The sequence below is a fragment of the Panthera uncia genome, assembly GCF_023721935.1.
Source record: "Panthera uncia isolate 11264 chromosome E2 unlocalized genomic scaffold, Puncia_PCG_1.0 HiC_scaffold_19, whole genome shotgun sequence".
Lineage (NCBI taxonomy): Eukaryota > Metazoa > Chordata > Mammalia > Carnivora > Felidae > Panthera > Panthera uncia.
Window position 1 is genome coordinate 27,991,702 of NW_026057588.1, and position 72,089 is coordinate 28,063,790.

Sequence of the window (72,089 nt, forward strand, 5' to 3'; positions counted from 1 at the left end):
TTCACGGACTTTAAAATTCAGGGATAGTGTTTATCCCTAAATTTACTTCAGATGGTCAGCAAAACTAACTATATTTGAGGGGGGTGAGGAGAAAATTCTATCTAGGAATGTTTTCTAAGAGGATTCTAATCTGGTTGTGAATCTGTGCGGTTTTCCTACCAAGGCACATTTCTTCTAAATGTGCACCACTTGATGGGTAACTGACAAATAGGAGGGCTCTGTAAACATACTAGAATCGTGGCCCTTCTTTACCTTGCGTTATTAGCTGACACAAATCCTGAGAGGTCTTCTCCTTCCAAAACCTCAACCTTAGACTTGTGAGTCTATAATTTTAGACAGACTTGTTTTTTTTTTTTAAACTTGTGTCTACTTAGCCCATTAATTTCTGCTCTGTGTGTGTGTGTGTGTGTGTCTGCGTGAGCAATGAAATCCTTACAGTGAACCAGAATTCTGGAGTGATAGATTACGCGCCCATGCTGTGTCATATCCAATTAACTCAAATTGACAGTGCACTGCATTATTCTGTTAGTGCATGGAAGATCAATAAATATGGGGAAAATCCACCCCGGCGCCCCACTTTCCCATCCGATTCTAGTAGATCGGCGGCGGATCCTGCCACTGTGATGTGTGTGCCACAGCCCAGGCAGGCAGGTGGTGAACCGACACCATTCAAACTTGGCCTATTCAATCTCAACGCCTCTAACTCGCCATTCATGCATAGCAAAACACCATCTGGTCCTATTTTGCCTCCAGCAATCACAGCTGACCAAAAACGATAATAACAGCTGTTGCAAAACAAAAGCCAAACAAAGGGGGTGGGGGGGGGGGGGGTGGAAGGAAAGGTTAGATTGAAGTCCAGTGCTGAAAAATGCTCCATGAAGTGAGTTACGGGAAAGAAACCATTCAGATGTCTGAAACCCGCTGAATGGACACAGCAGAGGAGTTCTACTTAAGCTCGAGATATTAATCCATCTGTCTAGAACGCCTTCAAACCTCCGTCAGGTGGTAATAAATTGCAAAAATTATGCTGCACGAAGGCATTTAAGCTTTTGTTCTTTGAGTTGGGAACTAATGACCCCGTGTCAGCTAAAAATGAAAACTCCTTATGTTCCTCCATCATACAGCAGTACAGGTTAATGCAAAAAAAGGGAATGTATTCAGCTAGAGTAACAAAACAACGCACACCGGGCAGGGGGAGTGAAAAGGTGTGCGCGGTAGAGGCGGGGGCGGGGGTGCGGAGGGGCCTCCTTCACGTCCCGAGACCGCTTAGGAGGGAAGGCAGTTAGACCATTTAGAAATCCCACTAATCAGATACCACATTTCTCGTGTCTATTTTTCATTACCCTGATTTATTTCTGACCTGTAACAACAACAACAACAAAAAGTACAGCCAGTACTTACTGACTTCTCAGGAATAGGAACCAGTCACATGTATACATTGAAATACAAGTTGATTCATAATATGCCTTAGTGAATTCTGAGAAAAATAATCTGGTGACAAGGTTGGAGAATTCTTTTCATGATTCAAGTCTTTTGACATTTTAAACATACAGTTTTGCCTGATGATTAATTTTCTTAAACTGTCGTAATTAAGCTATTTTTTTTTTTTGCCTTGAAATTGACCGTCAGTGGCTTAGCAGCATTTAATCAAATGTGATAAAACCCAAGATTTACAAAATCATTTAATAGATGTTACAACACCTGCTTCTAACTGCAAACAGTTGAAAACAGACTTCGCTTGCAATTAAGTCTTATCACTAGTGACATTTTTTTCCCAAGCAATACTTCATGGGTTTTCAAAATGACAATGACAGAACTAATACACAATTACTGTCACATGTAGTTTAGCAATTAATTTTGAAGACGTTTGTCTAAAGGTTTCACAACAGAATATAAAATGGTTCTTATTGTTATGTAATGTTAGTTTCAATTCACAGAAAATCTCTTACCATCAGCTCTCCTTCTGATGGGTCCGAGGCAAGCAGATCATTTCTTTGTGGAACACAATTGCCTCCTTGTAGATGTGATTAGGCATCATTCTAAGACTGTTTGAACACTGATACCTGTCAACTAATACATCTTATGAAAAGCTTCAATTTAGACATAAATTTTTCTACAGCAAGAAATCTATAAATTTATAATTAGAATCTCTTGCTGTTCAATATTTGTACATAATACAGAGTACGAGAGGACTATGAAATATTGAAAGCTGAATTCATTATTCATAGCCCACAACATACAGTAAATATTCTTTGAAAATACAACAACAACTTTGAGGAATCCATATTCCATTATGTCTGAATGTCTTGTGCACGGGAGCTACGGACACCCTACTCACACCCTCATGTTTCCTAGATTAGGATTCTGGTCAGGGCTGACACTTGCTGTTTTTAATTTTCATTTTATCATAAACAGTTTAAGACTGTTGCCAGTGGTAATTTGCAATTTTTATCAAGACCTCTTCATTATAGCTTCTGACAGGACAGATGCTGTAATTAATCATGCAAGACAACTGGGGATAGTGGTCACACTGTTCTCAAAGAGGAGCCACTACAGAGCAAGAAAAGGGGGGAAGAAATGAGCACTGAAATAATTATTTTGGCTTAAGAATCAGCATTCGCCACTCCTTTTGCCAGCAGTACCAACACACTGCCGGCAAGTTCTGGCCCCAAAGAGAAGACAATTGCCTTTTCCCCTATACTTACCTGTCACTTGCATCTTAACAAAAGGATCGTTAAAAAAAAATATTTTCCATTTTTTAAGAGGTCCTGGGTGTGGGCCACGCAACCCGAATTCTTTGCAATGAGTATCCGATTTCCGATTGAAAACAGAGTATGATGCGTTGGCTCAAGAAAAGTTGGTAGGTGGCCTGTTTTCCCATCGTATACGTATTCAAGGAACCGAAAGTGAAATTTGACATATCATTTTATTTGAAAAGTGAACATTTTCCTGGTTGTTGCATCAAAATACAGTCCACAGTTTTTACTGAAATGTGTTTATTCTATAGCAAGATAAAAGCATTTTTTGTTTTAGTTAAGCAAAATACAAACAACTTAATCGCTGCTATCATAACTCATAAAAAAGTATAAAACAGCATAAAAACACAATAAGCAACGTAGCAATGAATGGTTTATGTCACCAGTGTTTACGTTAAAGCCTCATGTATGAAAACTTTACAACACATGATATGAAAACTTACAACTTTGAAAGAAAATATTTACATTGATTATTCAGATGTGGTGCGCCTTTTAAATATTCTACCGGTATTACATCATAATAAAAACTCTTGCATTTTTTTTTAAATCTTAACTTTTGTAATAACTGTTTTCATTTAAGTGCATTTCCCTTTTAAAAATACAGTGTTTTTATTTTCGAAACTTGTCACTCAAAACACAGAATATAATATTCACATTCTTTTCTTCTAATTGGGATGAACATAATGGGCTAACAGTGGCCATAGATATCGTTACAACATATACTGTGGTTTGATTTGGAGAAGTCATGGGTTAAAAAAGTGGAAATAAGTCAATAATTGAATCTAATCACTTGTATTTTTTTTTTTCTGGAGAGATTTAGGAAAAAAAAATAAGAGCTTTGGCAAAAGTCTGTGATTTACATTATCTTTTTTTTCATGACAAAAAAATGCCATCAACTATTCACGTCATACAAATGTTTGTATGAAACTGGATCTTCCTATGTCAGGTAATTACCACTGTGCTTTTTATTTTTAGGGCTCCGGAAGTTCAAATAGCCTGGAAGTGCGGTTTATTCACTTCTGGAGAAATAAGGCCGTTTTCTATGACTCAGAGAGGCCAGTTTAGAGTCCTCAGTACGTCCCAGGATTCATTAAACGGTTTGATTCACATATTGTAGGTATAGCCTGAATAAATAAAAAAGGCATCACATAAAAGAGCACAGCTTTTCTTGTTTAAAAACAAAGTGATTTACAGTCAGCTAGAAGGTGATACTCGGCTACACTGTGTTCTTATTGCCTATCTAATAGACACTTGAGAGGACCATGTGATCTGTGACACGTTTCTGCATAACCGACCGCCACTTACAAGCTTCGGCCGCGTTCGGGTTACCCTCCTCCGCCACTCGCCTCCGCGCGCGCGCGCGCGCGCCAATCCGGGCGCGCCTGCCGCGGGCGCCTTCAGAAAATACTGACCTGGGACAACACCGGAGTCTGTGGCTGAGACTGTATCTGTGACTGGTGCTGCTGAGAGGCTGGCTGCGGGCTCCCGATGGCGGGGATGGGGGACGTCATCTGGGAGGTGACCGGGGAGGGCTGCCGAGGAGAGGGCTGAGGCGGGTGCTGCATGTGCTGCTGCAGCTGCTGCAGCTGGAGCTGCTGCTGCAGCTGCTGCTGCAGCTGCTGCTGGCTGAGCTGCTGCTGCAGGTGCTGCTGCTGCTGCTGCAGGTGCTGCTGCAGGTGGTGCTGGAAATGCTGCTGCTGCATCTGCTGCTGGAGCTGCTGCTGCATTTGGTGCTGCTGGAGCTGCTGCTGCTGCCTCTGCAGGTGCTGCTGCTGGGTTTGCACGGAAGGGCTCCCCTGGGCGGAGGACGCCGAGCCCACCAGGGTCGTCCCCATGGAGCTTATCAGCGGGGCCCCAATGTTCGAGGGCATGTTGGCGGCGATGGTGACCGACGTGACGATCTGGTTCATGGGGAGTCTCATGGTTAGGGGTTTGGGGGCGATGGACCTGGGGAGCGACTGCTGGAGAGTCTGAGGTGAGGCGGATACGGTCCCGTGCTGCGACAGCGGAGGGTTGAGAAGGAGCGAGGATGTCAGATTGGTGGACGCCAGGGTCTGCTGAACGGAGCGAATGGTCTGGGCTTCTGCGGATTCGGCAGCAGCCTGCATTTGGGGGGAGAAAATCCCCAGATATTAAAATACCCAAGAATTTAAAACAGTCAACTGTTTTTAAGTACTGCAAATTGGTTTAAAAAAAAAAAAAGTGACCACCATTTTTCTTCCCTGGACTCCATTTTCCTGTCCTTTGACTTTTCAGCCCCCCCCCCCCCCCGCCCCCAAAAGGTAGAGTCAAATTCCTTACCCCTTGAATCGGGCTGGCCTTGTACCCTCTCTAGGCATCTGCCATCACCATGTGCGTGACAAGGGGCACAGGGCCCAGTCACCACTCAAAAGCCAGCCAGCCAGCCAACTGCCTTGTCCGTGAACGAGCCCCAGCCAGGTCCAACCCCCCTGCCGACTGCAGACCAATGAGCAGGACTGGTGGATCCTGCCCAGTCAGGCCTGGATTGAAGAACCAGCCAGTTCACTGACGCCCTCTGAGACACATGCTTGTCTTTTCAAGTCACTGGGCTTTGTGGCTGGGTGTTACACAGCACAAGGTAGCAAAAGATAACTGATACACATGTTCAAGAAACGACATACCTCCAGCAGTGAAGCCTGAGCTAACCCTCATCACTATGACTCATACTGAAAAGACAATAGACTGCCGGGGAGTTCAAATTGTGCCCCACTACTTGGCAGCTTCATGACTCTGGGCAAGTTAATTCACCCGCCTGTTCCTCAGTTTCCTTACCTATAAAACGGGGTGTTATGGTATTTACCTTATGTAGAGGTTGTGAGAATTAAATTAATTCCTATGTTGTCAAGCATTTAGAATAGCGTGTGGCACAGGGGATGCCTTTAGTAAATGTTAGCTATTTTTTATTAATTAACAATTATTACCAGAAAACTACTACTAGAAAATGTCAAAGCCCTACACTTCCAGGCAGTGTATGACAATGCTCACTTGAATATAGGAGGAATGTCACTGAATTCCTTAGAGATACTAAATGCAAGTATTTTATGGCTTAAGAGATGTTTTAGTTTACCCAATATCTTCAAAGATTTCCAGAATTTATCACAGGAGTCCTAGGTCAGGGGAGAACGTTCAACACTCGGGTGTCTGAATAACCTGTCATAAGATAAACAACTGATCTGATCTGAGGCTCAACACGGAGAGAGGCTATTACATTTTGCACTAAAAATACGTAATCACCTCCACAAAGATAAATTCTTTTACTAATGTAACCGTGATTGAAGTGATTGCTCTTGCTGGCTATTTTCTTCTCTTGTTCTTCACAAACTTAGGTGTTTTTGGAAGGGGAGAGTGGGAGCACCTTGGAGGCATCAAGCTGGCATCCACTCTTCAATGATACTGCATGTTTACTTCCAGCTTTTTATTACTCCCATTTATAAACTCTACTAGTAGAAGGATCTTATGAGTGGTGATCTTATGTTGACAGTCACTCAATGGAGGAGAGGCCATTGTTGATGGATTATGTTTGAACACATCATCATGGCGACACACCAGCTATCGGCGGACAGCTCTCCGATTTTTTACGGAAGCTTGGTGGGTTACATGCCTACTGGAGGTTCACGTTCTAAAGTCCTCAGGTAAGAAGAAGCCTGCAAAGACTCATTAATCATCTTTAAAAAACTATTAAATCACCCATAAGGTAGAATACACACAGTGTTCTACATATAAACTGGAAAACAATTCTTATATATTCTAATATTTAAAAATCACCCAGCTAGTCTTAAGGATGAAACTGCAAGGGAAGTCTGTATTTAGACACCTGGCCAATCACACCAGTGTGCCTTTAAGACACCACCGCACTGGTGAAGAGAAATGGGTGGGCGAGTGGAAAGAGTTCTTGCTTGCCTGTCAGGTTTACTCCCTGTGTTTTAATATTAAGCTTCTATTAACTTTTGTTGGTTGGTTACCATGCCCCTTTAAATTGTGGATTCCAAAATGGAACCGATACTTCAGATGTGGTCTAATCACCATGCTGTACAATTAGATACTATTTCCTGTGAGATGATCATCACATTAGAAGCTATTTTACACTTTTGGTTCGGACTGAAATTATTCTGAACTTCTACTTCACGGACTATTTTAGGTACCTGCCAGGACTCTGAATATAAATGAAGGATGCTCTCAAACTGCACTAACTTAGTGAAAAAAACAAAAACAAAAACAAAAACCCAAATACCCCAAACAAACACTGCTTTATATTTATTCTTTTTAAATTCCATCCTGTTGGTTTGGGGGACTCACTAAGCTTTATTCTGACATACTTCTGAATTGTGACTGTAGTCCCCGATGTATAACTTTTATGGTATCCCTTCCACATCAGTCACAGACTCGATGAGCCCAATCATGGTTGCTATTTTCTGGATGTCTTTTGAGATACTGCCTCTTGGCTGAAATCCATGTGTGGTCAATTATTCATGCTCTAATACACAAAGATCACCTATGCCTGCTTCTGGGTAAATGAATGAATAAATGATCCACTTAGGAAGTACATGTGCACTGCTCCTCTAGCCGGGTCACTCTATCTAATTAGCCAACTATACCTCCATTCTTAACATCAGTAGCCTACACATTCGGCTGTGTTCTGCCAGTAGGCAAATCTGAGTCCAGAACTGGTACATCTTTTAATGTGTGTCTTTCCAGTGTCTCAGAAAAAGGTCTCACTATTGACCTCATGAATGTTTGTATTCTCTTTCTAATGACGTGGAAGTTGTCCCAACAGCGGACAGCTAAACAAGGGGGACCCCTCTTGATCTGATTTGAGCTGCTGCTGCTAGTGGATCTTAATATAAAGAAGAAACAACTCAGGGGAAGAAGAGAAAAAAGGAATGAAGCCCTTTTTAAATTTTTTTTAAAGTTTGTTTATTTTGAGAGAGAGAGAAAAAGCGAGCCAGCAGGGGAGGGGCAGAGAGAGACGAGAGAGAATCCCAGGCAGGCTCTGCAGCCTGACACGGGGCTCGAACTCACGAACCTCAAGATCATCACCTGGGCGAAACCCAAGAGTTGGACACTTAACCGACTGAGCCACCCAGGTGCCCCGGAAGTAGCCCCTTTTGAAATGGCTTTGCCAGCAACACCCACCATGCCCTGCAGCCTCGTGTGGTACTTCTGGCAACAAGCATGACAGTGGAAATGAAGCCCTGATTGCCAGACGAAATATATCAAGAGCAAAAACATTAGTTCAAATTATTCTCCCCAAAGCCTCTCAAAATTCTTGAGAGGCTAAAGACAAGGTTAATTAAATGTTAAAATATAACGTAATCGCTCACACTCCTTTTGGATCAAGGTAATAATAATCCAGAGTGACATTTGCTTTGGGATACTGGTGCATTTTATAATACATCAGGGCCCATTTGCTCCTCTATGTAAAATACATATACACGTCCTTTTTTTTTTTAAGTATTTGGAGCCCAATTTTATTTTAAAAAGTCGTGAGGTTTATTTATGTATATGATGTGGGACAGTTTGGTCAAATTGCAACATCCCCTAGGACAATAATAGAAGCACTCGAGAATTTATGATGGGATGTCGCAAACCGCCTGACCAAAATACCGCCCAGTTTAAATGGAGGACACGGACACCGATCCCAGTCCCTGACAAAAAGCAAAAATGAGAGGCTATTCGAGATCGGTCTTTAATTTTTGTGCTTTGTTAAACAGTCTCAACACAGATAAAGTGAAGCTTCTGGAAACAATGGAGATGCAGCGGTTTAACTGAACTCCTATTTTTCATGCCATCACTGAGGTAATCTCCAATGGGAACAAATAAGCTAATGAATTGTTCAAGACGCCTTTTTTTTTTTTTCTTTTTTTTACCAACTGTAAAGGGGAGCTGCCTGTATGTGTTCAGTGCACTGGGCTGTTTTCAACACTGTAACTCAGAGACTGGCCGTTCCTGCACGGGTTTACCTTAGAAACGAGGCTGGCCCTGTACGCAGCCAAGGCCTTCAGGTATTCTTTTTTGGCAGCTTCCGTTTTCCTTTTATAAACCTATTAAAAGACACAATTAGCATCACCGTTAGCCTACAAATTCTCAGCCATAAAAGAACGGCCGCACAAATTGGGTCACAACGTAACTCACAGAGAAAGCTGGTTTCAGTGGCTTTGGTTTTTAAACGTGAAAACACACACGAAAACAAAACCCTGCCATCCTCACAGGAGCACAATTTGGATGTTTACGATGATAAATGAGAAAAAAAGATTTCAGGTTGTGGCCTAGATGCCTTGAGAGAGCCAGCTGAGGGCCTCGCATTAAGGCAGCAGATGGGGTATAGCAAAAAGAGCAAAATTTGCTACCAATCGTTCAAATCACAGGAAATCACAAGTTTCCCCATCAGTGTCTTCTTTCGCCCTGACACACGTCTAACCTGCACCAAGTAAGAAGATTAAAATACCACCAACAACAGGTACGGTGTGCGAAGACCTAAGAGAAAAAGATGGAACTAGCGGTATTCTTCTGAAGGAAAAAAACAAAAAACAACGCAGAAATAGTTAAAAGGTGGTAAATTTCCATTAGTGAGGCCAACGAGTTACATAAACAGATCCCATGATTTGCTCTTCCTTTTCTTAACGGTATCTGATGGTAGTGTGTTAGACCCAAGTGCAACTGCCTTTTTCTCCAGAGGTAAAAGACACAGCAGCTTTGGCAGTCCCTGAGGATTACATTTCTGGGACAGAAAATCAGTGCGCCACCTACAACAATAAGCTCACCGCAAATGGGCAAATTCTATAGCTGCACCATCCCAGAGTCACCAGCGAGTAGAAATGAGGTCATGATTCGTAAAAGAAAACTCGAGGCCTTGGCACTCCTCATTCCCGAAATGGCTATTCCATTTTATTCCTAAGGGAGGTCTGGTCATCTGAGCACACATAACGTGAAATCCCATTAATGATCACTGGAGTTTCATGCGAGGTGTGGGGAAGCCATTCTTACTTCCCTTTGTGTGGAGGAGCCTCAAGGGAAGCATAGGAGGTGAGGCCCCAAAGGAAGTATCTCCCACCGGCTTGGTAATCTCTCAATACATCTCATACAGCCAAGCTTTCAAATGAACTTGGAATAAAATTTTGAATGCCCGGGGACAGTACTGAGACTCGCAGAGGCGGCTTCAAAGTTTGGAAACCCACCGGGACGGCACAAAGGTTGGGGAAGATACCAGAGAAAAGGCATGCGGGATGGTCCTGATGGGTTTGTAGTGCCCTTTCTGAACCAAGGGGGCAAATACCACATTATCTAACGTGAAACGATGATCATCAAAAGTTTATGCTTGCAGGATATTGCATGAATTTCCCCCATTTCTCCACTGAATGGGTTCCCAACACGAACCCTTAAGGGGGACCGAGAAATCCATATACCTGGGGAGCGGCTTAGATTTACACAACTGCGTCTCTAAATTCCACAGCTTAGAAAGGCCTTCATAGGAAACAGTCGTATTAAGCGAACATTCACTCAGAGAAGATGTAAGAAATACTCTGGTAACTTCTTGATTTTATGGTCACGATGGATCTCTGCCTCACCTGCTTTTGTTCTTCTCCAAGGCTGTCCCACATAGATGCAACGATTTTCGAGACCTCTCCAAAGGTTGCATTGGGGTTTTGACCTTTAATTGCGGCCTGTGTGTCTCTGAAAAACAGGGCATATGCTGACACTGGCTTCTGGGGCTCATTGGGATCTTTCTTTTTCTTTTTCTTTGGAGTCTTGGGCTTCTTGCCAGAATCTGGAGCAGCTCTTTTCTCTCCAATGGCCTGCAAAGCAGGAAGAAAATTCACTGCCTAGAATGTACTCGCAGAGAAGGCAGCAAGACCTAACCAGAGCCACAATTGTTCTTTTAAGGTTTTGTTAAGCAGATTCATCAACGGATGAATCACCGGCAAAAGCAGGGGAGGGGTAAGTTTTCTTAGAGTTAACTGGACAGCAGAGATTAGCATTTAGAACATTGATTAATGAGACCCAGAAGTATCTTCAATACATTCACAACATATGCTCTAAATAGCAATTATGAGTAATGAAAAACAGAACATTATACCAGGCAATGAAGTGTGTGCATATGTGTGTGTGCATTACATGTGTACGCATAAAATATTTTACATTTTCAGAGGTATTAGAAGTAAATCTAAATAATAATTCAGGATGTGGATCATATTCAGATATTTGAAATGAGGTCCCTTGCCATAGTCACCTGCCATATATATGATCAGTCTGAATCGATTTTTTGAAGCTTCAAGTTTTATCTTACCAGAATGTTACTTGGCTAATGGGTCTCCAGAAACGCCAGTGGAAAGTAGCTACAATCCCTAAGCTTGCACAATAAAAGAAAGGTCGTCTTTATTTCTTTAAGCAATTAAAACTTTCTGAAGAATAGGATAACAAGAAACATTAAAAAATGTCAAAACTCCTTTAACTGGAGATAGAAAGGAAATTGGTATTCTTCACTGAACTAAAAACCAGTCTGAGAGCAATAAATGATACTTAAAATCACCCAGGCTACAAAGAAGACTGATAAGAAAAGAGTTATGATATATGGTGACTAACTCTGCCCAGAAGAATCCTGCCATAGAGACAGTAAATACTTTACACATACTTATCATACAAACTCTCTGAGATCAAAACCACAGACATGACATGGGTATAGCTCCCTACATTGATATACCAATGAGCTCCAGAGTCACCTGCTGCTACCATTATCTAACGTCAATGATCGTAAAGTATCCTTATCAGAGAAGCAGGAGAAAAGATACATCAGCCTTGTTTTATCCCCCTAGTTTATAATAGGACTATACTGAAGATCATTTTGCCGTTAACTTCATCAAGAATGCTGAAATGTTTGACAAGACCAGTTTTAAAAGCCAGTCGTGGGGAAGATCAACAGAGATAGACTCAAGTTGCTGACAGATTGGTTCTTAATGGCCTTGAGTCTTGAATCCTAAATTCAAATTTTCCGAGAGTATCATTACTTTCTGCATGACAGTCATTTGGAACGCCATCCAATTACTGAAATTCTCAGGGAGGAAACTGATTAGTGCCTTGTTTCTGAGCGCTCTGGACCCTCAATGTGTTGGGGTATCCCAAGTCCGCTTCTCGGCGGGGCTATTACACACGCTACTTGAGTGGGAACAACATCCGTACTTCATACAAGTAGTTTACCCACTTCAGAGGCTGGTGAGCCACATCTCACCTCTTCTCCAAAATGCCATCTTTCATAACTCAGATAATGAATGCAATGATTCTCAATAATCTTTTTTCCTTTTTAAATTCTCAGAATCAATGCGACTTGTTTAATTCTAGTTAATGAATCTGAACTTATTGTAAGGCTGTCAGATGCCTTTCGGTTAGAGCTTCAGTGGGAGCCAAGTTTTCCTTCAGTGAAAAAATACTGCTTTGGCCCCAAGGAAAAAAATATATACATATACCACAGATTTTTCTAATTGAGTCCAACAACTATATTCGTTTCTTGGAAGAAAACTTGGCACTGTTTGCAGCAATAATGCCCTGACCAGTGGCAAGGTGAAAGCGATTTCCAGGGCAACCTTTCCCAAAGAGCTCAATCTCCCTTCCTGTAAAGTAGCATTCAAATGTTGACAACTTTTGATATCTTCCTTGGATAACCAAGACGTGCCCTAAACATCATTACCTTTTAAGAATAAACCTGAAATGCAGAATCTTGCAGTTTAAATAAAATCTTAGAATTAATTCTCCTACAGGAACCTGCATGTGATTGACTGAAGAGGGTTGGGAAAGGTGGGGAAATAATTTTCCCCAAAAGAGACACAATCAATGATAATTTTAATCTTTCTTTCTCGGCTCAGTTGCTTAAAGGAGAACAAATTGGATTCCTTGCCTTTACACAAAACCTAGACTCTTGCTTAAAATGGAGTAAGCTAGGAGTCACAGATAAGGTTCTCCTTAGCCATGACAATTTCAGTGTGGTACAAAAGTGAGTATTAGATCAGTGGAAATGTGAGTGAAATGAAAGGAATCCATCTGAATTGTGTCATGGCCAGTTGTAACCTAGCTGTGCCTTATTCACATCCCTGTTTCTCACTTTACCTTACGAAAGTTCTTTTGAGTGTGAGCAGAGACTGGTCATCCATTCACCCAATCTGTGTCCAGTAGGGTGCTAACATATCCAGTGGGGTGCTAAGATGTCAGGACAGATCAAACCCTCCTTTAAATCCCTGCAATAGATTCTAACCTTGCTTCCCTCTTACTTCATCACTCTCTACCTTCTCTAGCTCTTCTTTTTCCATTTGCTACTTAAAAATAAAAATAAATGATGCTCAGGGCTCCTTATGCACTCTGAGAAATCCTGATTACTTCCACGTCTTCCTATCTACGTGTGATGGTCCCCAAATCGGTTGTTCTCCCTCCAATGAACTGAGTTCTAGCTCAAATGTGGGTGCATCAAATTCGACCCATACCATGCCAAACTCTCATCTTTTCCATGGGAGAAAAAGTAACATTCTTCTTTCTCTGGGCTGATTCTCTCATTTGCTGATACCCATGCTAACTCTCGTATTAAAACCCCATTTATCTTTTATTCCTTCAAACCCCGGCGGATCACCAAAACTTTATGATTCTCCCTCTTATATGTCTCACGGATCTGGTACCCCCTGTCCATTCCTTCCTTTGCTAAAAGGAAACACTTCATGCCAAAAAGATCTTCTGATTAGTTTCCTTTCCTCCCGTCCCTCCCTTTGTAACGCATTCTGTATACAGCCAAAGCCATCTTTCTAAAGCATAAAGTTGCTTCTGCTATTCCTCTATGCAAATCATTAATCAGCTCTCAGTGACCTGCAGGAGAAAGGCTTCCACATTTCAGCTACTGCTTTCTTCAATTCCTATGTCTTTCCTCCCCATATCAAACTGTTCATGACACTCATAAATTGACATGTACTTCCATTGCTCCTTCGACCAGAATGCTGGCCTCTCTCTTCTGCCTCACAAACTTTTATGTATCCTCTTAGACCTAATTCAAATATCACCTTCTCAATAAAGTCTTCCTCAAATCACTCTCCCAAGCAGAATCGATTACAATCTTAGCACACCAGATACATCAATTATACCACTAATCACATCTGGAGCTAGTTTTAAGCATTGCTTTTCGTCCCCAGTGGGGAGCCCCAGAGGTAGTAATTCTCTTATAAATCTTTATGTCACCAGAACCAAGTACAAGGCAAAGCACAGAGTAGGTATACAACACATAATGAATAAAGAATGAGTAATCGTGTATCTTGGACAAGTGACTTTAATGAAACAGAATACCTTTCTAGGCATTCATAAAAGTCCCACCTGCAACTAAGTTTTTATTTCAACCCATGCATATTTGAGCATCACTCTCCATGACAAAAGCAGAGATGTGCAACAATTAGAACTTACTAAGTGATAAACATCATCCAAGGTGCAAGGTTCCCCAATTTGACAGCGGCTCAGCCAACTAACTGGATGAAACTTATCCACATGGACATTAACTTAGAACCAGAGCACTTTAGTATAGAATTCCTGGGGAATCTAGTATAAGCCTTCCCTTCTGCAGACCGGGAAAATCATGCCTACATGAGTTAAGTGACATGTTCGATGCCTTACAATCAGTCGGAGAAGCCAGATCTCCCAATTTCCAGCAGAATACACTTTTCACAAAAAAAAAAAAAAAAAAAAAAAATGAATAAGTAAAAGAGGGGGAAAAAAATCAAACCATCATAAAGTTACATGCTAGCCAAATCCACGAAGAGAAGGCAGGAACTACCATGAATGAAATTCAAAGACACAGCATGAGGTGATTTGAAATTCTTGGGTACGTGACACACTAAGGCAGTCAACTTACTCTGTTGGATTCATCAGCATCCTCTTCATTGATGGAGCTGGAAGGGGAGGGTGTCGCTGATTTGCTCGCTGGAGGTGAAGGAGACGTGTGAGGCATATTGGCGCCTCCCAAATTTAACCCCAACTGGGCGCTGAGCTGAGACTGGTTGATGGTGGTGAGCTGAGTGGGAGGCATGATCCCAGAGCGAGCAGCATCAGTCATGTGGACAATGGACCTCATGATCAAGGAGTGATCCTGACGGTACTGGGGCACTTGCGTGTGGCTCTGGTCCTAAAAAGGCAACAGACAACGAGGAGGTGAGCTCTCCGTTTTCCCAAATGTCAACAAGCTGAAAATGTTAGCAGTTCCTTAGACAGGCCTGACCTATTCCGGGATGATGGTCCCTATTCATTCATTAACTAGAAGGACTCTTGCCTCAAAGTTGAAGGGTCAAAAGCACTAAGACCAAATCATCCAGCCTAGTCTATTTCACTCTAGAACTGTCACTAAATGGCTTTAAAAAATAATAATAAAAGCCTATTGGCAAAGAAGGATAAACGTCCAACTCAGGCTTCTTATTGAGGAAACAGGCAAGAAGGAAAGGGTTGAAGCAGGGGTTTTACTCCTTCCCAGCTTACCAGGTGGGTCTTCCAACATTCTCCCACATACTTCTGGTACCATTCCCGTAGACCCAGCTCTACAAGGGCGGGAGGATCTGGTCTTCACTTGACCCTTCCAGGAATGCATTTGACAAGCAGAGAGGAGGGGCTTAGGGAAGCACAGAGCCAACATCTGTTTGCTTCAGGGCACCCTTTCTATAAAACCCTCTGTGGTTAACCAGAGGGCCATTCCCAGTCTGAATTCCATTGTCAATGGCATCTGGAAGTCATTCAACATCTCTAGGACTGGATATCACTTTCTTCTTCTGAAACCTTTCGTTCAACCCGCCATGATTTAAGATACTAATGGATTTTTAAAAATACATATGAGGAGGAAGCAGAGATCATCAGAAGTAGCTTCTCTGAAAGTTACTGCAGTGACTTCAAGAGCAGCCCTTCTGTTGTGGGCAGTCATTTAAAAGGCTTTAGGGTTGTTGCTGCTGTTTCTTTTTTTAATTTTGAAGAATCAAAAAATGAAGACCTGCTTTTAAACAACTTACTTGAAGACTTGTCATTTAGTGTGAGTCTGTGATTTTTACCAAAACCAAATTTCTCTCGACTCACAGTGACCCGGAATCTAATTTTATACAGAAGCCTATGAATTCTTAACTGTTCCTCTTTTGAGTCTCTCTGAGAAGACTTACTTTTGCTCTTTGAAGAAACAGATGAGTTGTAAATACCCAAATAGGAGCGTTTCGTTTCTAAATATCAAATATATAATCATCACTAAATAAGAAGCCGCAAATATCAATAGGAAACTAGTTGAATGAATGATGATCCAGCATCCTATAAGTATTACGAAGCTTTGTAAAATAATGAATTAGATTTATGTGTATTGACTTAGAATGGGGTTTCCAATCTTGGCTCTATTGACATTTTGGAGCAGATAATTCTTTGTTGTGAGGCTGTCCTTTGCACGGTAGGATGTTTATAGCACCCCTGGCCTCTTCTAGATACCAGAAGCAACTTCTCCTTCTCCTGACCAGTCATGACCATCAAAAATACCTCCAGACATTATCTCTCGAGGGGCAAAATTCTCCCATCTGAGAACCACTGACCTAGAGGGATATCCAAGATATAGAAATTGAAAAAGATGGGGTGCCTGGGTGGCTCAGTCAGTTAAGCATCCGACTTCCGACTTTGGCTCAGGTCATGATCTCGCAGCCAGTGAGTTCGGGTCCCGCATTGGGCTCTGTGCTGACAGCTCAGAGCCTGGAGCCTGCTTCAGATTCTGTGTCTCCCTCTCTCTCTGCTCCTCCTCCACCCACTCTCTCTCTCTCTCTTTCTCTCTGTCTCTCAAAGATGAATAAATGTTAACAAAAAAAAATTAAAAAAAAAAGAAGTTGAAAAAGCGAGTTGTAAAATAATTATAGTGTATAGTCCCCTCTTTTTTTTTTTTTTTTTAAGAAGTATCTAAACTTTTAACAATGGTCACATTATAAGAGAAGGAACTGGAAGGGTGAAGAGAAGAGCATTTTAAACGTTTCCATTTATAAATACACAAAACAAAATGAATGAAAAAAACACACTAGTGAGGACAAGCTAAAAAGATCTATGAGTAGTTTAAACAGTAGAGCTAAGTGCTAGGGTTTCATCTTAAATGTATAAGCTTCCCATTTCTTAATACTTTCTGAGTTCCTAAACTGCTGGGGAATCCTGGAGAAACGTGTCACATGTACCAGAACAATCCCACTCCTCCTGGTCTCACTGACAATACCGACACCCTCTTCCGGTGTCCCTGAAATACTACATTCCACTTACTGGCAGGTGTCCCTCTGCAGACGTGTATCACAAAAGTGGATTTTACAGTGTCGGTGTGTCCTAATTTGTTTGTTTGGTTTTTTTTGATTGGCATCCTACCACTCATTTAGCCATTCCTCCTAAAAAATTTGAGCTGTCTACCTGCTCTCCCATGCTCTTCTCAATTTCCACCATTGCTTGCTTCTACCCTCCAACTAGTGACAACTGAGTGATCTTACTCTTTTCATTTAAAAAATTTTTATTTATTGATTTATAACTTTTTTTAAAGTTTATTATTTATTTTGAAAGACAGAACACACATGAGTAGGGGAGGGGCAGAGAGGGGGGCCAGAGAGAGACAGAGAGAGAGAGAGAGAGAGAGAGAGAGAGAGAGAGAATCTCAAGCAGGCTTCGCACTGTCAGCGTGGAGCCCCACGTGGGGCTCGAACCCACAAACCACGAGGTCATGACCTGAGCCAAAACCAAGAGTCAGACACTTAACCGACCGAGCCACCCAGATGCCCCATCTTATTCTTTTTTTTCAAGTTTATTATTTTATTTTGAGAGACAGCGTGAGCAGGGTAGGGGCAGAGAGAGGGAGAGACAGAATCCCAAGCAGGCTCTGTACAGTCAGTCCAGAGCCCAACATAGAACTCATTCCCACAAACTGTGAGATCATGACCTGAGCTGAAATCAAGAATTGGACACTTAACCAACTGAGCTACCCTGGCACCCAAGCGATCTTATTTTTAATTCTTCTCTCCAGATAGGTCTTTCAGAATGCACTTTAATAGTCCTTTCAGACTTATTTAAATCTAGATGTTTTAAGTATTTACAAGGAACTTCCAGATTACATTTAAATTGCGTATCTCAATTCTGACTGTAAAATAATAAATCAGCTAACTGGCGTGACCATGAAATACGATGATCTGATTTACACAACTTTCTCATTAACAGAGAACTTGCTTTGCTCCAATGCCTATGAAATTCAGCACATACAGGTATTTGACTGACTTATCCCACACCTACTGCCTTTCAAATGGAGCTCCTGGTCAAACAGAAGGCCAAGAAGTAAGTTTTCTTGGCTTCATCAGCTCTTTCTAAATTCTACCTGCAGTGTCACCGAGCTAGCTTGATGGGAAAACAGCGCTCTCGGGAGCCATGGCCCAACAGTGGCGACATGTGTTGACAGAAAGAAATGAATGGGGCCCCAGGCTCTCTACTGCCATCACCCCCCTTTTAATGAAAGCAGTCTATATTCATTTATTTTATAAATTGAGAGTGCTCGTAACATTTCACTTAAGAAAGAGAGAGGGAGAGAGAGAAATAACAAGAAATTTCTACCTTGGGGACAGAGAGAAAACTACTCCTGAAACATACTGGTGGTGGGGCCCAGGCCTTGCCAAAACTTCGAGCCATCCACATAGCCTTCAGACCCCCAAACATGCTGGCGCCATTTTTCTTATCTCCCATAGGACAATGCACCAAGGTCCTCTAACATATTTTCAAGTAACCCCCGAACCACATAACTGATGCATCAAAATGTGCTAGCATTTGCCATGGTCCACAATTATGCCATAATAACTTTCTATGCGTGACTATTACAGAACAAGAAGATTAGTAGTGAAAGTGTCTCTTTAGAAATTCAAGTTCCTTTAGGGCCACCAATTATTAACAACTAACTGCCTTGGGGAACTTGTTGATTCTTAACAGCTCCAATCATTTTCCATAAAAAAAAAAGGTACCCTTTGAAAGATACTTCCTTTGATCTTAGGACTCCCACTTAAAAAAAGAAAGATGTCAGTTCAGTTTAAAGGTATTTTTTAAGCACCTGCTATGTGCCAGGCCAGAGAAACCAATATACCAATGCTCAAATCCTTGAAAACTAGAAAGCTAGCATGTGATTCTTTTAAGCATTACCCAAATTAAACATGATTTAGAATGGACTAATAAATATACTCTGACAAAGTGTAGGCAAGAATAATTCATATATACTCCTCAAAAATAGCTCGCAATTTCTCCCAGTAGTCACGACACAATAAAGAAATGTATAACCACAGATACAGCCCTAAGAAATTAATGCATTTTTGAAAATCATTACCTCTCACTTACTAAAATTAAGTCTTTACAAGATTTTTTTTTTTTAATTTATTTTGAGAGCAAGAGGAAGCAAGTAGGGGAGAGGCAGAGGGAGGGAGAGAGAATCCCAGCCAGGCTCCACACTGTCTGCGCAGAGCCCCAGGTGGGGCTTGAACTCATGGACCGTGAGATCATGACCTGAGCTGAAATCAAGAGTCAGACGCTTAACCGACTGAGCTACCCAGGTGCCCCTAAAATTAAGTCCTAAAGCCTTACCAACGATCACTGAAAGGCAAAGCAACTAGCGGGTTATAAGAGATTGCCACGATTATATCCCACGTAAGAACTGAAGGCTGGTAGCTTTCACAATTGCAGGGTTCACGTGTATCATTTCTTAAAACAGTTCATCCTTTGGGAAAAACTCATTCTCTCTTCTTCGTCTCACTCTGATCTCTGAGGTTATTAGATAAGAGTTTCCCAACCTCAGCAGGACGGACACTGTGGTCTGGATGATTCTTTGTTGGGGGAGGGGTCTCCCGTGCATTGTAGACGACTTAGAAGCATCTCTGGCTTCTGCACACTAGGAGTCAGGAGCCTCCACTCCCCAATCTGATCGTGACAGCCAAAATGTCTCTAGACATTGGCGAATGTCCCCTGGTGGGCAAAATCCCGCTCATTTGAGAACTGCTTCATTAGACAAACATAATGGAAAACATCATCTTGGGTGTGGAGGGAGTGTCCGCAGCCTATGTTTTGCTGGTAAGAATAGAAAACATTTGCATAAACAAGACACAAACTGCGATAAATACTGTGAGGAAAATAAGTAGGTTAAAGAAAAAAAGTTGGCACAAGAATAGGGTTTACGTTTGAGGGGTCAGTACGAAAGGCTTCTTGGTGAGGACATGTGAGCAGATACCTGGAGCATGAGGAGCTAGCCAGGAAAGAAGGGTACAGGAATCATGTTCCAGGCAGAGGGAACAGCATGTGCAAAGTCTGAGGTGGGAGAGAGCTTCGCTTGCTTGAGAAATGGAAAGGATGCCAGTACAGATGGGAGCAGGCTGGGCAGGGTGAAGAGTGACATTCAGTGGACTGGGGAGGTGGCAATGAGCCAGATGCTGCAAAGGGTGGGGGTAATCAGGGAAGGCTTCCTGAGGAGGTGACCCACTAGGGCTGAGGTATAAAGGGAGAATAGAAGCTACTAAGCTAGAAAAGAGGGAAGAGCATCCAAGGCAGAGCAGAATATGTGCAAAGGCCTGGTGCATGAGGAAGGAAAGGAGGGGCCAGTGTTACTGGGCCAGGAAAAGCAAGACTGGCATTGAAGCTGTAGAGGCAAGGAATGGCCATAAGGTGACAAGTCTTGTAGCCGATCCTAGGAAGTCTGGATTTTATTCATAGTGTAGAAGGATGTCGTGATAAATTTAAAGGCTTTGTATCTATCTAGGGGGATTATTTATTCCAATAGATAGTAACTGATTGCACTTCATGGGCAACCCATTGAAATCAGTGGGGGACAATTTGGTTACAATATAAATTAACATAAATATAAATATATATCCTAACACTTTAACCTACATTTCCTACATTTTGGAGAGTACCCAATTCTTTCTGAATGGACAGGCCATGGGCTTCACAAAATAATAGGACGTGCAGGGTCTTCTATTTGCCTAGAAGTACAGTTCAACGAAGCCTTCATGGCCTGTGTAGGTCTTGGTGTGGGGAGTGCTCAGCTGAGACTGGCTCCTCTCTCCACCTGATAAAAGAGCCTCTTTGTCTTGTCTTTTTTTTTTTTTTCTTTTTTTTTTTTAACAGGAAACCAAGGAATGGAGATTTCTGGTGGTGGTCCCTCATTTTCTTAAATTGCCTGAAATCTAGTCTATTACTGAACATTAACCATTTGAGTGAACTGTTAAAATCTGAAGAGTTTTAGGTTAAATAAAAAGGAAACTTTGGATCGCTAGCATAAATTAAAAACCGGGGACACCCGCATCAATGGACTGCCAAATAAATACCAAGGAAAGGAAACAACACCTTTACGGTCAAGGTATGGGGCCTGCCTAAGGCTGTGAGCCTTGCTTTCTCTTATTTAGAAAGATAAAAGAGGAGTGAAAGACTTATTAGTCCCAAACCGAGACTTTCTCCTAGACTTAATCAAGATTGAAGGAGGCTGGCAAGGTGAAAAATGTCCTCCCTGTATGAATCACAACGGGATATTACCGCCCGCCCCAACCCCCCGCCATACTTCATATAAAGATAGGTGGGGATTCTGGGTGGGGGTGTGGGGGCGGGAAACGAGCAGTTTGTTCAGACTTTCTCAGCCAACAAAACTCTCCCTCCTCTACATATTAAAATCTGTCTTCACTCATTCTATCAGGTCTGGAGCAAGGGTCTGGGCCTCTATGACATCTTGGTGCCTGAACAGGGACTCTTTTCCCTCTCACCCCTGGTATTTATTATACTATCTCTGTGCTGCCCGCTCAGTACTATGTAATTACACATCCTCTAGCGTTGGGTTTTGGTTTCTTGTGCAAATGGAAGATAGAGGCTTTCAGACTGATTCCTTATTTTTAAAACCACACATTATTACTCTGTTTTATTTCCTTTTACTCACGACAGTGGTGCTGACTTCTGTCTGGGTTGATTTTTATCATAAAGGACTTTGAAACATCTGATACGCACCTTCCATGCAAATAAATATTCTCTGTAACGATCCAATGTTAGGTTTTCATAAGAGAGGATAGCATCTAATTAAGAAGCAAATAACCCAAATATATTAGCGAGTGTGACTAAGTAACATTTTTCACTGTGGTGTTTTTTTTTCAATCAATATTTCTTGAGAAACGGAGCAATTAAACAATTATCAGTAATAAAAATTGCTTCATATTAATAAAGATCAGAGAAGTACAAATATGAAATTCAGGCCCGGTAATTTTATGCTCCATTAACTTAAGTTCTGTCTATTGCAATGTTAAAACTTTGTTTCCAAGTGAACAGCAAGGAGCTGCCTTGCAAAGCTAGTATATTCCGAACCCCAGTGAACCCTGAAACAAACACAGGTGTGACAAATGCATACCAATGATAATTACAGACCTTTGATACCACAAACTTGAACTTCACCAAAATAGATAATTTTTACTTAATAGCTACTCTCAGGGTTGTAATCAAACATACCTACACATGAGTGTTTTGTGAAACACAGTCTTCCCAAGAGCTAATTAATAGTTTCTTAGCAAAACAAAATTTCCAAGAGTTTACCATAAAACACTTAATGGTATTTCAGCGATATACCCTGTAACTCCTTTGTTTTACCAAGGAGTCAGCTCTCTGCTTATTTTATTCAGGTCTAAATGGAAAGTTTAAAGGGGGATTTCGTGTTCACAGCTGTTTGTAACTTTAAGCCCTCCTCCTCCACTTCTTTATTTAGTGGTCAAGGTATTCTCTTCACAGCAAATACGCATTCCTTCGTCGTTCTCTCATTCGTGCATATATCCGACGAATAAAATATTTATTGAGAGCCTGGAATTGTATTCCAGCCCAGACCCTGTTCTGCCCACTTCACACAGGCAAGAGGAGGGGACAGGATGTGAACAAGCAACGGAAACCGTGTCAAAGGGCGACAGGTGCCATGCATAAAAGGATGGGGCAGTGGCATGAAAGTAACACCCACCCCTCTGAAAAAACACTGGAGTCCTCAAGCCAGTTTTATTCGGGAATCTGAGGGATGGGAAATGGTGTCTCTACTGTCCCTGACCCACTGGGAGTTACTGGCAATACCACAGTATAGTTGGTAGCTATAGATTAGACATGCTAAAACCAAGATAGGGAGAAATAAATCACAGTGTAACTTTCTAACGATGCTTTTTCTTGCATGTTATAAATCAAACACGTGACCATGTGTCATACTGCACGCAAGCTAAGCAGGTTTAGCGGAAAAGTTTGGAACACGCTCCTCTTTTAATAGATGAGCCTAACGTTAACTTGACCTTAAAGACAGCACACGTATGTTCAGGGTCAGTGAGTATTTACAGGCCAAGAAGAACAAAGAATATTTATTTTAAGCGGTGTATGGTACAAGGCTATTTGCTCGACAAAGAAAGGCAGCCCATAAAAAATGTCTGCGGCCTGTGCATTTTTGGCAGACAATTGCCAAGGTGTAGTAACAGCTAAATTAAAAGTGACTGTGGGGGCACCTGCCTGGGTGGCCTATTCGGTTAAGCACTGACTTCGGCTCAGCTCATGATCTCACGGTTTGTGGGTTCAAGCCCTGCGTCGGGCTCTGTGCTGACAGCTCAGAGCCTGAAGCCTGCCTCAGAGTCTGTGTCTCCCTCTCTCTCTGCTCCTCCCCTGCTTGTGTTCGGTCTCTCTCTCTCTCTCTCTCTCTCTCTCAAAAATAAATAAAAACATTTAAAAAAATTTTTTAGAAAGTGACTTTGGACAATAAACATCTGTAAAATAGTCATCAGACCCTGTGGTTTTTGTATTACATGGAACAGACACTGGTAGCCAAGAAAACAACTTTATAAATAGTGTAGTCTCTAACGATTAAGAAAAACATATGGCACTTAGTAGGTCTCAGCAAATATCTGTTAAAGGTTCACACCGTTTCAATTCTACAATCTGGACTTGAACTAGTTCCACTCAAAGGGAGTGTTTTGCTTAGGTAAGCTGTGCCTTTTCCGGTGTTAACTTAGAATAAGAATGCTTTTTGACCATCACTTGACCAAAAATAAATCTAAACGAAGTCATCATTCAATTTGTATGAGAGACTGTTGGTCCCTCCAGTGGCTACAAGGCAATCCTGTGGAATGCAGCTCTGCAGACCCTATTGACAATGGCAATGAACATGTTCATAACAATAATAAGGGCCTGTTTTAATAGAACGTTCCACGCATTAAACACATTAATGACCCATGAAATAACTGTTTTATCTGTAACACATTAGGCAACATTGCTAAAACAATGTATTAATTGAAAGTCTATTTCTCTAAATGTAAGATTTTTTTAAAGTACAAAAACGGCATGGAAGTCATTTCGTAAAAACAAAAATAATTCAACTTCGAAACTGGAGCCACAACAAATGATGGCGTGAAAAAGTAAAACTTGGAAAACAAGCCTGGTAATTTTAGATGTGTTATTTTGCTATATTCCCATTTCTCTGGTCAAAAATGGCATCTGTCTATAGAGTGTGACCTCAGAGTCTTATGAATATTTCAAAAGCTTTTAATTTTCTTCTGGGCATGCGTTTCTTCCATAGGACGTTTATCTCTCTTTTTCTTTTTCCTTACTAGGTACAGAGACTCCCGTACTCAAATACACCTCCCTTACTTCCATCCTCTTCTGTTCCCTCACACTACGTTTGATATTACCAGAGCGACCAGAGTAGCGTTTTCTATAAACATGTGGTATCACAATGAAATCCAAAGCAATATCAAACTGAAAATGTCAGTCCTCTAAACACGAAATATAATGTATGAAGAAAAAGTATGTGAATTATCAGTGTGTTTTATAAATTCTCTTTTGGGGGGCATACAAAATATCAGACCAGAGACAATTATTTTCCTGTCTGTTTCTTGGATATCAAAGAGAATTCTGAAATTCATCAAAGCTAACCTTCTGTTATGTACAACAGGCTAAGCTGAAAAGAATGTTAACAAGTTCAATTTTCATTCAATCAGCACTACTGCTCTCTGAAATGTTTCATTGCAGGAAAGAAATAAAAATAATCTATATGGTAATTATGAGGATGAATCCCCCAGTAACTTTCAGCTACATGAAAGGTCAGTTCTATTCAAGATATTTTATCAGTCCCCTGCACATACTCCTGTCCTGTCATTTTAAATCTGAACAGCATTTTATTTTCCCATTTACAGCTACCTGCAGAATTAAGTACTTAAGCCAAATAAGAAAAAAAAAAAAAAAAAAGAAAGAAATGTTGAACGCTGGCAAAGGCTATAATAGCACAGAGATAAATCGTTCAGCTGCTCTCTCTCAAGCCTCTAGGGCTGCAGATTTTTCTTCTCCTGGTGCACTGTGGGTATTCAAAACTTGTTCAACATGATTTCATTTCATTTCAGGCACTGCCTGAGAAAACTAAATTACAGAATCAATCATACAGAAGGTCAGAGTGAGACTTCATTACAAGTATTGCATGCTTGCATGAATATCTTTCATTTATGACTGACCCAATATGTCACAATAGCTGTCTAGTAAAAATAATCCACTTTCTGAAATTGATGTACTACTGATGTCAATGCTACTCAGCAGGCTGGGCAGATTATAGAGAGGTGTTAAAAAAAAAAAAAAAAAAAACCAGCCAACCCTTTGGAGCGCACGTTGTAGATTTTTAGAATTGCAATCTTTTGTAGATTAAAATAATTTCCAGATGATCATCTGAACTGACAATAATGCTTAGAGGTAAAGATTTTTCTAACCAAAATATACTGCTGGCTTTGACTTGCCGACCACATCCTGTTTGAAAATATACACATCCGCCACAAGCAAATCAAGGTTGTTCTTTGAACTCACAAACGCATAGACATTCAATTTTTCAACAATTTGCTTCTGACTACGAGGGCATTATTTGCATATTTTGAAATGTGAATGCTTATCATTGGGCTCTTTTTAATCCCTCCTTTTTGTTCCTGCTTTCTGTTTTTAAATATGATGGCATAAATTTAAGGAAGATAAACACGTCGTGCTTGTTGCCAACAAAAATGCAGCTAATCAGTAATGTGACAAAACTGTCAGTCTTTCTAAAGGAAAACCAATGAAGCTCTGAAGAAAAGCTGGTTCGATACAACACAAACAAGCGGGCTTTTCTTCTTCTATGAGAGTCTTAATTCACCACAGCAAACCTTAACAGACAGCCATATTCATTTGGATAATAAAACTTCTTACTTGCATAAGGTATGAAATATCCACTGCACACTGGGAAGCCGAATGCATGATGTATAAAGTATTATTTATTATTTTTCTGGTGACCTTCCGAAGGGAAATCTCTGAGGAGCTGCTGTGGAGTATTATGATGTAGCCAGCCAACTCGGTACCCGGAGGGAGATATAGAAGAACCTTGACATAGCCTATTTTTAACCATGCCTCTGGCGATTCTGAATTCAAGTTTATAGGTGAACATGTCAGGTAGTACATAGAACAAAGCCAACGACACATTGTATTCATCATAATTCTGTCCAAGTACATTTTATTTTTTCCAACATTTGTGATTTAAAATCCCATGACATTTCTTCAAGGTGAAATTCTACTAGAATTTTCAACAAGATTAGTTTGTTTCAAGCCAAAATAAATATCACTCAGGTTCAGCGAAACTTCAGAAAGGCACCAATAAATGTGATGAGGCCCATGTAAATACCATGACAACAGCATGCACTTAGCTAAAGTACTTATACCCTTAAAAATCAATGAAATAATTCAACTGCTTTAGTGATTAGCAATACATTACAAAAGAAGCATTAAAAATTGAGTCCTCTCTCCCAAGGCCAGTCCGTGAAAGCATTGTTCTTTAAGTGTATGTGAATATCATAATTATTTTATGATTCCATCTTTAGTTCTTTCCAATATAGTAAATTCAATTGACCATGAAATGAAATTTCATAGTCAAAATGCCTCCTTTACACTTTTTTATAGCAGCAATAACAGTTTTATAGCTTTAAGGCGAGGTAATTCATCAGATGTTTAATTCAAAGGCAGATTCTTATATTATTAATAAATATTTACCAATTTAATAAAATACACATTTTAGCACGCATGATATGGTCTTTTAACCATTTCTGCAACTTCAATCGGCCTTGCTGAGCATCTATGAATAATGGTGAGCCCTGGTAAACTCCCTTGGTGACTAAACACCCTTTTTTATTTTTATGACTTTCCAGGCACCACACTGCAAGCCTGACTGTAGAGGAACAGAGGACAAGAACCCTCCATTCCAGTGTCAAAGGGACAAGAATGTAAGGAAGTCCACAGGAAACAATTATTTGTGAGGGTGAGGAACATTTATGAATACTTAATGACCACTTTCCTGACTGCTTGCTGCTTCTTTTCTGACAAAAAAGGAAAACTAAAAACCCGATGTTCAGCTCAAACACAAGAGATCACAAGCAAAAGAAAATTATGTTGCGTCAATCCTATTTGGGAAAGCAATCTTACATTTCAGAGAGCACGCTGAATCTTTACACCGCTAATCTACTACATACTTTGCAATCATCTGTTGTTATCTGGGGAATTAACAATGAAACCAATAAACATCATTGGCGTGGTCCTAATGTGCAGAGAAATATGTAAACAAGCAATAGGATTTGTTTTTTGTTATACCAACACATCTGTTTCATTTTATCAGGGTTAAAAAAAAAAAAAGCCCTATAAACTATTAATCTTGTTTTAAAATGTCTGCTTAGTACCTCACCTAGATCGACACAAATGTATTATACGCTATGAGGGGGAAAAAAAAAAAAAAAAAATCCCAGCAGAAGAGTTTAAAATACTTAAGCAGATTTACTCTGGTGATTGCTGACTATAATTGCACACTAAGAAAAATGGAACCAAAATTATTGCATTAGTGATCTTGGCTCTCTGGAGTGCCTTATTCCGTGTTTATGACAATAAATAACACAATTAGGTATATTTCACACAATAACTCACTCTATATTTTCCTCTGCTGGTTATAAGAAATTATTCTTCTTCCCTTTCTCCGTATCACAGTTTGAGATTTCATTCGAGGTAGGAACAGAACATGTACCATAATAAACATCATGTCACAATCCAACAAATGCAAAAGACCTTGGCACCAGATAAGGGCCTCCATTTCTCAAATCTCTCCTGGGCAAACTTCTAACTCGAGGACATCTCTGTGGTAAACCAAAGCCAAGGGAAGATTGGCTAATTCCAAGCCAACGAATCAGACTTGTTGAAAATCATTTCAAATCGGAAGGATCTTGCTGGGTCATCCTCCTTTAAGTGATCATGAACCAACCCATAACCCTCTTGTCCCTGCACTGAAATGGCACTAGGAAGAACAATCCTCACGTCCATCAGTAGGTAGGCGGAGCACGTTTCAGAACATAGACTCCTGGTCTTTACCATGAGAAGTGCAATGATTAAAAAAAAAACACTTTCAAGCAATAAATGTAGTGCCTACCATATGCAACCCACTGCTATGAAGCACGCCATCTTGTTCCACGAGATTTCTTGAGATTGTTATGGAAGGAAGATCCAGGCTTTGAGGGGGAAACTGGGGTGTGAATTCACTTCCCTGGGAAGGCAACGGATCGCTGAGGCCTTGAAAGGGTAGAAGAACATCGGGCATGCCCAGGGCAGGGTCTGATTCTGGAGGAGGCGTGATAGGGGGGATTTCAAACTCCTCATCCCCGAGGCTTGGCGTATGGAATGTCTGCTAAAAGGAAACAAAACACAGACATCTTCATATTCTATTCCTATATCTTATTTCTCCTTGGAGGGAAGAAGAAAGATTTTGCATGAAAACACGGCATAGCTAGGCCAAATATTTATTTCTCAAATGAAAACATCTTAAACACAGATTTCCATATATAAAGTTTTGCTGATCATTCTGATTAAAGATTTAAGTCTCATTATCATATGGTTTTAATGGAGTATCAGTATTAACAGTTTTTTAATGCGTACTTAATTAGCAACATCTGTCTTTGTTGTTAGTTGGAGCATCAGAGACATTAGATTTGGCTATATAACAAATTGCCAGTTTATTGATATGTTAGCGAAACAGCTCAAACCGCTTACATTATCCACATGCTTCATAAAATGCTGACGATTTTGTGGTGCACACACACAACATTAATCCAGGAGTGAACATTACACATGTTTACTTTCTGCCACAACATATAAAACAAGTAATATGAAATTGGTGGTTTGCTTTTTAAAGTTCCTTATGGGTATATTCCCAAGTGCCGAGAACGCTTCTATGGAAATTGTTACAGTTCAGAATACAAAATTTTACATAAGGATTATCAGAGCATATATTAAAAGGTCCCAGTGCTTTTATTTTAAGTAAAATAAAAAGGAGAGTTAAAATAATAAGGGGGAGTTATTCGCTTTTATGATGATTTTAATGTGTACCTATCAGAACATTTTTAGGAGTCTTCAAGTCTGGAAGACTATCTATAGAATGAGCACAGAGATACACTGATATACATGTACTAACTGTACTGGCTCATTTACTTAAGCAAGTGTTATCTCTCAAGACCTAAGTAAATAAGGACCTTAGATCCTTAAAGACAGTGTTTTAAAACGGGGCCTTTTGATGTAAATGAGGGCTTCCATGTTCTATTACACCAACCACCTTTCTTAAAATAGATTGGTGGGGGGGGTGGGGGGCAGTAGTCAAGGTCTAGGATATTCTTTTGGGTAGGGTGAAGGGGTCAGATATTCTTTCTAGCTCAGAGGATCAAAGTTATAGTTCAGTATTAGTACCATTTTTTGAAGAATTAACCGGTGCAAGTTAATTTGGATCTGCTGTAATCGGTTAAGAGAACTAATTAAGAATGGAAAACCATCATTCTTCGAACTATCAATGATGATACATAATAACCACTTGAGAGAAAATAGAAACAAACTGAAGGAAAAAAAAAACCATTCTGTGCATATAGAACCTGTCCACCGTTAATTGTATCTCACCAGAAATAAAGAGGTCACAAGCTATGGGAGTCTATGGTGGGACAGGTGAACATCTTGAGGTTCTCAGCAGATTCGATATATGCAAAAACATTATAGCACAAAAACATGTCTGAAAGCTAGAATGAAGTATTAGATTCTCTGACATATTTATTCTAATACTGACCCCCCCAAAGGACGTCAATTTCTTACTGTGGTACCCCGAGTTCCCAAACACAAAGGGATGGATTGGCCACAAACGTGGTTGGCTAATGAACGTAACCCTATGGCTGCATTTGCCGTTATTTTGGCACTAATGTGGTCTAGTAACAGATGCAACTGTAATTTGTGACTCATTTGCTACCCCATTACTGCTTAATGAAATCTAACATATCACATTAACAATACGGATAAACACTCATTCTTGATATGTGGCATTTGGCTGTTTTCATTACCACTGTAATTAACACTTGAAATATTATTTCAATAAATATTTAAAGTACTTTAAAAATGGTCAGGGTAATCAAGACACAGACAGAAAACATAAAGCAAATGTGTGAATTTCCAACTCAGAGTATCCCAGTCCCTGTGGCATTATCTACAGGGCAATATCTATGTGAAGGGAATTGGTTTCAGGCACAATTTCGACTTCACAGCATTCAAACCTAAAGTCTTCCTGAATTAGTTTGCACTCATTAAAATGTTAAAAAACCAAATAAATTTACTTTTAACGCAATGATCGGGAAATTAGGCACATGCTGTAATGTGGCGCATTAACATTTACTTGGGCTTTATTTTTTGTTCAAGATGTACAGTGAAATCATGGCGTAAGATTAGCTCTTAAAAACTCTAACATAAAGCACGTCTTATGCTAGGCGGTCAAAATTAAGGAGGCTTTCACTTTTATTTTCGTTAAGGAACAGAGAGGTGTCTTACGAATAATGTGTCCCTATGGTATAATTTTTTCAAAAACAAATTAATTTTAAGTTAGAATTGAGTATATTGCTGTAGCATAACCTAATAAAGTGACATTATAATAAATCACCAAGAAAATGCTAAAATGTTAAACCACTTTTAAAAGAGAGGTAAAATTAAGCATTCCTTAGAGAAACGAGTGACCCCAAACACCGGATAAATCTGCGATTATAAAAATAACCACGTATGGCACCAGTACCAACAAAAAAGACACTGACTTTTGTGACTCAGCCATCTGACCGCTATCAGGTTAGTCGTTCCGAGTCTATAGTGATTACTTTTTACGGATACTGACTTTTCAGTGTTTACCTTGAACATGTTAAAATAGTATGTACATGGTTAAATACCATCTGTACTGAAATGTTCAAAACATTTGTTCCTTTTGATAAAAATGCAAATCTGGAGAACTGTTGTATCAACATATAACAGCCAATGTCTGACACGGTGAATTATCACAGCTGGAATTAAATTGTCTCTGAACAGCTGCTGGCAGTAGAGCTTTCATCAATGTTTGATTCAAATGTAGGGAAAAAATCCTACAGAATGAAACATCATGTTGTCCTTACAGATGGGGTTTGTGTTCATTATCACAAACAACACAGCAGCCAGTGCCAGACAATATCCCTTATGTAGGCGGTCTTCTTGGTTAGACAGATGATGGCCACTGCAGAAATGATTAATCTAGGAATACCCTTAATCCTCGCTTCCCCCTTTTCTCTAATAATTTTGCAAACTTCATTTCTTTCATACCACTTGCCTCCCTGTACCAAGATCATTTACAAAGCCATTATGATTTCCATCCTCTGGGGTCAAGCTAGTTCGGTTTCCTATATGTGAACGTACTTGGAAAATGAAGACTTTTTATTACGGGGACCACAAGAGGGAATGTTCCATTTGGACCAATTTCACCTGCTTGTTCTTGTTCTAGCATCTTAGATCTCACCGTTTGCCACTTGTGAGGAAACCGTTTTCTTGATCTAATCAAGATGGAGGTTTTTCTGGAAGGGCAGGCCAATGAGCTCAGACAGCAGCCCTAGGTCAGTAAGTAGGGAATGCAGTAAAAACAGCAACAAGAAGATGTTTGTTTGTTTGTTTGTTTTCCATTTGTACCAGTAAAGCTGTAGACAAACCCAGAGCCATCATCCAGTCTTCCCTGCTATGACCAAGTCCTGGAGCATGCCCTTTCACTCCTTCCATCTCTCTGTATTGATTGAACACCTACTATGTGCCAGGTACTGTAATGGTCTACGGGGATCTAACAAGAAAACGAAACACTCCCTTCACATCACTCCCACTGAAGACCCCAGAAACTATAATACTATATTCCCCCACACCATTTCCCAAACCATGGCAACTTAATGAAATTATCCCCAGAGCTTTGTGGAATTGAAATACTTTCTATTAAAAGTCTCTTCCACCCCCTAGTTTTCAAAATAACCACTTATTTGCTTAGATGCCAATTTGGAGAGACAGATTTTATGTGCTGTCTTACATATTTACTTTTGTTGGCATGTACATTTCTTTTCATCAAGAGATGTGTGTGAATTGCTAACGTTCCTAACAGCCTCCGGATAAGTGACAGTCTTGTCAGGTCATTTTCTTTTCCAAAAGGTTTTTCTCCTCCAAAGTCGTTACCTTGCACCACATAAGAGAGATAAATTTGATACTCTGCTTTTCCCTTCCAGCCTTTTAAATGATCCAAATAACACACGAAACGTGAACGGACGCATGAAGACAGACACCTACCTCACTGGCTGCAAAGAAAGCACTGTTTGCCTCAGCCATGTTCATGTAGTTATTGTTGTTTCCAAACTGAAAGAAAACAGATTGTTTTACGTTAATATGCAGACAGATCAAGAATCCCGGTGGTGTGCTTAAAACTCAGATGGGATTTGTAAAGAATGCTAGTGTCATGAATTAAAAGAGTAGTTTCACTCGGACCAAATGCGAACTGTGACAGGTTTTGTGCTACATGTAGTCTGGCTGCTTCCCTCAGAAAATAAAGCACAGAGTCAAGCTAACTCGAGAATTCTGGAAAACGGGGTTGTTTCTCATCAAGACTAACAGCGAAGGGAGACAATGACGAACCTTTGGCCGCCCGGTCACTAGTGGGTGTTGTTTACTGAACTGGCATTTGTGAGAGAGGAGAAGGAAAAGTTTCCAAGAAAATCACCTTGACACATTTTTACAGCATGTTGAGATTTCATAGCTCACTTTTCAAGAACAGATGTCACAAGTGTGAGTAGGTTAAAATGTGAATTAAGGGGAATAGAATCCAATTCCCAGGACTCAAATTCTATTTTCTGGCGAATGGGGTGTGGCATGAATATAAAGAAATAATAAGACGAAAGAATATTTTTCAAATCTCCAAACAGAGATGAAAACGATATCTGTATCCATCAGAGCTGTTGAAAACAGTGATATTTAATCTCTCGATGTAACATTAAGTGCAAAGAGGTTTAAAATATAAACGGAATCCTATGAACACAGCAATTTTTATTTAATTCCCTAACACAATAGCCCATTCATACCATCACAAATAAGACTGTATCAGCATTTCAGACGTAAGCTCTTTACTGCTAGAGACCTGTTATCAAAATGTAAAACTTGGATTTTGCCAGAAATGTATTTTCAGGTTCAGATGGTATAAGGAGGCGCGTTTTGTTGCTTTAAACATTCTGTTATCAGTCTGGCAATATGGAAAGGCTCTGTGAGCATAATTATCTGGGGCTATATTATTTTCACGATTTTATGAAGTGGTAAAAGAATGCCCTTCTTTTTGTAACGTGTACTGTTTCTTTCCTTCAGTGCATCAAGTAACATAAAGGTTTGGTCTGCAAAGGGTGAAATGTATACATCTATTCTCTCATGTAAATAGAGCTAGTCAATTATTTAAACTAAGAGGCGGGGAGCCTGGGTGGCTCAATCAGTTAAGTGTCTGACTCCTGATCTCAGCTCAGAGCATGATCTCACAGTTTGTGAGTTCGAGCCCCGCGTGGGGCTCTATGTTGACAGTGCAGAGCCTGCTTGGGATTCTGGCTTTCCTTCTCTCTGCTCCTTCCCTGCTCTTTCTCTCAAAATAAATAGACCTTACAAAAAATTTAAAAATTAAGTAAAAGGCATAACTTCCCCAAGGAGAGAGGGAGAGAGAGAGAGAGAAAATACAGACACACAGATAGATAAATGTAGAGAATAAATATAGACACATAGATATGGAAGATCCACATAATTCTCCTCATAGTAAACCCACCAACACTTATTTCTAGGGGGCTCTCGGCCCCTGACTCTGAACCTGTAGGATTCATGCACAGAAGCCCAACTGACATGCTACACTTTATCATGTCAGGGATCCAAGCACTAAGCAGGATTTACACAGAAGGCTCTAATGGTTCCAGAGTGCTGTTGTGGTCTTCGGAAGCAAAATCCCACCCTGTAAAACGACTCCTAAATACATACTCACACAATGAGCTTCAGGTTCATTTGGATAAACATCTTTATAAGGATTTCTGAAAGATGTATTTGTTAGCACTTAAGAGAGACCTTTACCTAGTTTCTCTGAAGGCACGGGATATCCAAAACGTGTGGGGATGGTTTCACCAACAGATACTCATGTCCAAACCCATCAAGGTGTATATACATTAAATAGGTACCGCTTGTGGTATGCCCATCATATCTCAATAAAACGGTTTTAAAATAATTTTAAAATGAAAAAAGGTACCTACGTGGGCGGGTGCGCACGCACCTGCGCCTCCCGCCCACATACACAGACACATTTCCCCCCATTTTCCGACGATATTAAATGCATGCAAGCAAAAGCGCAGGTTTCCGTCTGGGAATTTTTGATGAATTAATGATCCTAGAATTAAATCTCGGGGCCTCCGTTCGGACTATTCTTTTTGGATGTTTATGAGGACTTCGGTCACCGTGTGCCTTCCAGGCACTCATTCTATGCCTCCCGCAAGCGGCCCAAAGCCTGCCACCCAGCTTTAACGTTATTTAAATGTACGTGTTGTTGGGGAATTAGAAATCCATTTAAGGAAAGCAGCTCATTATCAGAGAGTATTTTTTTAAGATTAAACTCACTTATTACCTAATAGCACCTAAAACAACAAAGAAAAATAAAATGGCTATTAAACTAAGGGCCTAAACAATTCAAAAAACAAATTAAGCTTAGAGTAAAATAAGAACTGGGTTAGAAATCCTCTTCTGAACAGTTAGTATGCGAATGTAATTACTGAAGAAACTACAGCTAATCAGCTGTGAATTGTATCCATTAATTAGTATTTGCCCTGGAGAAATGAGAAAAATCAGTAACGACGCTGGCACCGCGGTGTGCTGACGAGCCACACGACGGCCGCGCTGCGTTTAGTCAAGCAGGTGGCTCCAGTGGTCCACGTAATTTGAAAAGCTCTCACCTGAAGTACTGAGCTGGAATTACAAAGCACTCCTTGCATATCTTTTGTATCTATAGCAGGCCTTAATTAATGGCTTTTAATTTGGAAACACTTGGCCATGGGGTGGGAACAGTTATAAATCATTTCAAATAGAAGCAAGGGTTGCTGTTCCACTGGGGGTAACAGATCTCCCCTACAAATATGGCCTCAAATACTGACTTGTGCAGGGAAGGGTCTTTCTCCTGCACAGGTGGCTGGGTCCCTGCTTGAGCGTGGTAGGGTGGCTGGATAAAATACAGGCTGTCCAGTTAAATTTGGCTTTCAAATACACGACTTTCAAAGTGTAAGTATGTCCCATGCACAATTTGGGATATACTTATACTAAAAAAAAAAGTATTCTCTATCTGTGATTCAACTACACCCCCTATTGTGTATTTTTACTTGCTAAATTTGGCCACCCTACAGCATCGTTAAATTGATCAGGATGACAGGAATGCCACTTTCCATTTGATTTACCTTATCTGGTAACACTAGCTTAATTTAATTTGCTTTATTTTAAAATGTGACCTATGAATCCTGCTTTACTCATTTGGTGTAAGAACAGATCTGATTCTGAGAGAAAAAGTGATCCTTTGGGGGCAGATCTCTAATATAATGACCTCAGAACAATTAGCTTTAACTGAATTGTGTACAATTAAATTTACTTTACGTTCTAAGAGACAGTGACATCGGTAAACAGAATATATTACAAAAAAATCCCTAGGTCCACGAGGCAAAGGGCCTTCACTGTGTTTCACTGCTGTCTCCCCACAAACTGGCACCAGTGCCAGGCATATTAGAAGCACTCCAACACTTGCCGAAGAGAGAGGGAGGGGGAGAAAGGTTGACCACATTCTAATTACCCTGAGAGGCCTTCTACATACACTATTTCATTTAACTCTCCCAAGCAGGACTAAATGGAATTTATTTTCCCAAGAACAAGTTAGAAAAAAGGAAGTTATCCCTATTTTATAGATAAATAGACTGAGGCTTCAAGGGGTCCATGCCCCAAATCATAGAGGTAAATACTGGAGTCTGGTACCCCTCTTAACATTTCAATAGGCACAGAACCTTGAATATTTCACCCAGTGATGAATTCAAGGTTAGAACTTGGTTTTTATCCTCTCACTCAAGGCTACAGTCTCCCAGGAGGTGTTTCCAGGTACCTAAGTCTAGCAGAATGCTCCTTAAGAAAAGAGTTGCAGGGGCGCCTGGGTGGCTCAGTCGGTTAAGCCTCTGACTCCAGCTCAGGTCATGATCTCACAGTTCGTGGGTTCGAGCCCTGTGTCGGGCTCTGTGCTGACAGCTTGGAGCCTGGAACCTGCTTTGGATTCTGTGTCTCCCTCTCTCTCTGCCCCTCCCCTGCTTGTGTTCTGTCTCTCAAAAATAAATAAACATTAAAAAAAATTTTTTTTAAAGAAAAGAGTTGCAGAGTTGCAAAGCCCATAAGTTTGAGAAAGGCTGCAGACTACCGCCCCTCTTTTAGGAGTCCCTGTGCCCACTACACCAGGCAAACGTTCCGAGAAGTCCTGCAGCTCATTCATTCACAGCAAACGCTTATTTATGTGCCTACTGTGTGCAAGGCACTGCGTTAGGCTCTGGCAACAAAACGGTGAGAAAGATGACAAAGTTCCTACCTGGATGCAGCTCACAGTTTTCTTTGAGTGGGAGATACCAAACCTCCCCTTTCCCCCTATATTTGCCATGGGACACCTCTTTTGGTTTCCCCCACAACAGTCTGCGGGAACACTTTGGGAAACCTTGTTCCAAACCCCTTATTGACAATATTCTTTTACTTTTCCCAAATACTTCTTACAAAAAGCTAACATCCTCATTTTGCACCATGGTAAAGTTTACGCCTTTTATGAATCACCTAAATAAGAATTTCTAAATTACTCATTCTGGGCTTTCGTAATTTGGCCGACTTCCAAGTTTTCTAGGTGGTAGCTCTCCACTGATGTTCCTTTGAAGATCCCCCAGTTCAGCGACATTAAGATTATTTACCGTGATTTCAGGAGTCAAAGCAAAGTATTTCAAATCAACTGAAGGAACGTCAGGTGAAACAGAGTTACCTATGACAGAGAGCACGTAAAAACATTCCTTAATGCTTCTTTCTTAAGAAACAGGCCAATTCCAAGTGTTTCAAAGAGCTTACACGTTGGGGGAATGGTCACTGCGAGGCAGGGGCATTTATGAAGTACACTGGTGATGATCGGTCCTTTCCACTTTGATAGGCTCTAATAGATGTGATCCCCAAAGATATCATCCCCAAAGATATAATTATAAAGCAGGACGGAATTACTCTGCACGTCGAACTTCTGTATCTTAATAATTTCACAAAAGCACATCTTCATTGTACCTGGAGGTAGATTTGCTTTTGCGGCTTGATGAATAATTATAGCTTCGGCAAATACAATTTGTGAAGGACATCAATTAAAAAGGAGCATTGCAGGATTTCTAAAAAAATTTATTAAAGACCATCGTGTTCATGGCCTGTCTACCCGTGTGAAGTGCCAAAGTAAATTAATGGAGATTGTTAATTCTCGCTTGTCCAGCAAAAGGCTTGGAAGAGAAAGTACAGCAGCCCAGACAAAACCCGTCTGTAATCACAAGACGGATACTTTGGCTTGATCAGTCCACACAACATGATTTTCACTAAAATTATTTTGACACCCATGTGAAGAATTGTGTAGGCTTCTAATAAAGCTGCATTAACTACAGGGCATCAAACAGCTAAATGGCACCAATTTAATCCTTAAAAAAAAAGATAATCCTTCGAATTCTCTTTTCTTTGTTCCCATTAGATTTGTTAGCAGACACCATCCAATTTGATGCCTCAGTAAGGACATCTGTCAAGTTGCTTACACAGATGAACTGCGCCATCACGGACCAAGTGCGCCAAAGTACGGTCACATGATGAGAAGGCAGTGCCTCAAAGTTCGCACACTCTCAAAGGCTCTGTTCGCTACCCCGTGGAAAAGAACTTACCAAAGACAATCGAGGTTTAACCATCGCCGGCAGTGGGAATCTGTTTCGAGATATAGAGCCCCAAAGAGTGAACACAAGCCAGATATGGCAAGGGACAATAAATACTGGAGATTATCAGGGGTGGATCTGGCACACCACATCGTGAACGAACAGCGACGTAGTGAATACAGACAGTCCATACCAAAGGCTATGGGTTCAACAGCAGTCTGGAAACAGAAACTGCAAACAATGGACTAAGATGTATAATTAGCAGGAGAGTATACACACACACACACACACACACACACACACACACACACGTCTGCTAATTATGTATACACAAAGAGAGGATTATGTTCACATATATGTATAATTATACACACACATATATAAATTCACATATATATATATTAATAGGTTCAAATATAAAGCAAGATTTTTGCAAGAAAATAAACTTTCAAAAATATTATTTGCCTTTCCATATGCTAACAACTCCTAGATAATTACCTCCTGAGCACCAGACTCACATACCCAACTGCCTACATTTGCATGTGGATGTCAATAGGCATCCCAATCACATGCACAAAACTGAATTCCTCATCTTCTCCCCAAACCTGCTCCACCCACAGCCTTCCCCATGTCCTTTGATGGGGAGATGACTCAGTTCCAGTGACTCAGGCCAAAAATCATCTTTGAATCCACTCTTTCTCCTTCCGCCATCAAATCATCAGAGATTCTGTTGGCTCCTCTTTCCAGTTACACACACAACTGACCGCTGGTCACTCCCTCCACCGGATTCACCCAGGCTCAAGCCACCCATCCCCTCCTGAGGTCAATGCTCCCCCTCCTGGCAAGTCTCGCTGGTCCTACCACAATGTCCACCAGTCTATTCTCAGCACAGAACCAAAGAGAGACCTTGAAAACCTAAGTTAGGTCATACCCCAACTCTGCGTAGAACTTTCCAATGGCTTCCCGTTCCCTCGGAGAAGAAGCCAAGACCTCAAAATGGCCCCCCATTTCTTCTCTGACCCTTGGCCAATGTTCTCCCCCTTGCTTCTCCTCCTCTAACCCTGCTGGCTTCCCTGTTGTTGCTCCAATACCCCAGACACATTCCTACCCCAGGGCCTTTGTACTGGCTCTTTCCTTGCAATGTTCTCAAGGCTCTTGCTCACTTCCTTCTCTCTCTCTCTTTTTAAAATGTTTATTTATTTTGAGAGAGAGAGAGAGAGAGAGCGCAAGCGCACACACGAGCTCCCTAGCATGTGAGCAGGGGAGGGGCAGAGAGAGACAGAGGGCGAGAGAGGATCCCAAGCAGGCTCCTTGCTGCCCGCGCAGAGCCCAAGGCAGAGCCCAACACGGGGCTCAAAATTTCAAACCTTGAGATCATGACCTGAGCCAAAATCAAGTCGGACTCTCAAATGACTGAACCACTGAGCCTCACTTCCCTCTTGAGTCTTTTCTCAAAGGTCATCTTCTGACTACCCTCTAAGATTTCTTTGCAGCCCTCTTTCTCCTCCAGCACTTTCTAGTCCCCTTCCCTGCCTTGATTGTTCTCATAATGCTTTTCAGCGTAACATATTTACTGTCTTCTCCACCCCCCCCCACCTAGAATGTAAATTTAATGAGGATAAGTACGTGTTGTCTACTGTTTACGCTGATGTCCCAGTGCCAAGGAGAGTTTGATAAATAGTAAGTGTTCAACAAATCTGTGTTGAATGCATGAGCAAATAAATTAATTTCTAGATGTGAAATGCTGGTACGCAGAACTGTTCTCCAAGCCAAGCAGGGCACGAGATAAGCACTTGAAATTCAAGCAAAAAAGGAGAAACCAAGCATCCATCACCAAATGTTCCTACACAAACCACACCTATTGGAAAGAACGGGTGAAGGGAAGAATTATATATTCTAATAAAATTAATATTTCAAATGTTAGAGATATTTAGCTTGAAAAAAAAAAAGCTTCGTTCTAGAAAATGCACTAGTCCTTTTATCAAAAAGACACAGAGGCCTGGGTGGGTGAGGTTGGAGTGTTAAGGGTGGGTGCCTTGGTGTTTGAAAATGCACTGCAGTGGACAAGGCTGATTCTGGCCTGCAGGCAAAAAGCCCGGAGAAGGGAAAGCCAATAATCTAACATCAAGGAACCAAGAATCTGAGTATTAAATCTGACAGTTGATTTTTTTTTTCTAATTTAAAATATTCTGTTTTTAAGAAATTTTTGCTTCAAAGGTTAGGTCAGAGTTTCTCAAAGTGCAGTGCTAGGGACTACCAATTAACCAGATGCCTGTTTAAAAAAATGCAGATTACCTAATTCCCCAGAGTTTACTGTATCAGAATCTCTAGCAGGTGGGGGCCTAAAATTCTGCATTTTTTTAACCAGCTTCTCAGGAATTCTAGAACGCACTAATATTTGAAAACTACTAGCCTAGTTCATCTTGGACTAATGTAGAAAAAAAAATTTTTTTTAAATAAAGCTTTCCATACATCTGAAAATGATCTTATTGAAATGCTGATGTAGCACAAGCTGTTTTGTTTAAAGCAATAAATGCTTGGCTCAATTATTTCCAATCTCTTCTTACCTTCCTCACTTATGGGAAAATGTAAACACCCATGAGGGGACCATCAGCCCCCCTCCCACCCTCATGAGCAGAAGGAAAGACAGAAATGTCCTAAGTTGGACCAAGGAGGGAATAAAGGTTCTAGACTTCTAGAATACAGGTTTTAGATTTCTCAACAAGTTCCAGGGACCCACACAAGGAAAAAACAATGCCGCAACATATGGACTCTACTCAAACATGGAGGCCTTTGGATTTTCATGATCTGGATGCATCTGAGTCTGTAAATTGCATAACCATCTGGACTAGTTAGAGGTGGCAAGGAAAAAAAAAAAAAAAACACAACACCCTCTCAAACCCAACTGCACTTGTTTAATATCAGAAAAACAAATAGAAGCAGAGGAGAAGACACTAAGCTTCCCAAATCAAGTTTTCTTTTTCACAAAAATGGAGCAATCTTCGAGACTAGCCCAGCAAGCAAGCATCACCAATAGTGAGAGGATGGGAAAAGAAAGACCCAACAGGTCTTAAGCACACAACCAACGAAAAGAAGCCAGTGGTAATGCACCTGCTGTTAAGTGGCCACATGTTTTGTGTAATTCTCTCCGCTCTCCCCTTTCTCCCAAAAGCCTTACTGACACTGAACCTAGCATCTACTGGATACCAACTAGTAGGATGTGTTTGGGGAACATATCTAACTTTTCAAAGATGTCAAGAAGTAAGAGATCCGACTGTTGCTTTTAAGGGATGACCACCCAGTTAGGGTGATGGGGCAAAAACATCTCTCAGCCTAAGGGCTAAATCCGGGAGTGACGCTGACCAATGATACGTACTTTCAGAAGAGGAACAAAAGGGAATGGCCACCCTGAGGAACAAGTCTGGAACCACAGAAGGGGGCAGGAGGAGGGGACGTCCCGTGCAGAGAGAAGGGAGTGCACGAAGCTGCAAAGTGTGCACAGGCTGCGTTCAAAGAAGCAGAGCAGAGACCAGTCTGGTTGCAGGGAGGCACCAGGCATTGAGAGAAGGGGAGGTAAGCTAGGGGAGATGGTCGGTAGCCAGGCTCTGCAGAGCCCCGAGGGCCAGTCTAAGCATTTTGAAATGTACTACATCGGAAGGTCTGTGAAGGATTTTGTTGGAGGGAAGAAGCAGAGAGAGATGCAAAACCCACACCTGAGCACATGGAGAGTCCGAGGTGGACAGGTCAGTTCTGGGAAAAACTGGAAGCAAGACCGATTAAGAACATGTCAAGGTTGGCATGGGGTTGCAGGTGTCCAGACTGGGCAGAAGGAGGAGCGGATACAGAGAACGCTTCATCTCGAGTCAAACTAACCGGCTCTGAACTCCAATCCTGCCACACTAGCTGCGGGATGGTAGACAAGTTGCCTAACTTTGTCTTAAGGGCCCGTTCAAACCCCAGCTGATCCCCTTGCTGGCCATGTTAACTGTGCACAAGCTACTGAGCCTCTGTGCGCTTAAGTCCCTCCCCCTCCCCCCGCCCCAATCTACGATATGGGAATAAGAACAGCATTTTGCCTCATCCTGGGGGTTTCGAGGACTAAATAGCGTTGTACCTAAGAAGCCACCTTTTCTATCTGTACTAATGGCTAGGTAACATTTCAATGATTCTTTCAGAAACCAAAGCAGACCACGCGTTATCTGTTTTACAGACTGTTGTGGCTTATATTGGCAGAGGGAGAGAGTTTTACTACTCGAAGAACTCCAGTGACTTCTCAATGTTATTTCGAGTAAAATCCAAGTTCCCACATGATCTGGCTGCTCATTGCTTTTCCAAACTCCCTCCTCAGAGGGCCGCTCCTGCCCACTAAGCCCCAAGCACACTGCCCTGACTACTCCTCACTCTCTGGGCCTCTGCCCCTGCCATCCTCCTGACCCCGACTGCTCTCCCCTCTCTCCTTACTCTATGCAGGTTTCTGCTTAATGTCTGGCTCCATGCCGTTTCCTCTGACCCTGGGAGAGTCGGTGGCCTGCCATATGTAGGTGCTCGGTAAATATTTGTTGAATGGGGGAGGGAAGGAATGAGCCAGAGCGATCCAAGTGCAAATCCCAGCTCTATCACACTTGCGAGCTGCTTCGTGTTACCACTCTGAGTTTCTGTTCTTCATTTCTAAGGATGAAAGAATAGAGCTCTGTCGGGGCTGGGCTGTGTGAGGAGGGAGAGCAAACGGTCTTGTATGGAAGAGGCACTTGGTAAATGTCAGGAATTGAGAGTGAGGAGCCTCACTCTCGAAAGGTAGGAATTTTGACGGGTGCTACAGTATGGATATATGCAAAGCACTCCCCATGAAACGTCAGAGGAAGATTTCAAAGAAAAGGAGCCATTCAAGTGGGGTCTTGAGGAGTGTGTAGGAGAGGAGCTTGCCTGTGACACAAGAGCATTCTGGCAGAGAAAACTACTTGGGCAAAGCCCTGTCATAAAAGTGGGCCTGGCTGACCAGGACACTGGGCTACAAGCCTTCTTGGCAGAGGACAGAGGGAGGGTTGAAACAGGAGCCAGGGCCAGCAAGTACAGACTATACTTTGGAGAGGTTTACAGACGACACTGGAGAAGTTTAGCTCCAACATGCTGTATGGATAAAAGGAGACTCACGACATGTTTGTAGGTGGAGGAGAGAGAAAACACAAAAGTGAAGGAAGATCAGCCAACAATAAGCAGAAGAGAAGATTCAGAGCATAATTTCCAGAAAGTACGAATAACGTCTATTCTGTGTGGTTTCTGCTGTTTTCGGCAAACTGTGGGCATCTTTTATACAGTGACAGCAACTTGTAAAACAGATGTACTTGGTCTGCTTTGGTGTCTTGAAAATCACTGAAATGATAGCTAATAGTTATTGGTCTGGATGGAAAAAGGCGGCTATGTTCTTTGATGTCAGTGTTAGAACCGGAAAGAACCCTTCCCCGTCCCCAAAAGTTTTGACGTTCATGTGCAGATTTCCATCACCAGTGGTACATCCCTTGGGTGTAGAAAGGGTTGTGTCTCCTGATAAATTCTAATATTCCTGGGAGGAAGAACAACTTAAGCTCTCATCTGTTAGGGGCACTTCAGTGGGAATTTGTTTATAGTAGGTAGATCCATGGAGACGCACAGTAGGTATCATCTGCAAGGGTGGTCAGAAAATAACACCTTGGAAAAGTGCTCCTCGGCGCCACCTTGCCCACCTCCGGCTGCACGGGGTTCGCCTCCAAGCTCCAAGGCAGTCTGTGTGTCACGCAGCATGGCGCTGAAGTGACCTACTTCCCAGTCCATCTCCCTCAAGGGCAGAGGCTATAAAAGCCTCACTGGCCACCGCGGCACCATATCCTGGCACACAGTAGGTACTCAACTGCTAAGACAGTGCCCCAGGATCAGGCTCAGGGGTACTTCCAACTGGCAGCTTCAGCGTGGTTTGAAAAACGTGTAACTGAGCTATTTCTTTTTCTGTGCACGTGATTCAGTCCACATTGCATTCGGGCGAACCCCGAATGGTTATGGACCCCCAAAGTACTGCACAGCCTAAAACAAAACAGAAATGGGAAGTCATAGAAGATAAAATCGGGGAGTTATTTTCCTCATGCTTCCAGATTCTGTAGCATGCCGCAACCAAATGACTAAGGACCTCAGAGACTTTCCACTGAAAACAAACTTTAAGGTCTCTAATGATGTGACCTATTTATACCGAATACCCTTAGTAAGTCTCCTGGGCTTCCCTTCTTACACAACTATATGAAATTTCAAATGTAAAGGTGGCCAAATATCCTGCAGGATTTTTAAGTGAAAATGTTTTAAACAATCACAGCATTTCCTGGGTTCAATAACTAAATTCTCCTAACCAGGGGTAAAACTCACGATGCTCTGTAATTTCAATCAGTCCCTCCAATTATGATTTGTTATGAATTCCTTCAAATCATCGACGGCTTCCCATTATCGGTCTTCCATTCCTTGGTCTGTAAAGTATAAAATGTAGTGCTCTTCAACTATATCATGTCCAGGTGCCTAAGACAAATAGCTAATACAGAGAGGCCGATAAAGCTATAGATGTAGATGTGCAGGTAAAGCATCGAGATATACAGACCACGGATTCTCAGCCACGGGCAATTTTGCCCCCCAAGGGACATTTGATGATGTCTGGAGAGACTTTTTAATGTCCCGACTAGGGGATGCTTCTGGCATCTAGTGGGTAAAAGCCAGAGATGTTGCTAAACATCCAACAGTACACAGAGCAACGCCCCCAATAAAGAATTATCCTGTCCAAAATGTCAATAGTACCAAGACTGAGAAACCCTGATATAGATCGATCCATACATTAAGCATAAACAAAAGATATTTGAAGTGTTTTAAAAATAAATACTACAGGATTACTGCTTCTGCGCTATCCAAACACAATCAGTGTTCTTTCTTCAAGTGGGCATTATGCTGACTTTGGATAGACCTACTTATAAGAGTATTGACTGCAACCAAGGATTATCTTAAATGTGTTTCAAATATGTATCAAATAGTTGGTTGTCAGCTAGGAAGCTTTCCATTTACATAAATGCTCGGTTGCTTTTTTTTTCTTTTTCCTGCCGCAAATAAATGGAGAAATAGAAATAGTGTAACACGTTATTCTAAGGCTAACATTTAAAAAAAGAGCAACGAACCTCTAATAAATTCTTCCTGAAGAATTGTGACTTAATGTGTTTATTTTCCAGTCTCGATCATACTTGATAGACCGAATACTTCAAGGACGTCACTCAAAAACCATCAGTGATAAGACGATCCCAAACATATATAAAATACAATCATTTAAATCCAACAGGATTAATGTCTACGAATTCACATCCGTCACTTCCAAAAGTTTAAGAGCAAGCCTCAGATACTCGATAAGGATGATAACATAAGAAACCACCAGCACTGTTCTGGCGATTGAAACATGTCAGGCCTAGTGTTTTACAGCACAGTGGCAGGGAACTTTTGCTCACGCTGCAAGAATATCTTGATTACGTACATCTTTCTGTGCTTTTATGATTGCCTGAATTCTGTAGGGACAACTTTTTACCAGATGGGTGATCATACGGCTTTCGTTAGTTGTCTCTATCTTACCAGTTATGTTTGTTTTTTAATCTAAAATCTTGTACTGGGAAGGGGCTCACACAAGACCCTAAATCCCACTTCTGATAAGGTCTGGGGCAAGAGAAAGCAAAATTACATTTCTCCCCACCAGCTCTTCCAAAATCTGTAATTTCAGATTTCGTAACATGTTTACTTTAAAAAAGAGAGGTTAGAGGTTCCCCCCACCCCAGACTTGTATTTTAATTACTTTTGGTTAGGAGGCTAATGATTTCTTAAACATAACCATAAAATAAAATCCCTTCAAAGGAGGGGCCATTGGCTTTCATCTTGAAGACAAAAAATGGAATTCAGTCAAGATGTCAATGTTAATCTGGTGTACAGCTCAAAGTTATTTTAGCATTTTACATAAAATACCCATGAATTCAAGTATTCCTATATAAAAGAGGCATTTTATTCTTGGAATCCCAAAAAGTCGTTGTATACTAATACATTCAAGATTACCTTAACATTTCCTTGCATGAATTTAAAAAGATGTGATTATACAGCAATGTGTAAGCAGCTCTTCTCAAATCATATATCAAATTTTACCCACTTCAGCAGAAGTCCAATCCTGTTCCAGAGGAGTAACTCAACTATATGAAGGAAAACTGTATCGAGTTGTAAAGGCAAAAGTGACCAAAAAGGAGATAAAGCAGATGCAAAAATCTTAAAACAATCGTAAAAGGATATTAGTGGGGCTGCGTTTTAAGCTAAAGACAGTACATGAATACTATCTAAATACTGACCAACCCTCTCAATATGCCACAGTTACAAATGCAACCTATCTGGGGAGGACATTTTTGCTTAGGGACTTTTTTTTTTACAAAAGGACAAAGTGCTTAGCTTTAAAATAAAATGTTAGCACCATTTTACAAGGACTTCTACAAAGTGCACACATGACCAACCAATCCTGACTCCATTTATTCCTAGAAAGGGATGTGTTTTGTTGTTTTTTTTTTTTTTTCCCATTGCTACTAGTGGAAGAATATATATGGCACAAAGGAAAAATCGCTCCACATTTCACGGCGCTGGTTAATAACTGAGGGAAAAAGTACGAACCATCTATAAAGCCTATCTATAAATTTCTTTGGCCATCATAAAAATAAGTTAGAGGTATGATCTTTTTTTTAAAAGAGCTGCAGCTGCTTTCATATCAAGATTAATACTGAAAACAAACCCCGTCTAATAGGGCCCCCTGGGATAAGTAACAGATTCCATGAGGGATGTCCATCTGGTACTGGCCATAAGCGGCTCCCTTCCCCAACGGGCTGTGCAAACACTCCATACCAAAAATAAGTGCTCACAGGAAAGACCATGCTTACTGCCCAAACTGTTTAACTCTTACGTTTTAATAACATTCTCCAGGTGATAAAGATAATAGCCTAAAGAACAACTGGTAAAAAAAAAAAAAAAAAAAAAAGTACACATAGAAGAGAACTCGACGTAAAAGATCAGATTTCCCCAATGGGAAAATACACCCTCCAGAGATAACAGGAAATAGGTTATATTAAGTCAAAGCTCTTGGCATTGACCATAAGAGCCCGAGAAAATACCAAGTGTTCATCTCGTTCCAGCATCGAACAATTACAAACTCCCCTCACATGCCTTTCGAAAATGAGCTAAAAATAAAAAGAAACCAACCCTCACAGGTTTATGGATGTACACTGGCCAAAAGTTTTTTTAAAGTTGGTCCTGACAGTTTTTAATACAAGAAAAGTAACTTTACCGAAGAGATGAGATTTAATTTCTAGCGGCAGAACCTGACGTTGATGCTTTATGCGGCCCAGTCTGGAACTAGATACAGTATTGCTTTCTGACAAAGAGTGACCAAGGAATTATCATCCTGCTCTCGAGGGACGTTCATGATGGAAGGTCTGGATAAGATATGGAGTTTTACCAAGTAGCAGGAGTAATGAAGTAGAAAAGGTATCTTTGACACTAAACACAATGTAATATATTTTATTTATTTTATTTTATTTTATTTTATTTTATTTTATTTTATTTTATTTTATTTTCTTAATATAGTTTCTTGTCAAGTTGGCTAATATACAGTATACAGTGTGCTCTTGGTTTTGGGGATAGATTCTTGTGATTCATCACTCATATGCAACACCCAGTGCTCATCCCAAGTGCCTAATGTTCATCAAACCTTATGGACTCCAGTAGTGGAGAGAAACTTCATTCACTGGGCAAGGTCTTCCTAGGAGTATAACTGCATCAGATGTAAACATTCTAGAAAGGTGGTATGTCTCAAATTTATTGATTTTATTTGAAACAGTTGTGAAGTGGTTTTAATGACATAGGAAAATGGCCATGGTGTAAACACCACGATTCAAAACTATATACATTGTTATGGAATTTTTCTTCTTTTATTTTTGTGCGCATTCTAAAATTAGTACCTACTAGTTCTGTAATCAGAAAAAAAAAATACATTTACAATGGAACTGCCCAGAAAGGAGTTCCCTAGTCTCTATCAGCATAAAGCACGTAAGTATATAAAAATCCTGAAAAAAAAGCAATAATCAATTTTTACTGTTCATTCATTTACTCCTTCTAACAACAAATATATTCTGATAACATCTATGTTGCCAAGCAGTTTGCTGAAGTAGTCAAAATAGAACATAGCCAAAAAAGTCCCTGCCTTCATGGAGCACACAACCCTGAGCAGAGAAATAAGAAAACAACCTAACGATTATACAAATATAGAGTGAAGGGGCGCCTGGGTGGCTCAGTCAGTTGAGCGTCTGACTTCGGCTCAGATCATGATCTCACGGTTCGTGAGTTTGAGCCCCGCATCGGGCTCTGTGCTGACAGCTCAGAGCCTGGAGCCTGCTTCGGATTCCGTGTCTCCCTCTCTCTCTCTCTCTGCCCCGCCCCTGCTTGCCCTCTCTCTCTCACTCTCTCTCTCAAAAATAAATAAATATTTTTAAAAATTAAAAAAAAAAGTATCGAGTGAAATGTCACCTGTGAAGTATGCCACTGAGAAAGACACAGGGTGTGGGATGGATTAGAATGCTTGCTGGCTGACCAGCCAGGAAAATACTGCAACAGAGCAGGTGAGATATGATGGTAGTATGAACTAAGGAGGTAATGAGGAAAGTGAAGGAGTGGATGGAGTCCCAGAATTTTGACCCTGGAGGACTTGATGAGTTGAGAGACGAGAGCGAGAAGGGGCTATCAGGGAAGACAGCTAGGTTTGGAGCTTCCATAACTGGATACGAGTCAGCAGGAAAGAATCAGTCTTGAGGGAAGGAGGGCTGAATCATGGGCGCATTCTCAATGTGCTGGGATTGAGGCGCCAAGAGATGTCTGTAGTTTATGGGAACAGTGTGGAATAGAGATTTTGTACGTGCAGATGTTTAACGAAGCCATGAACATGAATGAGACCGGGGAGAGAGACTATCTGGAGTGGGGCAAGAGGAGGTCTAGGGCAGAACCTTGAGGAACTTGAGTATTTAATGACCCAGCTATAGATCCAGCAAAGGAGCCTGTGAACGTGACAAGGGTTGTAGAAGCAGCTTAGAGAGGGTGGTCTTCCTGACGTTAGGAGAAGACTTCAGGAAGAAGAGAGGGATGAGTAATGTTAAATACTGAAAAACTTGAAGTGTGATCTGTTTGTTTTGGTGACACCAAGACACTTTGCCATTCACAAAAAGCACAGAGCGGAAATGCAGGGAGGGACAGGCCCCAAGGCCCTCCAGGACTTGGGAAGACAAGACATACCTCTATGCAACATCATGGAACCATATCCAAAAGAAACTCAAATACTCCAGTTTTGGTGGGAGGAGACAAAATGGAGGGGCCAAGAGGTCATGCTGTGGCTAAGGGTGAGTCACACATACAGGTGATGCCTGAATGATGTGGGGGTTAGGGGCACCGACTGCTGTGCAGTTGAAAAGCCCCATATAATTTTGATTCCTCAAAACTTAACTCATGACAGCCTACAGTTGACCAGAAGGCTTACCGACAACAGTCAATTAATACATGTTTTGTATGTTATATGTATTATATACTGTATTCTTAACATACATGGCAAGCTAGAGAAAAGAAAATGTTATTAAGAAAATCATAAGGGGGGGGGGGGGTGCCTGGGTGGCTCAGTCGGTTGAGCGAACGACTTCGGCTCAGGTCACGATCTCGCGGTCCATGAGTTCGAGCCGCGCGTCGGGCTCTGTGCTGACAGCTCGGAGCCTGGAGCCTGTTTCAGATTCTGTGTCTCCCTCTCTCTGACCCTCCCCCGTTCATGCTCTCTCTCTGTCTCAAAAATAAATAAACGTTAAAAAAAAAAAAAAAAGGAAAAAGAAAATCATAAGGAAGCCCAGGCATCTGGATGGCTCAGCCGGTTAAGCCTCCGACTCTTGTTCAGCTCAGGTCATGATCTCATGGCTCGTGACATCAAGCCTCGTGTGGGGGCTCTGCGCTGACATCAAGAAGCCTGCTTGGGATTCTCCCTCTCCCTCTCTTTCTCCCCCTCCCCCACTCACGTTCGCTTGCTCTCTCTCTCTCTCTAATAAATAAACTTAAAAAACAAAGTAGTTTAGAAAGAGAAAATCATAAGGAAAAGACATTTATAATTCTGTACTGTATTTACGCCCCAAATTCACATAAAACTGGACCCACACAGTTCAAACTCACATTGTTCAAGGGTCAACTTTATAAAGAAAATGTGAATACCCATCATATGATCCTGATTTATTATGGGAGAAGAGATAGTAAGCATTATGCCCTTAAGCATATAAGTTATCCTCAATAGATAGACAAGAGTCTAAAAAACTGTCTGTAAAGGAAAATTCCTTGGAACAAATGGGCAAAAGAGATTTTCTTACAATAAAGCAGAGATCTACCTTTTGGGATTAGTGGAATGGCCTTGCTTGTCTATGATGTGTAAGCACCGTACGTTCTGGAAACTGGTTGGCTTCCAGTGGTGGTAAGCACAGGGCCACTCTGCTCACACCACTACCTCACATCCCTCCCCATTGCCTGGATTATCAGGGGTCACCGGAGCAGGTGAGTCATAGATGACAAAAAAGGAAAAAATCAAATGCCATCCCCTTCATCATGAGTGGTGCAAAAGGGACAAAGACGAGCTTTCCCAATACTCTTTCACTGCTAGGGAAGGGTCATATGTTAAAAGGTATTACAGGTTGACTCCTACCTCGAGACTTAATACTAACCAATTCAAAATTAAACATCCATGTATTATTAAGCAAGAAATACCTCTCATCTCCAGTTTTATTGACTTTAAGTTTGAGGAACTTCCGCAACGTGTTCAGAAGAAACTGACATCCACTAGAAGAAACAGGATTAAAAGCACCGACTCAGTCTGGGACACCCGTTTGTAAGCCGGAAACTGCCACTGCCACGTGTCTCCTCAATATCCGTTGTAAAATACAAGAGAGTCAGACTAGATTTTGCAGTTCAAGTTAATGCAGGAAATAGTAAATGTGAACATTTGAGGAAATTTCTAATAAAATCTGAAACCATTCATTCCTCACAAAACAATTTGTTTTGGTGATTGTTGATGTTGGGGTACTTTTTAAACCCTCTGCGAAGCCAGGTGAATTCCTACAAGTCTACGGTTTTTAAGAACCAAAAACTTAACGATGAAGAAAATAAGGAAATAAAGTCTAAAAGCAAAAAAAAAAAAAGTAATAATGATTAATAGTGAAAAGTGAATTCTACCCGCCCCCTCCATTCTGATGTGTCTAAAGAATGAAATTCATCCACACTCTTTCCCCTTTCAACTGCTGTCCTGTCAGCTCTATTAAATAAGAAGAGAAACTTCCAGGTCCCCAAATTTGAGTAACTAACGGACTATACTTTCTATTTAGGTGGCCTCCTGCTATGTATTTTCCATCTTGAACATACCCCACGTTCTCCAGACTTCAAGCTCCCTCAAGCTGCAGTCCCCATCTGAAATGCTTCTTCCCACCCCCAGTGCAACACACCCTTGCCTGCAGCTAGGGGCCTCCAGCTGAAATTCCATGCATTCATCAAGATGCAATGCAAACACCTCCTCCTGCAGAAACCCTCCTCAGCTTGGGCCACCAGAGTTGCTGTCTCCTTTAGAATCTTCAAAGCCCTTCCTTTCCACCTCTTTTATGGCACTCAGCATGTGCTGATAATAAGGGATTCTTCCTATGCTTGCACCACCACCCCCACATCTCCCACACACTGGAAGCTTCTTAAGGGGCAAGAACCATCTTGTCCCCGAGGACACTTGCAGGACTAACTACATACAATGCTTTATCAGCAGAAGGGACCCAAGTAAGTGTTTGGACGTGTCTCTGCATTCTCCATGAACTTTTTTTTTTTCTTTTTTCTTTTTTTTTTTTTTAGTGGAAGAGGAAATACCAACTGAAGACAAAGAAAACAAAGGTCATAGAAGTAAAACATAACAAGGAAAAAGGATTCAAGTCTTAACATTATATTACTTGGGTTCCAGGAAATAGACTCCCTCCCCGCCCCAAATGGTCTGCAAATCTACAGTTGACTCATTTATTCAACAAAGGTACACTGAGCCTTCATTATGGAATATATAAATAGACACACACACACACACACACACATATGTATACAAGGATTAAAATAAGCCTTGGAGACAAGAGCACCAATAATATGTATGTCCCAACAGGCATGATCTATCTCTTTATTATTAGGTTTCTGATCTCAGCAGAGCCCCTGTGAGCACTCAGCAATCCCTTGTAACTCTTCCTATTCATTTCCTAGAGCAGCTCTACCAAATTCTCTCCTCCCTCCTTCTTTCCCCTCCCCCACCCTCTTCTCCTCCCCCCTCCCTTCCCCCACCTCCAGCATTCTGTCCCATCCTCCTCTAAAGAACTCTGTCCCTCACGGAGAAATACAGAGGCTATCAGTTGAATTCTTCAACTGTCACCCCCACACCAGCACCTTAAATCATCCTTTTCCTTCTTTTGTGTTCTTCCACAGCTACTCTAAATGCCACCCCCATCTAGACATGGCTCCATGAAGTCACCTCTCATTGGGTTCTTCAGCTTTTCCCACCCTGCTGCTTCCTCCCTCAGTTTACAAAAATGTTCCAACCCTGTTCATCCCCAGGGGTGCGGGGAAAACCACTGAGTCCCTCTCAAATTAGCATCACTTCCTTCCCCCATCGCCCCTAACCCAGCTCCACACCTTGATCTTTCATTCACCCCTAACCCTCCTGCAATCCGTCTTCCTCCATTTAATGAACTGCTTGTCATTAAGTACACCGTGGACTCCTAATTACCCAATCCCATGGACACTTCCCCACAATCTCTCAGTCTCAAATGATCGCTTTTCCTCCTCTGACATTTTCAACCATTCCTTTTATGAAAGAGTGTTTTCATTTGGAACTAGTTACTCTCAGACAGTTTTCTTAGCCCCCTGAAGATTTCTCAGTTTCTTCTTAACACATGCTCTGATAATTCATCACGTCCGATGTGTCAACCACCACCAGCCCTCCAGTCTAAATATCAGTCGTTGTACTGAGTTGTAATTTTCCAACTCCTTCTGAATCTCACCATGGGTGTCTTACCAACAACTCAAATTCAACAAACCCAATGCAGGGATCTTCTTTACAAATCGCAGACGTGTTTGCCTCAAGTAACCTACCACTATCCAAACTTCCCATCCAAAACATCGCCCTTGATCCCCTCTGTCATCTTCCACAAAAGGTCATTCAGCCATCAAGTGGGCAGTGACACATACATCTTTCGCATTGTTCTTCTAATGGCAATGCCAATGCCAGTGCCACCCAGCTCTCAGATTCCAGTCCAGATTTGATTCCTTCTAATCCATGTCTGGAGTTACCGTTCTTTCAATTCATCTCCCAAACAACATTTTTACTACATTGTAAAACAGGATAATACTAAAGAGTAGGACTATCAGAAAAGGCATTTCCCACCCCTGCGCAATATGACCGACCGTTCAATATGTTCACATAATGACTTCCTATCTTGTCTTGCCTCTCCACAATGTATAGTGTAATCTTGAAAGTAAAATTGGGACCAAAGTGTCTAATACTTTTTAGGCTTAAAGATGTTCCCCAACCATTTTCCTTACTGTTATCCTCTAAGATGTGATTTTTTTTTAAGTTTATTTATTTTGAGAGAGACAGAGTGCAAACCGGGGAGGGGTGGGGGGGCGGGGCACAGGGGATCTGAAGCGGGCTCTGTGCTGGCAGCACAGAGCCTGATGCGGGGCTCAAACCAACGCACTGTGAGATCACAACCAGAGCCGAAGTCGGATGCTTAACCAACTGAGCCACCCAGGTGCTCCTAAGATGTGATTTTTAATAGTTACAGGGTATGTCAAGGCATGGGCATAGCATAATTCACATAATTAGTTCTCAGTAAGGTTAGTCTTCCAAAATGGAAATCTGATCATGCGTATCCTTGTGGGGCTTAAAATCCTTCAAAGGCTGCCCGAAGCTTACTGATTTCAAGCTCTTTTCCTCAGTAGGGGGAGAAAAGCCATTCACAAATGGCCATCACCTTATCTGTACAGCCTCATTCCCTTCCCCTCCCCCGCTGTCAACCTTACCCCCTCGACTCCCATGATCCTTCACTTCTTGGTTCTGCCAGTCCCTCTCCCACCAGCGCCCTTACCTCTTACTACCCAGTGGTGACAGGTCTTGCCGCTGAGATGCCCGGGGCTGTTTTTCACACTATGTCTGTTTGTCCATTCCCCCCATTAGTGTGTGAGCCCCTCTATGAGACCCATCATCTCCTTGCACAGCTAAAGCCTCACATTTGTGTCAAATAAGTGGGGACCGTGGTTTTTTGTTTGGGTGTGTCACCACTGTGGGACTTAACGACGTAACACTTACAATAACAAGGGCTCAAATGTCCTGAATGTTAAGTACGTGCCCCGTCAGATGTCGTTCGAGCCTCACAGTTGCGATTTTACACGTATTTGGACGAGTATTTGCCTGACATACCTGCCCCCCCCCCCCTTGGCTGTAAATGTCACAATGAACTGCTTCCCCTTTTGCTCACTGCTCTGTTCTGAATCCTGGGCACACCGGGTGGAACGTGGTAGGTGCCACATAAATATTTCCCGCATAAATGAACAAATGCCCCCGTGAGGTCATTAACGGTATAATCTTCATCCTTAAAGAGCGGAAACTCAAGTGCAAGCACTTCGGTTGGGGTTTCACGGCAAAAAGCCGATGACGCGCCAGTATGTTTCGACGTCCCCTAACAACTTTTGTGACTGCTTCTCGTCTCTCGTGAAAGGAGACACCCACGGCCATATGCCAAGCTGCGCTCGGGGCTGTGTGCCACGTTGCCGGGAGCAAGAGGAAGTTCAGCTTTTGAGAGACTCCCATCGAAGCGGCTCTGATAGGCCCCCTGGACACGGTAAAGGCTGCCCCCGAGATATTACTCTCTCAGTTGTTCCTGGCTGTATACATAAGAGCCATTTTCCGAAATGGACCTGGCCCACGAATTTTGGTTATCAAATTATTCTGGCGATATTCCGAAACTTTTTTAAGGGAGCTGTTAACGCCAGTCACCTTCAAAGCTACCAAAACCCAAAATGCCTTCCTTTTCCTTTTAGGTAGAACACTCCTGAGGAGCTGAATTTTCATATCCTGTATCTGGGACCGAAGACAGATGGCCAATCAAAATTAAGTCGCTCTTCCCCTTCCCAACTGAGTCGGGGCTCCAAACGTGACCAGGTGTTACCGGGTATGACAAGAAAAATAAAAGGCCGTATCCTTGCGTCTGATTTGCAGAATGATGAAAAGCATCTTCATTTTTTTCTTTTTCCTCAAGAGTGGAGTCTTTCAACTCTCAATTTTGTTTTCATGAGAGGCGCAAGGTAGATCAGACAACCCAACGGGAAAAGAAAGTTCACCCCAGCTTTCGTTCTGAGAACAGTCAGATCAAAAGAATTTTTCTGAAGGCAAAACAGGTGGGTTTTTCCCCTTTATACTTACAAGTGAAACAAATATGTACTTTGTACTTTCACTGAACACAGAACAAGTGGACAGAACCGAGCTTCTCTGTGCTTCGTCAAATACTCACACCTGCACAGGACGGACTCCTGTCTTGCAAAGGAAAAGGGGACGGAAACCAGTGACTTGTCACCGAGGCAAAGGGGACAGGAACTGAGCAGCCGTAATCCCAACAACTCACGCAGAATAAAGTGCAGAGGAGAAATACATGTTAAGGAAATGTTAAGAAATATTAAAAAAAATTTTTTTACATTTATTTATTTTTGAGAGACAGAGTGAGACAGAGCACGAGTGGAGGAGGGGCAGAGAGAGGAGGAGACACAGAATCCAAAGCAGGCTCCAGGCTCTGAGCCGTCAGTACAGAGCCTGACATAGGGCTCGAACCCATGAACCGTGAGATCATGACCTGAGCCGAAGTCGGACGCTTAACCGACTGAGCCACCCAGGTTCCCCTCAGGAGTTTTTATTTTTTTACTTTTATTTTTTTTAATGTTAAGAAGTATTTAACCCTGGACACACCCTGCCTCTCACATACGAGCCCACATGCACGTCGGCCCGCTTCCTCTCAGAAACCGGCTCTTTGGAATAGTGAGCGCTACAATCTTTACAGGTTCAGCGTATCCATAAATTGGACCATAAAATAAAAGTAGTAATGGCCAGTTCCCAGGAGGCGTCAAAAAATAAACGTATAAATAAACCACAGGGTGATGAAAAGCAATAAGCAACATTTTATACTAAATATCATCTGAAGAGAATTACTTCCTGGCAGGAATAAAGAGAAACAATTGGTTACAAATGTTTGACAACCCCAAATACTCTCTTTGTCCTTCTCAACCCCTCTTTTCCTCCCAAGGAAACATCCTCAATTGTTTTATTTTCATCCCGGTCCGTCTCAGAGAATCTTCTTCACAACTGTGCCTTGTTTGCACAGCATGCCTTCTCCTCCAAACACTCAGCACCTTTGCTTCCTCCTCTAAAAACCCCACCTTTCTTACAAAGTCCTTCCCTTAATTTGGAAGAAAGGCAGTAACTATCTCCCAAACTCCCATCCATTTAAACACATAATTATCTAGACATCTCTTCGGTCACTGCCACACTTCCTCTATTCAATGTCAATACTTCAGATGCTTTTCCAGTGTTTCTGCCTCTCCCTTGCAGGCACGTGCTCTTTAAACATTTATCTCCACCAATACTGAAAGGCTTGAATTTTCTATCTTAGGAGTGCAGACAGCTTCTGACTGATAATCCAAAACTCCCCTATAACCTTTCCATCCACAGGTTTGGGAAGAATTTTACAATCTCTTCTTCCAACTCCCCAAAGAATCCTCTAATACTGGCAAACAAATCTGCTTGTCATTTGTGGCGGCTGCAGCTAATTATTTTCTGAAAGTCGGGCTCCTCGCTCCATCAGGTAGAGTTACTGGCGAGCCCCTCACATTTTGGTGAGGCCGTGGGACCAGCTCCCTTGCACGCTGTTGCCGTCGCAGTGCGAGCAGAAAGGATGTGCGTCACTTCTGGGCCAAAGCAGTTGAGAAGCAAGGGTGGCTTCCCCACTTTCCCTCCCAGCTGGTTGTTGGCACTTAAAGGAAGACGGCAGAGCCTCCATCAGCCTGGGTTTACCGCCAACCAGACCAACCTTGAACTGTACAGGTGAACGAGAAATACGCCTCTATTATGTGTACTCATTATCCATTTGGGGCCTATATGTTATAGCCACTGGGCTATTCTCACTGGGCGGCCGTCTCCTGTTTACTCCCACTTCTCATATCTTCTGGGGCCATCCCAATGCTTCTACATTACTTAGATGATCCTGTGTCCTTCATGTCATTCAAGTTTTTGACCAAATTCATCTCTCTAATAAAAACTTCTAGCAAAAATCATCCTCTGGACACATATATTGTTTACATTGCCATTCACTTGTATCGGGTTAGATCAGTCTTTCAAGCCCTCCCTTGGCAAATATTTATTCAGTACTTAACCTCAGATGCAAAGTTTCTGCCAGCCTGATCACAGGATAACTGGAGGGGAGAAGAGGTTATTTTTAGTTGGCTTGATTCCCTGGGACGAACCATCCACCTGGGTCACACGCCAGTGGGTGCGAGAGTTTATGTCAACTGGCCAACAGGGTCTAATTAGCTTATTTATGACCACACGGTCCTTAGTACCTTACAAGGAGGGGTGGTTACTAAATCCTCCATGAAGACTTCCTAGAAATAGGAACGGTGCCTAGTGCTGTGGTTGAAAAGGACACAGGTTTGCATCCTGGCAGACATTGGTTCAAACCCCACCCACCAGCTAGGTAGACCAGCTCTTCCCAAGTTCCTTAAATCCTCTGAGCTCCTACTTCCTCGTCTACGGAATGGAGATAACACTGAAGTTGGCCTTACAGGACTGTTGTCCATCAGCCGGTAAGAGACGTGAAGAAAGCCCCCTGTACCTTGAGGATGTCAATCATATGGGCTTCCAACGAGTCAAGACTTGAGAAAGTGCTTCTGGAAAAGGGGGAGAGGTCTTCCTAGTCCTCAAAATGCAATTCCCTGAGGCCTTACTTCTCTTCAAAATGCACTGGAGACGAATTTGAAGAGAAGATTCGTTGGAGACGTGAAGAATGGCCATGTGACTTTTCGCTAATAATTATCAAATAATTTGGCAGTGGTAGGAAGGTTTAGCACTCTGAATCAGCGTTTCCAGACCTTGCTAGCTCTAAAACATCTAAGGGGGAGACCGTACGGACAGTGACATTTATTGGCAAGTTTCAGGACACCGCCTTGACCACAGCCCTGTGGGGAAAGTATCACTACCTCTCCCAGCTACAGATGCAGCGGATTCTCAGAGAAGTTTAGTGGCTTGTTCCAAAGTCACACGGTACACGCACATGTGTTGCACACAGGATCTGAAGGCAGCCTGTCTGTTGCCAGATGGCGTGTTTTCACAATCACCACAGTGTTTATACACACCCCTGTCCTTCCAGAGCCCAGCTGGCACATCTACGATCTCTAGATTCTTCCAGCAAGGCACTGGATCCTAAAATTTCTCCCGAAATTCATCTAGAAACTCTCTAAATCATCATGGGGGACGGGAAGAGGGCAGAAGATTATCCATCAGTCTCCATTTCGATATAGTGAAACTTGAGTATTACATTCTCTTCCATTTATTCTCACTAGAATTTTGCCCTGAGAAACTTTGACAACAACCCCCACCCCATCATCAACAACGGGCAGGTATCACCATCGTGAGCCACGGGCTGGTGAAAAGAGGCGCTCTATCCAGTTTCACTAAACGCTGCTCACAAACGAGTACAGTATTCTACCTCTGAGGTTTTTTTCTCATTCTTTTTTAACTGAAGACTTAAAAGCCTACATAAAATAGTAACTGGGAGCTTAAAAAAACATGTAAAATACCATATAATCAAGATTGTTTAAATGTATAAAACTGTCAAGTAGATTATCCTTTATGCAATTCAAATGAGCCTTTGGGAAACAGAATTAACTGAGGGCAAACAAGAGCTTAACTTTAAAAGACAAAGAGTTGGCTTATATCAAGTTGACACTTCCAGATAAGATACCGCATTATACCAGGTTACACTCGCAATAATAATTTTTGATTGGCATATCATTTGCCACTAACTACTGCCTGGCTGCCACCAAGCACATGCAACATACTATAAACTGTTTTGAGAGATGTCTTTGTATTGTTCAATATTTATAGGGTGTGTTATTTTATAAATGCTCGAGCTGGCATACGTTAAAAAAAAAAAAAAGACATTAAAACATCTCGGATCAAAACGATCTCCTTTGCCTTACAAAAGAAGTGCTCTCTACAGACAGGTGACGATTCCGTTCAGACATCTTCACACCAAGGCTGAGTAAATGTTCAGCGGTAAAAACAGAATTGCTTTGTTCAGCTGCACAAACAGATTTCGACATCGCCTCTATTTGCGTATTCCTGAATATCCTTTCAGATCCCACTTTTATGGGGGAGCAAAATCAATTTTCTTTGGGACAAAAAAGTGAGATCTGGTCTAATGATTTTAATCTTTTAAATAAACATGAACTGAACTTGGAGCACAAGCTTTTCCCTTAAGAAAAGATCTTTGTTGTTCAGAAAGATCTCTTTCAACCTATGAACATTAACGCCAGCCACAATCTAACCTGGGGGGGGGGGGGGGGGGAATGGAAAATCTGTATTTCTACCAATGTTCTTTTTTAAAAGAAATGGCGAATACTAAAAACACACACACACACAGGCACAAACACACAAACCCTTGCCACCAAATGATCCTGCCTCACACAGACTGATGTTAAGTTTAATTTTTGAAGCAAATTAGGTTCCCCAATTCAATTTTAAACAAATAGAAAATGAGAAACAGAAAACTGTAACATAAAACTTTTATTGCTACTTTGCTAAAAAAGCACACTCATGTTTATGAAATAGAGTCTCCCTTAGCCTCCAAAGGGGAATTATTCTGAAATTCGGCAATACGTCAGCATCCTCGCAAACACCAGCCCCGTGCAGCATTTCCAGGCCTGTCTCAGCCCTGCTAATAGTTATTGTTTGTACAACTGTAACCAAGTACATTACCAACCAGTTGTTCAATCTATATAAATTTAAGAAACACACATTGCCAAGGAGTGACTCATATATCAGTCTATTATATGCTACAGGGCTGACTGTATTAACAAATCACTCTGCCTACAGCTGAAGTATAGAAGCTATATACAGAGCAGAGGTTATTGTCTAATTTAAATCTTGGCTCGCTTCCCAGTGCTGTACAAGATTCCAATTTGTGGAAATGTTGCTCTTTGCTACTGCCAGAAAGGCTGCAGAAAATGGTATTGGGAGCCTTCCAGAAATATGTCTGCAAAATGCCAATCAACAAGTCACTAAAGATTAACAGTAGGACTGTACCAAATTAATTTAAATTACAGAAACATACGGCTAGGATGTTTGCTTTGCACTTAAGACAACACCTTCCTCACAAAGAGCTGGGTTTGCTCCACGGTAGAAAATAATATCCCAACGTTCGGATTCCTGCAAACTGTGAACATCAGCTAATGAATTCGAAGGTAGATGTCCTTGCAGAGCCAATTCTTTGGAGTGTTCAGGGTCTTATCTTTAATATATTCAAAACATATGGGGAAATACTTTTTATACCAAGGGTGGTTTTCTCCTACAAAGATATAAAGAAAAAATCAACATAATTCAGTGACCGAAAACAATTTGCTCTGTAATGTGAAGAAAATTCTGGCCTTATTGAGATTCGCCGTAGAACCCGGAGGATGATGCGATCTATTGCACGTTATTCCCAATCCTAAAAGACGACAGTGGGCTAAGAATTTAATATATAGCCAAGAGAAATTCACCAATTATATGGCCAAATCGTGAAAATCAAAAGACAACACAATTTATACCCCGCCAGCTGCTCTCAATATATATTACATTCATGCTGCCTCCCCATTATTTTCATGGGAATCTTTAATATATACAATCATGTCATCAACCAAAAGGGGGGAAATCAATGGCACTTCAAGCCGTAGCTACACATTAGTGTATGCTGTATTTCAACTGAATAGGAAGGGAACTGTTTTATGTTTCTCTCCACTGCTTTTCTATTATTGCCTAGCTAATGGAAATACATCAAACAAATGTTCTACAAGAGCAATAAATATTAAAGTTGACCTATCCATCTGGGAGAAATGAGAACAATACTGCTCACTTTTAGCCCAAATATGACACTGATAAATGGAGCGATGAGATTCCATCACACTTTCAACAACCTGGGCTGGAGCCCCCGCGTGATCCTGGTACCAGCAATTTTCTTCATTCATCTTCATTAGGCAGTCACTTGACCTGCCTCCCAACATCCCTGTCAAATCAGAACCTTTGGGGGGCTTGTTGTACTTTCTAACAATGTAGCCTAAACGTGCTCTTCAGTTTTTTTTTTTTTTTAAACCCAGAAGAAGGCCCTCAATGAGCATGAAAGAGGGTGCGAACAATTCCTCTGGATGCAAAGAGACATCAAACGTTACTTATGATTAAAAGGGAAACCACGGTGCAAGACAGGTCCGTGCAGCCCCCTGCTAGCCAGCACACTGCCAGGGTGGCAGGGGAGGCCTCCAAGGGGGCTGACGAGCACCCCCTGAGCCGGGGGTGGGGGGGGGTGGGGGGAAAACAATTAGGTATTCAAATGAAGGATATATGCGCGGCCTTATCACAGATGTAGAAATGCTTCCCATTTCCTTCCTCAATCACAGTTTCAAGTGAGCTGGAACAAGAAAGGAGGGCATTCTTACCCTAACACAATGAGCGGGTTTCATCACATTAGCAGTTTTACATTACAGCCCCATTATTTTCTATTTCAACGGCATAATAAGAGAGGTGCTGATTTGATTATCCCGTAATAGTGAAAATGAATACCGATGCAATAGAAAATTGCTATTATAACACAAAGCTACTAATATGATTCACAAGACCCCCTGGAAATTAGGTTTTATAACTCTGATCACAGGGGAAAAATTAGAAAGCCAGTAGGCAAGAAGGGAATTAGGTGCTCCCTCACCAGTCTTAGCAATGTGGGCACCTGCTCATACGAAGCCAGGCGGCATTTACATCGAACGACATCCAAAGCCCAGTCCTTGTGAATTATCTGAGAGGTATTCCTTTCGTTTTCCTTTACGGCATGTGCTCCAAAGACTCACAGAGTTAGCTAAGCCATGTTCGAGGGTAGTATTAATGCACCGCTTTCTGATTCAAAGACAGCCATAAATGACAGAATGCTACGGTAAATATGAAGGATCCATCACTCCTGGAACCAGATCGTTGGGACCAGGCGGATTCCAAAAATCCACAATAAACAGAATGATGAAACAAAACTGCCTGAAGGATTCTGGTCAAAGGCCCCTCTTCTCTCCCTGCCCTCCACCCTAAATAAAAAGGACATACACCTCGTGATGATTTCTAAACCAATCTCCTCCCTCACAGTCTTGGAAGGATCCAAGACCCATGTCAGGATATGCACACCTGCACCTGAGGTCTTACCAAGCTGAAATTACACTTTCCCTAGCGCTTCAAATGCAGACCTGCCTGGGCAGGTAGAGGTCATGAGCAGAGAAGCTGCTGGACGACATCCCAGCATCCCCCCAGGTACGAGGTAAAGATGGAAGGCCCTTCACAAAAGCTCTTCCCAAGTCAGTTCTTTCTCAGTTTCTGAGGGTGTATGAGATGTCTAAGACAAGTGGAAACCATGGCAGGCATCAATCTTTGACTTAAACACAAGAGTCACACTGGCTCCAAAGTGACAACTGTGAATTGTGGCTTCTGGCTTAAGAAAGGATACGTTCATTAGGCCAGAAGTATTCCACCTCTGCAAAGACAGGGCTTTCTAGAACTGCAGAAGGGTTTGCACGACATGCTTTCCTTCTCCCAATACAAGAGATTCTGCTCCATTTAAGAGACCTAAGAGAAACAACTTGCTAACGTTCAGCTGGCGAGGGAAGCCACGTCACATCAAATTTTATCCTGTATCTCCATACTCCCTTTGCCTGTTTAAACATCTGTTACTGGAGGAGACGGCACTACAACGAGAACAAAAACCGAGGATTATGTAAATAAAACAGGTACATCCCATGCACATCACCCGCTCAGCACAGGCCACGAAGTCCTGACGCAGCCCTGCCATCAACAAACTGCCAGCTAACTGACCGGTATTGGTCCTGCCTCAGCAGCACTGATCAGCACGAACCAATGGTACCACGCTGGAATGCTTCACAGAGTTCAGGAACATTTAAATGCTGCCAACTTTCTCAAGCAGGGCACCACAGAAGCATTTCCAAGAGTTGTGATGGCTGACAGTTACGCTCCTACTAGATATCAAGGGCTGATCTCCAAAACCCTCCACTCACTGCCACTGCGTTTTGCTTTCACGCTTCCCTTTTAGAATAATCCACGTGCCAATGTGTCTCAATAACAGTATTTGCCGAGCCCCTTCTGTACACTAGGCATTGTGCTAATCACCTCCCATTACCTAATTTACCCTTTACCACTATCTTAGGAGGTGGAACTATCGTATTTCACAAAATCTAAGACACCGTCGTTATAAGAAAAAAACCCAACTGAAGACATGTTACAATGTGAAAAAAAATGTGTGCCTTAGTCAATGAAATATGGTATTATTATTATGATTATTATCATCATTATCATCGTTGCTATTCTCATTTGTAGCTAAGGCTCAGAGCTCAAAGCTCAGAGAGGTTAAGTAACCTGTCTACAATCACACACAAAGAAAATCTGCGCTCAAACTAAGCAACTAAGGTTGGATTCTGACATCTTAAATTCTAAATGAGTAGTCTCCAGTTATTTTTATCACATGCCTCTACTAAAGACACTCATATAAATAATAATAATAGCTATTTATTATTACCTGCCATTGTGCCAAACACAGTCCAAAGCCCTATCCATGTGGTAACTCATTAATTTGTCACAACCACCTAGGAGACAGGTACTGTCTTTATAACCATTCTACAGAAGAACAAATTGAGTGCCTTACATGGTGATGCAGACACGTGGGCTCCACAGTGCACACTCTTGTGAGCCACGGTATGGTCTCTCTAAAAAATGGGCATCCACCCCCAACATATGCCGATCTGTTTATAAATTCTATACACAATTGCTATCATCTGACAAATTATGCATATTTCAAAATATCAAGTATTGTAATATTTGAAAATACAGAATTACTAATATTTTCTCCAGTCATAAAGGTCACTCCCTGCACTCTGGGTACCATATTGGGGAAACCACTGCCCCAAGCCACTAATCTAAACAGAGTCCTTTTGACAACCTCACCTATTTGGAATAGTCTGTAAGAAACAATCATGCCACCAGCTAAGGCTCCCTCAGCTTTCCTTCCTGGGGTAGAATGGACTCTTCTCAACTGAAATCCTACAATTACTTGCGGAAGGAAGCAACAGAAAATGGAAGGAGAATATTGCACTTGACTGTCATTTCAATACCCACCAAATAAAATTTGGGCCATATCAATAAGGGAGAGGAGGAAACCATCTCCCAGGTGGTTTGTCAATACATGGTATCCTGAGACACTGCAACTCCATTTCTTCCTGAAAGTTCTTTCCAACCCTCCAACAGGACAAAAAATTAAGCATCTCTTGAGTGCCCGCTGTTTGCCAGCCCATGTGCAGTACCAGGAGCACAAAAATAAAAGCGACAATCATTCAGGAACAAGATTTCACAGTAAAAACTAGGAGGAAAAAAAAATCTAACATTGGTGGAAAAAGCCCCACTCTTCCATGCTTCAAGCTTAATTCTTATTTCTAAAATATTGTCCCTTATACATTAGCCAGAAAGCCGGTTTCCAGTAAGATAAGCAGCAATAAATACGATGCAAGTCAAACCTACAAGAACAGATCTTCAAGAAAAGGAAACAATTCTCAGATCCATGCTGCCATGTTTAATGAAAAGCAGTGAGGTTTCTAAGAAAATCTTTAGTATTGAAGTTTGACCAAATAAATTAATTGCACTGTAGTCAAAATGAAGAACTTTCCAAAGAGCTCTCAAATGTGGCTTTTTAACAACACTAAGAGTGGAGGAAGTATTTTACAATCATTGCAAAAGACATTTTTTTGAGAAGCTGAAGAGTTCCATGATACCCTACTGAAGACTAATCTTAGTAACTCAGTTTCTGGGAATTTGAAAACACTGTCAAACAATATTGTTTCTTACATTAAGTAAAACATTGGCTTGCTGGTAAAATACTAATACTACTAATAAAAATAACAATGCATTTTTTCCTATTACTTTAAATAGGACTGGCAAACCTTTTCTTAAAGGACCAGGTCATCAATATTAACATTTTAGGCTCTGTGAGCCATCCATTCTGCCTGATGTAGCATGAAAGCAACCACAGAAGACATGGATGAATGAGCATGCTGCATTCCAATAAAACTTTATTGACAAAAACAGGCAAACTAGCCCATGAGCCCTAGTTGGCTGACCCGTGGTTTAAACCATTATTTGTAGCTAGTTTCTTTTAAAGATTAATGTTTACCAGGCTCTTTACATCATAAAAATTATGTTTGTTCATTAAAAAAATTCGGAAAGTAGGAAAATGCAGGATGAAAAAAGAACTCTGGACTATGACGTCAAAGGGCAAGGTTCCACATGAGCTATGTGAATCCAGGCTAGTGACCAACCATCTCAAAGTACCAGTGTCCTCACTTAGGAAATCGAGACGATGACCATCCTGACTTTGTGTCATTCACAGTGAGGACCAGACAAGTGAAGGTGTGCAAAGCATAACCCCAACACTTGCCCTATCACAACTACTGCTATCAATTTTCTTCTAACTTAACTCTTATTACATTAAAAAACACCCAGCCTAATGCCAACATAACTAAGCAGGGATGTACTCAGATGCAAAGAACAAGCAAATGAAAAAGCAGTAAAAGCACGGAGGGAGGGGGCTAATTCTGGCCTTAGTTTCCAAATTAAAATAAAAGTTGAAACTCCTAATGTTTTACAGAAGAGAGAGGCAACAGAAAATAATAGTTAATGTGTAAACTGCATCAATAGGTTTTCTAGAGAAAATTCCATACAATTTGTTTTTCCCGCACTCCCAAAGAAAACATAAAAAGTAAATGAAAAGAGCTGCTGTTGTACAACAGGACTTGAACCAAAGGTTGTGTTCGGTGGAACAGCCCAAAACGATACTCTAAGAACAAACGTGCCCAACAATTACCCATCGCTCCAAAGTCGGCTTTGTTGTTTTTCAAATCAAGTGGTCATAGGCTGGTATTTGTTCCCCAACAGAATCACCACTTTCCTATTCACTACAGCATGAGATGAGATAGTTAACAAATAACAGGTCGGGAAAATACAGGGTAAGTAGTTTCTTCTAGCAAAATTGAACATGAGGGCAGCGTAGGCCAACCGAGTTGTGCAATAATTTTTATTGTTGGGAAACAATGAAAAAGTACCTTCCCTTAAGAAGCTCACGTTCTAAAATGGGGTGCATGAGGAAAGGTCTATGTGCCCATGGGCCCCGTAGACACACGTGAGCTGGAGGGCCCAGTTAGCTCTACTCTCTCTCTTGCTCACATGCCAATACTTCAAAGCCCAGGGGAGATCTGCAGAAGGGAAGAGATGTGGTTTGCTTCAGCGAGGGAATAAAGGAGAATAAAGGGAATAAACGTCTCCTGAGATGGCCGAGCAGGGAATCAGGCATGAAAGACAGAAAGGCAAGGCGAGGGCCTCGATCTAGGGAAATGGGAAGAGGAGATAAGAGCAGTCCAAGAGAACAGCAGTCCCTGGTGATGTACTAAAAGATGTAAAACCTTTGAAGAAACAGGACAGTGAAGATCAGGTAAGGAGGGCAATATATGGGAAAGAAAAGGCCCGGATAGGAATCTCTGCATCTTACCGCTAAAATGACAGTAGCCATTTTAGTCAATGCGGGTAAGGTATAATGATTAATAGATGCCACCAAAAGTTCTGATTTTATTAATCTCTCAAACAATAGTCATCTGGCTAATCTATTGCTTCAGAGGGATTACTTATTTGCTTGTTTCCTTAGCTACAATAAGTTCTGAATGCCAGGGTCTCCAAACTAAGCATTAAACAAATTGATTGATAATTTGGAAGCATGGGAATAATTACAGATTATGCTAGACAATACAACAAGATTGGGTTTTCATGAAGCTGATGACTGGATTTTGCCACAAAAAATCACTAACTGCTTTGGCGTCCAAAGAATGGCTTCATGGATAAGCCCCAAGTTCCTTCTGGAGAAGGCAAAACAGTCAAAAACATATTCAACGAGCTAATAACTTTATATCACAATAAAAATTCAGAATCTCCAGGAAGGTCTCAGTTTTTATCTAACCCTCTCTGAAACCTCAATGATAAATTTTACTAACTTAGCCCTGCATTGATACTTCTAGTCAAAATTACAAATACCATAGGAGAAGGGGCTTAGTACTAAACTCTTAGCGTATTTTATTTACATCCAAGAACTTTGGGAGTGGTGTACTTCAAACTTCTCATGCTAAGAACAATGCATAAAGTACTTCTTGCGTGCTCAAGCTCTAATACCCATGCACCCAAAGGTCTAGCTGCCAAAAGACAAGAACAAACAGAACAGATAAAGAGGAACATTTTCCCCAAGTCCAAGGTGAACAAAGAGGCTAGAACAAGAAAGTGAACAACCTCTCCCAGATAAGAATTCAAAACACAGAGCCATCAGTGCCTTCATCTCAACCCAACCCACACAAGTAATGTATCAACCTGGACGGTAGGCAGATTAGAGGCTTTATAAAGTGGCTGCTGTATACAGCTCGAGGGCTTCATGAATTTGTAGCTCTTCCTTTGAAGGAGGGTTTCTGGACAGTGTATAACCACAGGCTCGTGGTGTGGCCAGCCACCTACCATAAGATGCTCATTACCATAAGTGTATTGGTCAGGTTCATAAAGTAACGAAGACCCTTTAGAAGCTAAGGACGAGGTACCAGAAAGAAGACTCTTATTGGGACGGGGGAGAGGGGTGGCTGGAGAGGCCGTCAATAATGAGATGCTATTTACAATCATTGCAAAGATTCAAAAACATGACTAAATCACATCTTAACACTCTCCTCCTTAGAACTCTGCCTTTCTTTAGAATGTCCTTCTAAATCTACTTCATCTATGAAGTGTTACCATTTATAATGTAGTATTGTTTGTGTCAAAGGTTATCATGGAGACTAAGTAGCTGGGAGTCCTAGTTAAGAGTCACCCAGAGAGATGTGAATTCTGCTCAGTGTTCAAAGCGTCCAAAGAAAAGTAGTCGCTCAGGGTGCCTGGGTGGCTCAGTCGGTTGGGCGGCCAACTTCGGCTCAGGTCATGATCTCACAGTTTGTGAGTTCGAGTCCCGCGTCAGGCTCTGTGCTGACAGCTCATAGCCTGGAGCCTGCTTCGGATTCTGTGTCTCCCGCTCTCTCTGATCCTCTCCTGCTCACACTCTGTGTCTCTATCTCAAAAATAAATAAGCATTAAAAAAATGTTTAAAAAAAAAAGTGGTCACTGACCCTCAAGGTGATGAGTCCCATACACTCATCTTTATTGTTAAAATGTGTGGTGTGAGGCATCCCACTACCATGGCAGACAGACACCTGGGATGCATACGAAACATTTTCAGAGTTGCGGACTGAAGGTGATAGTTTCCCAAAGAATCCATTTTACTCCAAGAGTGGGGAGATGGGGCGCCTGGGTGGCTCTATCGGTTAAGTGTCTGACTTCGGCTCAGGTCATGATCTCGCAACTCGTGGGTTCGAGCCCCGGGTCGGGCTCTGTGCTGACAGTTCGGAGCCTGGAGCCTGCTTTGGATTCTGTGTCTCCCTCTCTCTCTGCCCCTCCCCTGATCACACTCTGTGTCTCTCTCTCAAAAATACATAAACATTAAAAAAATTTTTAAAAAATACAGAGTGTGGAAAGAAAGGGAAGCATGACTTGTGTATTATAGCAAACACAGAGACGCTACATACAAGAGTGCAAAATCTGCATTAAAAAAATAAAACAAAGAACTTTGAAGAGTTGCTGCAAGAAGCTGAGTGACTTTGAAGAATATGAGTTCTTTACCTTCTTCACCATCAGGGGAGCTTCTGTGATAAAAGTCAGGAAAGTGAATCTTTCAGAAGTCACTGACGTCTTCATTTCAACATTTATGCTCAATTGTTTGCACATACTGTAGTAAGCAAAAGAAACCACAAACAAGGAAAAGAAATAGTGACGATAATATGATGCCAAAGACCATTTTTAAGGAAAATGATATATACTCAGCGTGTCCATGTTAATGGAGCAAAGGAATGCCACCGATAGCCCAAGAGATGAGTTTGTCCAGAACCGGTACTGAAGTCTAGAAGTCATACCCTAAGAAATGAAATACATCAGACTTTTCACAGTTTATCTATGATCTTAATTACACTTTACGAGGGCTAACACTATCTTCACTTTCCCTCTTTTCTTTTGGTATCTAGGTTATATTATTTGAAAATAATGACTTCTAATCATGCTGCATGGCAAAAGAAAAGCCCAGGAAAGAGTGAAAGTCAATCCGATGATTCAACTATGTCCCAACCAAGCTATGGCGTTTGCGTACCTACAGCAACATTGTAAGTTTCAGGTTGGTTACAGAACATGTTAAATATTTGATCAAAAATATTGAGCGCTTTTGACGAAGCACTGTGAGCAAAGAAATATGCCATGAAAGCAGAACTCCTCTAGGTTTCCATTATATAAGAAGTTTCCCTTTGATTTAATTAGGGAAATAAGCAAGCCCACAAATATCTGGAAACATTATTATGGCGACTGATTTGGACAAGATGTCTAGCACCGATGGGTTCCGGGTGGGAGTGCAGACTAGCATAGCCACTCTGGAAAACAGTTCACCATGACCTACTCAAGCCAGTGACCCTACCTGAAAGCCCAGAAGTTCTACCCCTCGGTAAACAGATGAAAGGGACTCCTGCATGTTGCACTGGGGCACGGACACTCGCATGTTTGCAGGGACGTTTGTTCCTAATGGCAGGATGTTCAGAACAAACCAAGTGTCCACTCACAATAGTGGTATCTTCATACAAGGGAATCCTACAGAGCAGTGAAAGCCAAAGAAGTGCAGCCAGGTGCATCAAATAAGAGTGTGACAATAATAATATTGAGGGGGACATGGCAAGTCACAGAAGAAGAGGCACGTTACAACTGTACTGCTACAGAGATGAGAAGTAGGCAAACCCAGACAGTATATAGTTGAGGGATCACTAGGCATCTGGTAAAACCATCAGGAAAAACAAGGGAATGAGAAATGTAAAATTCAGGAGGGTGACCACCTCTCGGGGTGGGGATGGGGGAAGCTGCAACAGAAAAGGACCCCTTAGGGGGCTTCAAAATCCCTGACAACTTCCAATTCAGTTGGGTGTTGGGTAAACAGGTGATCATTTTATTATTCTTTAAATGTTCTCATTAAGTGTACTTTTATGTATAAAATGCATTTCATTATTTAAGTCCACATGGGTAGTTCTATATATATGTATATATCACATATGTAACAATTCAGAGGCTTAAAATGCAACCCAAGAGTGGACAAGCCCAAATCTGTGGCATCCTAACAATAAAAGATGATTGTTACTGATGAGAGAATTCAAAAAAAGAAGCGTTAGGGTACGGCCAAAAATCCTGGTTGCTGTGATGTTCCTTCAACCCAGGACAACCAAGTTCAGGAAAGTTCCACTTTGTGTATCTTTCTTCTGAGCTGCAAGTATGAATAAATGTTTACTTAGAATTATCTCTATAACTATGCTTGAAGCCAACGTTGCAAGGGAAGCTATTTATATAGCTTCATCATTGGTTTGAATGCTTATCATTGCAGTTTTATTACAAAGAACATCTAAAAGATTTCTTTCCAAGCTAAGAAAAAAAAAAAAACCCAGCACTATAATAAGGTATCTTACATTAGTGGGTAAAAATACTCCGTTTAGAGAACATAATATAATTAGTTTCTATTCCTAGTCTGTCAGTGTGCACTGGTAACCTCTGACAACTATACATGAACCTTTTAATTAGTGTGTTATCTTTGGTGCAATTAATAACTTGCACTTCATGTTATAGGCAAATTAAAGTTTTCCCACTAAAGCCAAATTCTTCACTTAGTCCTGAAAGTGTTTTGCCAGCTAAATGCAATTTTAACATTCAGATCTCTTGCTCCCAAAACACAGAAGCCATTTTTTCCCAAAGCTCGACAGCTTTATGCTATCAACGTTCTTTCAAATATTTTACCTAAGACAGAGAATCTCATATTAAATTCAATTTCACACTTGCCAATCACACACACCCACGCACAGTTCCTCCAGATGATGCGGTGTGGCCGAATGTGCACGTGTGTGTGTGTGTATACGTGGGCACACACAGCACACATAATGCTTAGATACACAGAAACAGTAACTGCTGGGTACTCGTCAAACAGACAGATTTTTAGCATATACCACATCGTTACACACTGAACATGATGATTGATAGCAGCAGTTCTATTAATTAACCTTTAAATGTGAATTGACAAGTCCAAAGTCTAAGGTCCACAGATGGTTCCCAAGCTCGTGCCATAACGGTGAGTCAGGGTATTTCCAAGGACCCCTCCGTTCTCCCCTCCCAGAAACCAGAGATACTTGCAATTAGTTACAGTGAGGAAGGAGTTTCTAAGTACAAAATCCGCTATATTCCTCCAGTCCCTGGAAACCCACCTCCTCCTCCTCTGTGCCTCAAAAAACATACTTGCATTTCCAAGAGAAAGAACAAAGATACAAGCCTTGGTTTAAAAAAAAAAAAAAAAAAGATGTCACTTAC

At 41.5% G+C, this 72,089-nt stretch overlaps 1 protein-coding gene across 1 annotated transcript; it reads right to left on the reverse strand.

Moving 5' to 3' along the window:
- Positions 1 to 2,907: 2,907 nt before the first annotated feature.
- On the reverse strand, positions 2,908 to 32,692 carry TOX3 (TOX high mobility group box family member 3). Its single transcript, XM_049622014.1, has 6 exons — positions 32,457 to 32,692; positions 28,249 to 28,503; positions 14,647 to 14,916; positions 10,343 to 10,570; positions 8,738 to 8,818; positions 2,908 to 4,858 (listed from the first exon to the last, which is right to left on the reverse strand). The coding sequence occupies exons 1-6, from the start codon at positions 32,499 to 32,501 to the stop codon at positions 4,154 to 4,156; spliced, it is 1,584 nt and encodes a 527-aa protein (XP_049477971.1). The 5' UTR covers positions 32,502 to 32,692; the 3' UTR covers positions 2,908 to 4,153.
- Positions 32,693 to 72,089: the final 39,397 nt, after the last annotated feature.

What these genes read in the sequence shown, in the direction of transcription:
- TOX3 (XM_049622014.1), bottom strand. Translation starts at nt 32,501, where the DNA reads ATGAACATGGCTGAGGCAAACAGTGCTTTCTTTGCAGCCAGTGAG. An exon ending in CTTTCTTTGCAGCCAGTGAG is followed by an intron (nt 28,504 to 32,456) that starts GTAGGTGTCTGT and finishes GTTTCCTTTTAG; the next exon opens with CAGACATTCCATACGCCAAG. An exon ending in ATAGCAGTGGGTTGCATATG is followed by an intron (nt 14,917 to 28,248) that starts GTAGGCACTACA and finishes TTGCCTTTTTAG; the next exon opens with GACCAGAGCCACACGCAAGT.